Source organism: Podarcis bocagei, assembly GCF_964188305.1.
Source record: "Podarcis bocagei genome assembly, chromosome: 5".
In the NCBI taxonomy this organism is placed as follows: domain Eukaryota; kingdom Metazoa; phylum Chordata; class Lepidosauria; order Squamata; family Lacertidae; genus Podarcis; species Podarcis bocagei.
Window position 1 is genome coordinate 92,985,595 of NC_138129.1, and position 72,089 is coordinate 93,057,683.

A 72,089-nucleotide genomic window follows, 5' to 3' on the forward strand; every position below is an offset into this window, starting at 1 on the left:
ACTTGTCTTTTTTTAAAAAAACTTTTTAAATCTGAGGGCGGTCAACGGAAATCCTGACACGTGTTACCTTCAAGGACCGAATAGCGGGGGGGGGGCGTGGAGGAGAGAAAGGTAAGCGAAAAAACAAAAGGCTTCTCGGCAGCCGATTGGGCGTGACGTCAAGGGCAAGACGCAAACGCACGCACGCGCGAGCGAGGGAAGGAGCGGAACGACTCAGCGAGCCGGGCCGCTGATTGGGCGTGACGTCATCCGAGACGCCGGGCTGGTTTTTGTGCGCGCGTGCGCGAGGCGTTACCCGCCAAATTCAAACCACCGAAGAGGAGGCGTCGGCTCGTCCGGGCTTGAAGAAGGGAGGCTTCAGCGCCGAGGAGGCCGCGCTTCCCGAGAGAGGAACTTCCGCTGCTCGGTTGCGGCAAACAGACAGGCGAGGATAAAACGGCGACTTCATAGGCCTCCGGGTAGGAATGTTTTTCGGCAGGAGCCAGAAAGAGCCCCCCTCCCCCTAAAACATGGATTATTATTGTTGTTATTGTTATTGTTATAGCTCCCCACAGCGAACATAGTTTATTGCTGCTGCTGCTGCTGCTGTTGTTATATTGGGTTTTTATTATTGGGGGGGGGCAAAGAGAGAAAGGCGAAATAGCCGCCTTTTAAGATAAATCAATCTGACAGCCAAGAAGGACACTCATTTGTGTGGGCCAAAGCTTTAGTCAGCAACGAAATAGTCAGATGCAACACACAAAACCTTTGGATTAATTTATTGAAATAATCTGAACTCAGTATATAGCATTAATGCTTTTAGTAGGCATATGATGCATCTGGGGTTTATTATTATTATTATTATTATTATTATTATTATTATTATTATTATTATTATTAATATTTTATTTTGCTTCTTATTATTCCAGTGAAGCTCTTTTTTCTTTTTTAAGTGTTTAATTGTGTTACAGTGCTGCTATGAAGCAGAACCATAGGCTAACATTTAAACACAATTCCACTGCACTGCTTAAATGACACTACCTTGTTTTTTGCTTTTTGTTGAACAAGGTTTATTATTATTATTCCGGTGGAACTTTTCTTTTTTAGGTGTTTAATGGTGTTACAGTGCTGCTATGAAACAGAACCATAGGCTAACATTTAAACACAATTCCACTGCACTGCTTAAATGACACTACCTTGTTTTTTGCTTTTTGTTGAACAAGGTTTATTATTATTATTCCGGTGGAACTTTTCTTTTTTTGGTGTTTAATGGTGTTACAGTGCTGCTATGAAGCAGAACCATAGGATAACATTTAAACACAATTCCACTGCACTGCTTAAATGATGCTACCTTGTTTTTTGCTTTTTGTTGAACAAGGTTTATTATTATTATTATTCCAGTGAAACTTTTCTTTTTCTTTATTAAGTGTTTAATGGTGTTAAAGTGCTGCTATGAAGCAGAACCATACGCTAACATTTAAACACAATTCCATGACACTGCTAAATGAGGTTGCCTTGTTTTTGTTCTTGTTGCCCAGCCTTATCTAAAGAAGTGGTGCTTCAGGTTAAGAACAGTTTCAGGTTAAGTACGGACCTCCAGAACGAATTAAGTACTTAACCTGAGGTACCACTGTATTAGTTAAATTCACAGGCAGCTCTCGATCCCAACATCGCAGCATAAAAATTCAAGAAAAGAAAAGAAACACACAACATGGGCGAAATAAGCAGGCGGGAGGGGAACCTTTAACCGCCCGCCCCCCCATAGCTCCCACTTCCAAGAACCCCTGAAATTAAAAATAAGCAATCACCTGTTCGGTATATCAACCGCTTTGCACGCATACATTTCACAAAGGTTGATGAGAGAATTTGGGCAGGGACTGCAGAAACTGGTCGTTGATTCTTCCCACCTGGCAGCGGTTTAAAAGTTGTACTTGACTTTCTTTTTATGGCAGACCGCCTTACAAAATGGATAACTGCACCTTTCCAAGGTACAGTGAGAATGACATCATCACGCACATCCGCAGCTGCTTGCTCACAGCAAACGAGGCCAAAACCTTCTCCAAGGGTGACTTATTTCCAAACGTCAAGGTAAGTGCTGTAAGAGAGTGGATTTATGGCACAGAATCAAAGTGCAGCACTGCGGTGGGTAAAATACGCATTTGATTTTTCCCTCCCAGAATGAGTGAATTTAGCCAAAGTAGCTGTTTGCATGTAAATATATGTCGCTTTAACTCACCGCTATGCTAGTGTTGTGTATGACTGTATGGCAAAACAGACCCAGCTCAGGGGGTAGAATTGTAGAGTTGGAAGGGACCGCAAGAGTCATCTTTGTCCAACCCCCTGCAATGCAGGAATCTCAACTAAAGCAGCCATGGCAGGTGGTCATCCACCCTCTGCTCCAAGGAAGAAGTTGAGCAACTTCTTAAAGAGTCCATTCCTCTGTTGAATAGCTCTTATTTTCTGAAAGACCTCCCTGATGTTTAGTTGGAATCTCCTTTCTTCTACTTGAATCTCTTTGTGTTCTAGCCTCTGGATCAGGAAAAAAATAAGCTTGCTCCATCTTCTATATGGCTAGTGTAATATCAATGATATGCAGCAAGTATTGGACTGGCACCCACAAACCCGCTTCCCACGCTTCAGGGAGGAGTTTCGAAGCATTTTGTTCTGTGTTTGTTTAACCATAGCTTGTTGCATCATCTGGACTAACAAACCGGTTAATGTTAATACTTGCTACTTGAAAACCAACCAGCGTCAGACTGTGGATTACCAAGCTGACTTTCAACTAGCCATAGTTAAGATCTGTGGCTGTTTTTAAAATTTCTTATGTTCTATTTTTGTAGTGGTCATGGGGGTGAAGTGTGAACCTGAGGCTTCCTGTAGCTCATTCCCCATGGTTTAGTGTGGCATTCAAATGTTGCTATTGTGCAGAAACATACTATTATTAATTATTAAACATATTGTTAATAATAATGCATTATTAAATATATGCATTTGTTTAAAAAATTGCCTCTGGCAGTGGAAAGTAAAATAAATAAAATCTAAACTTTGTCTGGTTTGCCATGGCAAATAAAATTTCGCCTCTTCTTAGCCTGAAGTGCTGCAGATGATCTTCATGAGAGCCTTGCAAGTTGTGTATGGAATCCGCCTGGAACACTTTTATATGGTAAGTATATAAACAGGACATGGGGAAAAGTGCAATGAATCCAGAGTATAATGGAACCGTGGTTATTTTTAGTGAAGAGTTTGGGGCACCTTAAAAAACAACAAATTTATTTGCTATATTTGCCAGTCGTGGTAAACTATAAATCATTGTTCAGCACTCACAAGCAAATTATGCCCATTTAGCCTCTCCTTTTTCACGTTGGAGGAAAAGCAAGCCACAATCTGTGACATAGTGTTGCATCCAAACCAGGGATCATTGTTTATTGGGATCCACACTAGGGCTTTCTGTGGTGTGTGAGTGCAGCCGTTGTTTGGCTTAGGCTGCAAGAAATAACATTAGGCCTTAAGCAGTCTTCAACATTCTTAGCCTATTACAGCAAACATGGCTTCCCCACTCAGAACAGTCAGTCATTTTCATAACGCCGGAGATAATGCTAATTTGAAGCTCTTGTGTATTTATGCAGAGTTATAGCAGACACGGGTTGCACTGTGGTCTAAACCACTGAGCCTAGGGCTTGCCGATTGGAAGGTTGGCAGTTCAAATCCCTGTGACGGGGTGAGCTCCCAGCTCCTGCCAACCTATCAGTTTGAAAGCACGTCAAAGTGCAAGTAGATAAATAGGTACTGCTCCGGTGGGAAGGTAAACGACGTTTCCGTGCGCTGCTCTGGTTTTGCCAGAAGCGGCTTAGTTTTGTGCGCCTTGGTGCCATGAACATCAGGACATCTCAGTAGACCAAAACCACAGGCTACATTTGATGGGTTAAAATTGGTCCACAACTTTATTGATTGCAAATGTCAGTGAGATAGGCATGGCACTGGATCAGTCACCATCCAGCAGGCGGACTGGAGGGATACCAGGGGTCAAGGCTGAATCTAGGATTGACCCATGGCATACATCAAGTGGATGCAACCCCACAGTCTTGCTGCGTTGTGTAGTGCTGTGGCCCTCAGCCCCTGCCTGGGCTTCTGGACAGAAGCCCCTTCCTTGGGATTCCTTTAATGGGATACCCCACCGCCCTGGAGGGGGAAGCAGAGGCTCCCAGTTCCCCCAGTGCCAATGACTAGGAACCAACCCAAATGCCATATCTGTTGGCATTGTGTTGTGACGATGGCTGCAAGGAAGGTGAAACCCACAGACGGGCCCAATTTGTCTGATGGGAGAAATTCCTGTCTGGACCCAAATACTTTGACAGTAATGACCGCAGCAAAGTCCATAAAGGTGCAAGGCAATTGAAAAACAGAACATTATAAACCATGAATATAGGTCTTGAGTGAGGGCCATTCTGGCTTTTAAATGCTGGGAGTCCTGAAGACTCCTGAGAGTCAGCCTCAGGCCCACATGCTCTATCCACACATGATTGGACAAATCACAGGCAGGAATTTTGAATTCCAGCAGCCATCAGGAGAAGGGAATTTGTCTCCTGTTGGTCACCGGAAGCAAGACCCACAGCGGTATGGCAGATGGTGGCAGTAAAGGTACTGGCCCGCAAAAGCTGCATCACCCCAGGAGGGGGTGAGCGGATAATGTTACAAAAAGAATTTTTTTCCGGCAGGATTGTCTGAAGAATTAAGTAAAGAAATTGCATCTCTTTACTGATTCTGTTATATTCTTAGATGCCAGTGTCCTTTGAAACTCCATATCCCCAGATTTTTGATGGCTTCCTGCCAATAGCGAATCTCTTTACTAACATGTGAGTATGCTGAAATCACATTCTGTAAACTAATTTTTATCCTTTGAAATGGATCTGCGAATGTATTTTGTATGGTTTGATTCAATTTTTTTCATTGTGTTCATCTTTTATTCTAGTAAGACATTAAATTTGTTGCAGGTGTTGGGAGTTCAGGTATAGATATTGTGGCTGTGCCTGGGTTATGGAGCTGCCTAGCTCAGGAGATCTATCTAGCCCCTCCTGATGCTTTAAAAAAAACTTATTTGTTCCAGCAGGCTGTGGCTGTTGAGTTTTTAATAGCTTAATGATCCTTCGTCCTCAGTGTGTTTTTAATCTGTTGTGCCCATCTCTTGCTTTTATTGCACTGTTTTCATGACTCATTTTTGTAATTTTAAATTTTCTTGAAGCTACACTGGGCATTGTAATAGTGAGGGAAGAGCAGGGCATACATTTTCTCAAATACATAAATCTTGTGTAATGGCTGATCTTGTTCTGCTAAATTTGCAAGCTGAGTTCAAAGTTCTACTCAGCCGGGCTTTGCACCACAGCTTTTTCAAAGTGCTGTGTCACATGCAATGTGTTTCATAGAGTTAAGCACATGTTTCTGCTAGATATCTTTATTTAAAAAACAACAAATTTTAATTCTTCGGATTCAGAGCGCTAAGATAAAATCTGCAATCCTAAACATGTTTACTAGGGAGTAACCCCATTAAAAGATCTGTCAGGTTCTAATCGTTTGCCCTAATAATAAGTTTATAAGTATATGTAGAGTCTATTTTAAAAATGCTTAATGTTTTGTACAATTGACAGGGAACGCTTTTTTCCGCTCTGCCGTGTCAACGACTTCCAGATTGCTGACCTTCTAAATCCAAGTAAGCTTTTAATGTCTCTTGTGTGTTCTAATTTGTTGTGTCTTGGACAATTCTCAGTTTCATCTTGAGGGAATTGCCACTGAGGGCTCACTGGTTGCAGTTTGGTTGGGATTCTGTTTCGCAGTCGCAGTGTTCCCCACAGCAAGGGTTCGTCTGGGGGAATTTCCGCACTAGCACTACCCAGGATGTGTTGTGCGGTCATGGATTTTTATTGCACGGCTGCCTGTCCTACAGTTTGTTAGGACTGCTGAGGCCCAGGTTCAAATTAGTGCAGTATAGTGCGTGCCCCGGAAATGATCTCTTTCAGCTTTGGCCTTCTGGAAGAAGGTACAGGGTTATAAAGACTAGGACTAGCCGCCTGAGAAACAGTTTCTATTCAAATGCGATTTTGGTTTTAAACGCAGTGTAAGGTAGTCTCTAGGGACGCGGGTGGCACTGTGGGTTAAACCACAGAGCCTAGGACTTGCCGATCAGAAGGTTGGCGGTTCGAATCCCCACGATGGGGTGAGCTCCCGTTGCTCGGTCCCTGCTCCTGCCAACCTAGCAGCTCGAAAGCATGTCAAAGTGCAAGTAGATAAATAGGTACCGCTCTGGCGGGAAGGTAAACGGCATTTCTGTGCGCTGCTCTGGTTTGCCAGAAGCAGCTTAGTCATGCTGGCCACATGACCCGGAAGCTGTACGCCGGCTCCCTCGGCCAGTAAAGTGAGATGGGCACCACAACCCCAGAGTCTGTCACGACTGGACCTAATGGTCAGGAGTCCCTTTACCTTTAAAGGTAATCTCTATGGGAGTATATTGTATTTAATTATGGGGTATCAGAGTTTTTAGGGGGCTAACCAGGCTGTGATAGCAAGCTTGTTGGTTTCTGAATGTCTGATGTAGATTTTCAATTTCATCGTTCTGTATGGGACAATGACAATAAAGATTATTGTATCGCTGGTTAAGCTGTAAAGATCACGGGGGGAACCTTGGGCCAGTCAGGTCTTCCGGTTACAATTGTTGCCGTCACAGGGTAGAATTGCAGCCAAGCGGAAGGCGCATCTTGCTACAGGAGGAGGAAACAAGTCCTGAACTTTATTCCATTAACATTTTATCATCAAAAACGGATAAGAGACATGCCTTAGCGTCCAAGGCGACCTACCTGCCAACAATAATACCAATCTCCATAGCAGCCCGCTTCTAGAAATTGTGTACATGCATGGCATATATACATCCCCCCATGTATGCCAGTATGTTCCTCTCGTCTTACGACCCCGCCAGCGTGAAAACTGAAGTTTTAATTAATTCATTTTCCTGGTGGATCTTTACGACAGCCCTGTAAATATTGTTTTGTTAGTTACTGTGTTATGTGTTTTTGTGTTCCTATTGCAAACCACCCTTGTGATCCTCAGATGAAAAGCAGTACAGATATTTAATACATAAATGAGCCCATAAGAGTCACTAGCTTGCACATTTTTTTTAGTAATTTAGCTGTAATTAAGGTTCGTTCTTGGTTTACAATTCATGATTTGTCTGGAGGGGGCAAACTATGAATCCAGGTTTGGATGACACACTGAGCCAAACCGTGGCTTAGCTCTAGTAGCATGGCAGCAGGAGATGGCGGGGGCAGAATGCATAGGTGCCGTTCTTATTTCTGGGAACTTGTGCATTTGTGTAAAGCCCTGGTTTTGGCTTGGTGTTAAGTGCAAAAAGGGTCATATTGTTTATTGCAGAGATTGATCAGGATCTGCTAGTGTTGATCTCTGGGTGATTTTCAGTAAGGTTAGCAAGATTGCATGATAATAGTTAAAACTCAGCCACCCCACCTCTCACAATTTTAGGCTGTTGAATTGGGATACTGGGAGCGGCGGGAGTTGTGATGAATTTTTGTGTGAAAGTTCAGTTTTCCGGTTCTTATTGCAGTTTCCAACAACAGCATTAGGATAAAGTCTGAAAAAACAATAGCAGAACTACATGTACAGTTCCTGAAAATATTCCATTAGCCATGCTGTGGCCAGCTCAAAGGGAATCTCTTTTCTGAAACTTTACGATTAACTCCCTTGATTGTACCCCGCACACGATATTCATGGCTTCCAGAGTTTCTACGTATCATTTGTATGTGGGAGATTCCTTCTATTGTGGGTTTAAACTTCAGGCGGCTTTTTGAATTTGAAAAATTGTATGCCCCATATGTCTTACAAAAGCATTTCCTTTTATGTTGCTCTTCCAGAAGCCAAGAGGACAGCTCGTTTTTTGAGTGGCCTCATTAACTTCCTTTTCTTCCGTGACTCGCGTCGTGAGGTCTACCTGGAAATCCAGAGCACGTTTGTAAGATTAATTACAGGGTTTGGGGTTTCTAGACTTTGCATGTCACAACACAAAGATCACTCTATAACATCATTTCATAGAACCATAGACTAGTACTGACAAAATGAAGCTGTGGGCAATAGGATATATGCAGTATTTCAGTTTCTTTTGAATAAAGGTCAGTTTGGCAGAAAGTGGGACAGCAGGAGGCAAGATAAAAATATCCCAGTTGATCCTACTTCCTTTAGTTTGCCTAACTCCCTACCAGCTCTTTGTTCTACAGGACACCTCAAATCTTCCTTTCAACAGCAACTATGAGAAATAGTGGGTGGTGGAGGCATGGGTTTCAGCAAAAGGCAGGTCAAGGAGGGGAAGAAGATTCCGACAGAGATAGGAGGGGTAATAGGTGACAGCAGAAAGGGACTTCAGAGGCAACGTTTAGGGACTTGGTGGTCATGGTGTAGGAAGCCAAGGGAGATACAGGATTGCCAGGTGGGTTCTTGTTCTTTTGGAATGCCACCTATTTATTTATTTATTGCCAGAACTAAGAGAAAAATCCACACCTAATGAAATTATTCCCTTTTAAACAACCTTTTAGTTAAGATACAGGACTCTGGATATAAAGACTAACAAGTGTGGCAAAACCCAAAAGGCAGTGAGGGAAGGATATGGGGATCTGAATTTCACAGACTGATGATTACCCAGTTGGTTCTCTCTCAGAACAGGAGGAGGAGATCCAATGTGAGTTCTCACATCAGTCCCTGGAGACAGGGCTTAGTAGAATTGGTAGCAGGCCTCGGCGATGTAACGGCGCATCGCCCAGGACCGGTATAAGGGGCAGACTGATGGCAGCTTCACCTGGCGGCATTTTGCAGGTGAAACTGACGCTGCTCCTGAGTCCCTCTGCTACCAGCGCTGCTTTCAACATCGGGCTGCTGGTAGCAGAGGGACTCGGCGGTGGTTTCACCTGCAATGTACCACTGGGGGTACAATGTACATGCAAGCTGAAGAGGTACAGGGCTCGCTCAGCTGGGGGGCAGGAACCCTCCCTCTCCCCAGTTGTGCCTTGCAAACAAGCTGTGTTGTTCCAGCGGTGAGGCACCGGGGTGAAAAGTGCCTTGGCTTCCATGGTGAGAGCTGAGGCAGTTTCACCTCGCAAGCTGGGGCCAATGCAGCTCGTTGTTTCAACAGTGCAATGTATTGCCAGACCACAATGTTTGGCTGGTGATGCATCGTGATGTTGAAAACCAGACATCCCCCAGCCCTATTTGGCAGCAGAAGTTTCTTCCCAGTTCTTGTACCTAGAGGTACCGCACTGCAGGGCCTTTCTCTTCATGCTTCTGCTAAATATGCCTACCACAATGTGGTCTGATGGGGCTGAAATGCCACTTTGCTGAAGCGAAGCAGTTCTGGGTGCAGTTAGTGCCCGGGTACATGAATGTCTGGGAACTCCTTGCAAGCCACCTTGGGTGCCATGGTGGAAGAAAGGCAGTATATAAATGTAAGAAAGTGAATAAATATTTTCCCCAGCTGCCTTGCCTTCAGACAGTCGGTCCTCTTACCATCAGGGTGAAGGAATAACGTGTGGTAAAGTTTGGAATTCCAATCTACTCTGGGGGTTGGAACACCTTACTTTTGTAGCAGCAGCGGCAGCGATTCTCCCTGTATGGAAAGTGCTCCTATTTCCACTGTGGGAGTTAGGAAGAGCCACTCATGGTTTTGATTCCCCCAGCATGATAGGCCTCTAGGTTAATGAACCTTGCAGACAGTCATCACTCTATATGACATTCAACTGTCTTCAGAAAGTCGTGGAATCTTGAGTCTATAAAGTACAGTACTATAGGCTAAAAACAGTCCCTGCTTCAGTGGGACCTAAGCACAGGCCCAGGTAATATGCAAGTTCACTGGCCTGTAAGATCAAACTGTTTTGTAGACCCAAGTGTACATTTTGAGTTGCATGCAATGTAAACCGGTTTTTTGTGTGTGTTTTTTGCAGAAATCAGCTGTGGAAAAAGAGCAGCGACTTCAAACAGCAATTCAGGAGGCAACATTGAAGTTGGAGAAACTTGAGTAAGTCAACTAAGGGTTGGATACCTCACTTTAAAGCAGGGGTCAGCCAACTTTTTCAGCAGGGGGCCGGTCCACTGTCCCTCAAACCTTGTGTGGGGCCGGACTATATTTTGAAAAAAAGAATGAATGAATTCCTATGCCCCGCAAATAACCCAGAGATGCATTTTAAATAAAAGCACACATTCTACTCATGTAAAAACACGCTGATTCCTGGATGGTCCGTGGGCTGGATTTAGAAGGCGATTGGGCCGGATCTGGCCCTTGGGCCTTAGTTTGCCTACCCATGCTTTAAAGCAACCTTTGGAATTTAAGGGACAGTTCCTAGGGCTCCAGAGTATGGAAATACATGAATTACGCCTTAAGACATGCATGCCTTTCCATACAATCTGTAGTCTTACTTGGAACTGGCAAGAATAAACAGTGCTTACCTGTCCTCTGTGCAATCTCTTCCTGCATTCTACTAGGGCTGGGCGCTACCAGTTTCCAACTTTGTGATGTATCCCCAGCCAAACATTGCAATATTGTGATGTTGAAAAGCAGAGGGAGGAATGAGCCGTATTGGCCAAGGCACCGGAGGGAAACCACCTCATTTCCCTAGGTGGGAACGGCAGCTAAAGGAGGAACAAATTGCATCCGTCCTGGTGCCTCACAGGGCCAGGGCCAATGCAGCTCGTTCCTCCCACTACATTTTAACATCCAGCTGCATATAAAGCCATGCTAGTTCGATGTGCCAACTAACCTTAGATGGAATTGTTCAGTGCTGAACATTAATTCCAGCGTGCCAATGCATTCTTGAACCTACAAACTTTAAGGAAATTGTAACTCTCTTTTTCTCTGGTAGGGAGTAACAGACAGCAAGTTCAGGGGGTGCTGTCAGATTGAATCATTTTACCTTTCTCCCAAAGAAGTCAGCCCCTGCCTACAGGAGAGTAAAGTAAAGCCTAATCTCCAGCTCACTTTTGGACTGTTCTGTTTTCTCCTTGTGCATAAATACTTCTGTCTTCTAAGTGGGAGGGAATTTATATGCAATATCAAAGGAATCTGCAGGCAGAGGTCTGCTGACCATGCTAATAGGTTACCGTGCTAGCAAGCACTGGGACCTATGCTTTTAAACTTGTTTATAAATGACCTAGAGTTACGAGTGAACAGTGACATGACCAAGTTTGCTGATGATACTAAATTGTAGGTAAAGGTAAAGGGACCGCTGACCATTAGGTCCAGTCGTGGCCGACTCTGGGGTTGCGGCGCTCATCTCGCTTTACTGGCCGAGGGAGCCGGCGTACAGCTTCCGGGTCATGTGGCCAGCATGACTAAGCCGCTTCTGGCGAACCAGAGCAGCGCACGGAAACGCCATTTAGCTTCCCGCCGAAGCGGTACTTATTTATCTACTTGCACTTTGAAGTGCTTTCGAACTGCTAGGTTGGCAGGAGCAGGGACCAAACAACAGGAGCTCACCCCGTCTCAGGGATTCGAACCACCGACCTGATTGGCAAGTCCTAGTTTCTATGGTTTAACCCACAGCGCCACCCGCTTCCCAAAATTGGGACTAAATTGTACAGGGTCATTTAAAAAAAAAGATGATGATTTCGAAGAGCTTCAAAACCTCTCTAAACTGAGTGAATGGGTGGTGGTGGTAATAATACTACTACTAATAATAATTTTTTTATTTATACCCTGCCCATCTGGCTGGTTTTCCCCAGCTACTCTGGGCGGCTCGCAGCATATATATAAAGCACAATAAAATAACAAACATTAAAAACTTCCCTAGAGAGGGCTGCCTTCAGATATCTGCTAAAAGTTGTGTAGTTCTTTATCTCCTTGACATCTGATGGGAGGAAGTTCCACAGGGAGGGCGCCACTACTGAGAAGACTGGACAGCTCATATGCAGTAGGACTACATTTGGTTTAGACAAGTCTTTTAAGCAAATCTATCTGAGAGACGTTAGTTGAGAGAATGCTTCACATTTATACACTTAAAAATAAATAAGTCCTAAATTTAGCAACATCCTGTATGTTGTGAGAATTGGGGGTGAATCCAGTGAAGTCATTGCACTTGTGAACTTCAGCTCACCCACAAGGACGTCCCCTCTCTTCTCTCCTACATTGCTCTCCCTGCCACCAGATATAGGGAATGGGCAAGGGAAAGCTCAGCTGCGTGCAGAGCCTTTGGTGGGATACTGCTCTTGAGACTGACCCAGAAACTCCAGCGGGTGCAGAATGCCGTGGCGAGACTCCTTACGGGGTCCTCGCTGCAAGATCACATTCACCCGGTGCTATACCAGCTGCACTGGCTCCCGGTGGGGTACATGATCAGGTTTAAGGTGCTGGTTTTAACCTTTAAAGCCCTATATGGCCTAGGATCCTCGTACCTAAGGGACCGCCTCTCCTGGTATGCCCCACGGAGGAACTTATGGTCTTCAAACAAAAACATCCTGAAGGTCCCAGGCCACAGAGAGGTTAGGCTGACCTCAACTAGAGCCAGGGCTTTTTCGGCTGTGGCTCCAATCTGGTGGAACGCTCTGCCACAAGAGACTAGGGCCCTGCGGGACTTGACACCTTTCCGCAGGGCCTGCAAGACAGAGCTATTCCACCAGGCCTTTGGCCAAGGCACAGTCTGACCCCCTCCTTTGGCAATCTTCACAGAACTTTAGCCTAATGGTTGCCATCAATTTGATTTGTATTAATTTTATAATGAATTGATTTTAGAATGTTGTACTATTTTATTGTTGTTAGCCGCCCTGAGCCCAGCTTCGGCTGGGGAGGGCGGGATATAAATAAAATTTATTATTATTATTATTATTATTATTATTATTATTATTATACCACCCCTAAGATTGTAAGGCAATTGCATTAAAATGAGCTTTAGAACTAAGTGAAAACAAGTAGGTCTTTGTGAACATGCATGGCAAGTACAAATACCCTTTCTCTGTATGTGCAGTACTGTTCCTGCAGATCAAGAGGCAGAGTTCAAGGAGCTCTCCCAGGATATTCAAGAACTGGAGCAAAAACTGAACCATGAATATCGGCAGAAGACGGTGTGTGTTCTTTCTCACAGAAGTCAGCTGGGGATACAAAGTTGCTTTGCCATTAAAATTTGCTATTAAATAATTTTTGTTTTGTTTTTGTCTTTGCTAGAGAGTGTTGAACACTTTGTCCTTTAAATTTCTCTTGTTGCCATTTGCAGAACATTAAAGCCAATGGCACGAGTGGTTGCCTCTCTTTTCGGGGGTGCATTTGGAATTTTAAGATGATGGGCACCAGCCACAAAATGGCTGTTGCTAGAGGTGTGGCTGAGCAAAATGGTTTCCACCTCCAAAATAACCGAAAAAAGAGATGGGAACATAAAATGGTTCAAATATGGAAAAATCTATTCACTTTTTTTATTAACAAAATATGTTTGGAAAATCTTGCTTCTTTTCCATGTTCTTGCTCATTATGCTGTGTTGCTGTAGATAAGAGCAAGAAAATAAAAGGTAACTGATTCCAGGAATAATTCTGAATTACTAGAGCTAGCCATAGAAACATGCTGGCATCTCTCTCATTTGAGTGGGGGCTTAGGAAAGCAGGAGCAATATGAGAGAGAAAGAGACCATCTTACTTGCATTGGGCATCTACCTACTGCCATTATTTCATCTATGGTCCTGTGGGTATGTTATTCCCCTAGCTTTCTACAAAACGCCTCTATAATCTGGACGACATGTGAGGTAAAAGTCTAGGTTCTTCTAGAGTTCAGAATGAGCCCCTTCAAATTTCATTTCTTGACTAGCAAAAGTGATTGTTCTTTCATACTAGGCTATTTTGCAAGAAGAGATCTCCCAGAAGAAAACAGAAGTTGCAGAAAAAGCACAGAAGCTGGTAAGTGGAGCTCAGTGGGGAGCCGGAATGGTAGTCTTGAAGAAATATCAGCATATATTGATCTCCAATAGCTATATTTGATATGGGAATCCTTAGTTTTAAAATAGTCTTAAGAAATGCCTGTCACTGAAATTTTCATTTGAGAGGTTTTTGTTATTGGTTACCATCAGCAACTTACGACAACAGATTTGCTGAAAAACGGAGTAAATTCTGTTCTTAGCATTTACAAATTTTCATTCCCCTCCCCCCCCCCCCCCAGATTCGTGATGCTTGTGACAGAGCAGTAACAAAACAACAACAAACCTATGGTTACGTGAAACGTACTCGATAAACACACAAGACGTAATTGGCTGTACTTTTGAATAAATAAAGTATACTATTCATTGTCTCAAATTGTAAATTTCAACGGAAGTCTCATAACGTTCAACGAAAAAAGCAGAAGACCCAGTGGATCAGTTCATTCTCTAATCAGTTCATGCATAAGGTCCATACATGTCTATTATTCCACTTGTCTGTTCCTGGAGTCCAATAATCCATCAAACCCACGTCATTTACCTTTTCTTCATCTAGAAATTTTTGTGGATGAATCAAGAATTAAAGTGCGTCCTTCTAAGAAAATCACAGATAGAAATTCTTTGTTAGAGAATGAACTGATCCACTGGGTCGTCTACTTTTTCCGTTGAACTTTGAGACTTCCGTTGAAATTTACAATTTGATACAATGAATAGTATACTTTATTTATTCAAAAGTACAGCCAGTTACGTCTTGTGTGTTTATTGTGATAGAGCAGTAGCAAGGCTCACCCCCCAGACAAAGCATTAGCAGCAAAGAGAGGAATTTCTGTGTTTGGCATTAAGCCACACGTTTCTTCTCTGGACAATATGCTCTCAACATTCCACAAGTCCTGAAATATCTCATGGTTTTGGTTTCTACTTTCATTCTTCTGAGTGACCCAAGGTCCACATGAGGTAGTTTTGCGCCTGATTTACAGCAACAGCCCTTTTAATCTAGGAGGTTATATTTTAAATTAGCATGTGATCATGGACACTGCAATGCCAATACCTTTTATTAGTTTGTAAAGTAAAACTTTGATAACCTCTGTATTCAGCTGTTTACAATTCTTTATAGTGTTGAATAAGGCATCTCCTCTACTTTAAGGCAGAATTACCGGCATGCAGCTCCTTGTAGAACAGGTTCCAAAGTTTGGAAATTCAGAAATGGCTGCATGTTGTACTCCTTGTGCTGTGCATGGAAATGAAAGCCTTGACTACTTTAATCAAGTGAAATGGCTTTGTTTTGTTTTGAAAGCAAAAAAAGTCTAATCGTCACTAACTTCAGTCCAGTAAAAGATGTGCTTCAAAACAGTTGTTCAATATCTAATTTAAACCTGTGGTAACATTAAGAATATTTATATTCTTTTGCTAATTAGAATGAGCAAAAACTAATCCTATGTAATCTAAAAGAAGAACAAAAACAACTCAAGTCCAAAATCGCAGAGGATCCAGAGGAGCTGGCTAATCGTAAAGAACAACTTCAGCAGACTGTTCAAAAACTCAAGAAAGACAAGGTGAGTCCTCTTGCTACCCCGTCTTTCCCCTCTTTGTATTTTATATATCAGCCGCAATTAAGCCCGCTGGACAAGTGAGCAAAAACCACTTTCCTCTTGCTTGTTGTATGCTTCACATGCAGAAAATCTCCCTTTTCTGCCTTATGATTGCTTATCTGTATGGTTGCATCAGAGGAGGAATTGAATGCTTTTTCTGCACCCTTTGGAAAAAGTATAATAGAATATCTACCTAGAATATCTAGAATCCTGATGTGTTTTTATAGCTTATTGCTGTTTTAATTTTTTGAATCTTTTAATGGCATTTGCTAATAATTTCATTTTATTCTTTTCCCTTTTATATATAAATTTTATTAAATAAATAATAAATGCATACAAATCCTTCGGAAAATTGTGCTAAGTTCTTGAAAGTGGCCAGGTATGGTAGGTTTTCTGGAAAGTGTTTCTATACAAAGTGCACGGGATGCTAAAATTCTGCTCAATTTTTCAAAAATTTATAAAGCAAGAAGTGATTAAGAAGTATGAAAGTTACAGAGACCTGGTAGAAATCTTACCACCGTGCCAGCAGGAGATCCAGTTGTACCAGAAAAAAATGGAAACCCAAGTAGCCAATGTGGCTAAACTGTCAAATATAGTTGCAGAGGTATGTATTCCAAATTTCTCTCCCTTACATTTTAGCTATGGAACTGTTGCTAAATCTATTTTTTTGGTATTAGCACAACTCTGAGGTTAATTCCTGGTAGGTTCCTGGTACCAAGATGGAGGACTGGATGGGGAAATGAGAAAAATAAGACCCATCATGTGGCAGTCCCTGTGTGTGTGCAGAGGAAGGGCAAAGTCAAAAAGGGGCTGTGGACTTAGGGCAATCTTTGCAGCACACAGCCATATATTTCTGACATAAGGAAATAAGGAGAACCTGCTGGGCCGGCAACCTTCTCACAGTGGCCAACCCTGTGCTTATGAAATGCCCTCAAGGAGAACCAGAGTGCAGCAGTGCTCTCCTCTCTTGTGCTTCCCTAGTATTCAGATGTAGAATGCAGGTGGCTTGCCGATCAGGAGGTCAGCAGTTTGAATCCCCGTGACGGGGTGAGCTCCCGCTGCTCTGTCCCAGCTCCTGCCAACCTAGCAATTCGAAAGCACGCGAGTGCAAGTAGATAAATAGGTACCACTGTGGCGGGAAGGTAAACGGTATTTCTGTACGCTCTGGTTTCCATCACAGTGTCCCATTGTGCCAGAAGTGGTTTAGTCCTGCTGGCCACATGACCCGGAAAGCTGTCTGCAGACAAATGCCGGCTCCCTTGGCCTAAAAGCAATATGAATGCTGCAACCCCATAGCCGCCTTTGACTGGGCTTAAGTGTCCAGGGGTCCTTTCCATTTGCCTTATTCGGATGCCTTTGAGACTGGAGGTAGAATTTGGTCATTGTAGCTAGTAGCCATTGATAGTCTTGTCCTCTTTGATTTTGTCTTTTAAAGCCACCCAAGTTAGTGGCCATCACTACATATTGTGAGAGCAAATGTAGTTTTTATGAAGCGTTGTGAAAAAGTACTTCCTTTTCTGTCCTGGGCCTGTTGTTGTACAACGTCTTTATAAACGACTTGGACAAAGGAATTATGCACATGGGGCCCTCATCAAATTTGCAGATGACACCAAACTGGGAGGGGTAGCTAATGCCGCAGAAGACCTTAACAGACTGGAGAACTAGGCCCAAACTAGCAAAATGAATTTCAATAGGGATAAAGCTTCTATAGTTAGGCAGGAAGAACCAGATGCACAAATGTAAGACAGGGGAGTAGTACATGTGAAAAGGATCTAGGGGTCTTAGACCACAAGCTTAACATGAGTCAACAATGTGATGTAGCAGCGAAAAAGACTTGCATTGTAACAGGCTGCATCAACAGAAGTATAGCGTCCAGATCGAGAGGAGCAAATTCCACTCTGTTCTTCCTTGATCAGACCACACCTAGAGTACTGTGTCCAGTTCTGGGCATCACAATTTAAGAAGGATATTGACAAGCTGGAGCATGTGGAAAGGAAAGACGAAGATGATCAAGGCTCTGCAAATCCAGGCTTTTGAATGACGGTTGAGGGAATTGGATATGTTCAGCCTTGCATAATAGGAGATATGATAGCCATCTTCAAATATCTCAAGGGCTGTCACATGGAAGATGGAAAAGGCTTGTTTTCCCCTGCTCCAGAGGGTAGGACCAGAACTAATGGGTTCAAGTTACAAGGAAGAAGAGTCCAACTAAACCTCAGGGAGAACTTCATGACAATAAGAGCTATTCAACAGTGGAACGGTCTGAGGAGGTTGTGGACTCCTCCCTTGCAGGTTTTAAAGCAGAGGTCGGACAGCCATCTTTCTTGGATGGTTTGGTTGAGATTCCTGGGTTGGTCTAAATGACCTTTGAGTCCCCTTCCAACTCTACTGTTCTATGATCAGAACGTCTACATTAGCTAATCTTATCACTATAGAGGCATTTTCCCTCTGCCTGAGAATAAGAAATGTTAATGTAATTGGGAACTAACATTTCTACTGTGGCTCTCCACCAAAGTCAGTTTAGTTTGGGTTAATATCTAAACTGGGGGAGAATTATTCCCCTCTTACCCCCAGCAAGACAAGAAACATTTCTGCGCAATGAACTGACCTATTTGTTGATTTGACCATAAATAGCTTGGCTTATATCTTAGCCAATCGGATGGGAGTGGGGGCAGGTACGCTCTTTTCTAAAAAAACAAACAAATTCCAAACATAACTCAGTAGCTCAACAATACTGTGAAGTGACTCTATATAACCGCTGTTTGTATTTTTTGCATATCAGATCCGAACCCTAGAGGACCAGATAGAGAGCAACAAAAGTGAATTAAAGAATGCCAAGATGGAGGAAATAACCTTGAGGAGACTAGTGACTGTGAAGCGGGAGAAACTCACCACTGCTGAAATCAAACTTAAAAAGACATGTGAGGATATTGAACAGCGCAAGCAAGCAATAACTCAGTAAGAATGAGTTAATATTTCTGTTCTTATTTTGCTTGGTATCTTAAAACATCATCATACAGTTTCAAAATTTGCATTCTGACCAAAGCATACATGTTTATGACACCCTTTGGGAAGGGGTTGTGCTGCTTTGTGAAAACAGTTTTGCTTCTGGCAGGTGGTTTGTCGCAATGCAAGTTGACTTTGAGCACAGTCCTCATTTAAGGCTTTCATTCTCTTGAAAAAAGCCACAAAGGCTCGCTCGAAAGTCCGTTTGCCTTTCATGAATCTTTCATAATTTTCTGCCTCTTCTGGTTATCAAGAATCTCGAGACCTGTAGGGAATTTTTGTGCTTGTTTCCGAAAGAGATGCAACACATCTCTTGTTCATTGGTTTGTTTCTTCTTTCTGCTGCAGCAGATTCATATGGCAACACTTGCCGCATCACAGTTCCAACCCCCTCCAAGGAATTAGGACTTTGACGCAGTTTAGCTCCTGAGTTACTTAGAATGCAAGGCCCATTCTTATTTCTCCATCTCAGCCCTCAGGGCAGAAAGGGGATTGGAGGCTCACTGTGAGCAGCAGGTCTTTGAGTAAATAAGCAAAAGTCTGTGGGACGTGGGTTAAACCACAGAGCCTAGGACTTGCCGATCAGAAGGTCGGCGGTTCGAATCCCCGCGACGGGGTGAGTTCCCTTTGCTCAGTCCCTGCTCCTGCCAACCTAGCAGTTCGAAAGCATGTCAAAGTGCAAGTAGATAAATAGGTACCGCTCTGGCGGGAAGGTAAACGGCGTTTCCGTGTGCTGCTCTGGTTCGCCAGAATCTGCTTAGTCATGCTAGCCACATGACCCGGAAGCTGTACACTGGCTCCCTTGGCCTATAGAGCGAGATGAGCGCCGCAACCCCAGAGTTGGTCACGACAGGACCTATGTACAGTGGCACCTCTGGTTAAATACTTAATTCGTTCTGGAGGTCCGTTCTTAACCTGAAACTGTTCTTAACCTGAAGCACCACTTTAACTAATGGGGCCTCCTGCTGCTGCCGCGCTGCTGGAGCACGATTTCTGTTCTCATCCTGAAGCATTATTTCTCGGTTAGCGGAGTCTGTAACCTGAAGCGTATGTAACCTGAGGTACCACTGTAATTGGTAAATTTGGGCAGTAGTGACAGGGAGAGCTCATGGAGGGACGGAATAGGAGAAGCAAGAATAATCCTTAGAACTGCTCTCCTTTCGAAAAAGGAGCTTTTTTAAAAAGATAGCTATGATAAAAAAAAAAGGTAGCTCTATTGCCATGCCAATAGAACTGAATTCAAGCAAAACTTCTCCCAAAGTTATTTTCAAAACTTCAGAAACAATTGACATCGTTAGTAAACTCAGCTATATGTTTCATATTCTAAAATCCTCATTCCACGGTATTTTTTTGTGAATAGAGTAATATTAATCTAGACCAGGGTTCCCCAAACTTGAGAAGCTGCTCCAGCTGTTTTTGGACTACAACTCCCATCATTACTACCTAATAGAACTAGGAATAATGGGAATTGTAGTCCCAAAACAGCTGGAGAACCAAGTCTGGGAAACTGGTCTAAACATTCACGAGTAGAGAAACCCAGTTCTGCTTTTGTCTTATTTCAAGATAAAGCATGAAAAAAACCCCAGATGTAGTGAATCGCCAGTATGTGAACTGACATTTGCTGCTACTACAATTTTTATCTATGTGGTTTTATTTGCGATTAGTGCTACAATAACTAGTTAATTATTTTCTAGGTACTGCAACAAATTTCAGGAGAAGAGAGGAGCTGTCTGTGAGAAGTTAACAGCAACTCATGCAGAAATCAAGCAGCTCAAAAGTGCTATTCGGCAGCTAAATTACAATGCGGAGAAAGAGAAGTTGAAAGCTCAGGTGAGTGCAAAGATTAGACATGACACCGACACATGCATAAGTGGAATAGGTCAAACTTCAGAGAAGCCAAGTGGGTAATAATAATAATAATAATAATAATAATAATAATAATTTTATTATTTATACCCCGCCCATCTGGCTGGGCCTCCCCAGCCACTCGGGACGGCTTCCAAAAAAATATTAAAATACTATAATACATCAAACATTAAAAGCTTCCCTAAACAGGGCTGCCTTCAGATGTCTTCTAAAAGTTTGGTAGTTGTTGTTCTCTTTGACATCTGGTGGGAGGGCATTCCACAGGGCGGGTGCCACTACCGAGAAGGCCCTCTGCCTGGTTCCCTGTACCTTGGCTTCTCGCAGTGAGGGAACCGCCAGAAGGCCCTTGGAGCTGGACCTCAGTGTCCGGGTAGAACGATGGGGGTGGAGACGCTCCTTCAGATATACTAGGCCGAGGCCGTTCAGGGCTTTAAAGGTCAGCACCAACACTTTGAATTGTGCTTGGAAACGTACTGGGAGCCAATGTAGGTCATGCTGATGGGGCTTCTGCTGGTGAGATGAGGTACACACTAGTACTTAACATGCGTGGACCCAGAGAGGAACCTGTGGAACATTTTTATAGAGGTTTCTTTCTGCTTGAAATCAACACATCCTCCTACACACACAACACACATGCCAATGGCCCTGAACATATTTAGGTTCCCAATATAAAACATGTTCTCATTGCCTGTAAAGTTACAGGGAACCAGGCAGAACCACCCGCCCTGTGGAATGCCTTCCGACCAGATGTCAAAGGAAAATAAAAACTACCAGACGTTTAGAAGACATCTGAAGGCAGCCCTGTTTAGGGAAGCTTTTAATGTTTGACGCATTGTTGTATTTTAATATTTTGTTGGAAGCCGCCCAGATGGGCGGGGTATAAATAATAAATTATTATTATTATTATTACTAATCCAAGATGGTAAAATGGTGGGTATGCTGGTAAAGCCTTTGCCAAGAAAAATGACCGAGTTATGCGCTTAAAATTTTTGGAAATATCATTGAAGCACTAGGACCCAGCTCAAAAAGTGCGGTGCAGTTTGTATAGAATTCCATAATAAAGGTGAAGGTAAAGGACCCCTGACAGTTAAGTCCAGTTGCGAACAACTCTGGGGTTGCAGTGCTCATCTCATTTACTGGCCAAGGGAGCCAACATTTGCCCTCAGTTTTTCCGGGTCATGTGGCCAGCATGACTAAGCCGCTTTTGGCGAAACCAGAGCAGCGCACGGAAACGCCGTTTACCTTCCTGCTGGAGTGGTACCTAGTTATCTACTTGCGCTGGCGTGCTTTCAAACTGCTAGGTTGACAGGAGCTGGGACCAAGCAATGGGAGCTCACCCTGTCGTGTAGATTCGAACCGCCGACCTTCCAATCGGCAAGCCCTAGGCTTAGTGGTTTAGACCACAGCGCCACCCGCGTCCCAGAATTCCATAATGACCAGCAACAAAACACCGGTTGTCATTTATAGAGCTTCACTATGCATCATGTGATAAGTGATACTATGCATATAAAGTCCTCGAATGGATGTGGCAGAGATGAGATGAGGCTGCAGATGATACCATTATATGTAATGCTTTGAAGACAGCGGTCCAGTTTTGTGCAGCTCTGATGAGCTTAGCACATGTCAGAAGTATTCTGAGCTATATAGATTATAGCAGAGGGACATTGACACCTATAGGTTTGTCCAGCATGTTTTTTCCTCGCTCGTAACAAGTAACTCTACCTATCTCTCCCCCACCCTGACCCCAAAAGGAGATTTGCCTTAGCCTGCGGGTTGGCTTGGATAAATACCATGAACTTCTGGCAAGTATAGTGGAAAAGACGACATCTGGAAGAGAAGAGAAGATCGCCGAGTTAACTAAACTGCTTTGAGTTCATATTTCTGCAACTGATTTGTACATATTTTGTTCTGTCTCGTTCATCTTTAAGGTTGTATTTCAGCTGCACGTGATCAATGGTAAAATAAGCATTCTTTTGGCCTTGATTGGCGCAGGAGGGGAGCAAAACTAGATCTAGCTGTACCAACTAATAAATCCTGCTGGAGTGCTTTGTTCGGGCCATCTGTACTTTATTTCTGTTTGCTATTTCATTTTGTTCCTATGCTACAACCATTCTAGCATTTGCAGATCTTTAGTGGTAGGCTTGGTCTTCTCTAAGGAATGGCTGTGCTGCGCAAAGAAGCCATGTCCTTGATGTCAGAAAATGCAAGCTCCAGTTCATGTCAGTTTCTGCTAGTAAGCTTTGGAAGCTACCCACAACTTGAAAATAGAAGCATGTGATTTTGTCGCTACAACTGTGAACCATTATTTTTTTTTAAAAAAAATGTATGCAATAAAGCTTAATACACATGGAGATAATCAGTTTTCTTTATTACAGTACAGTAATCTGAAACCATTTCCCCCAATATTTTCTTGACACACGTACATGTTCACTATATCTGGTATAAGCCACGTCTTCCAAAGCAACTGCTCTACTCCAAACTTAAAAATGGAAAGTGTAATGCTGGTGGTCAACAAAAGAGATTTAAAGACTCTCAAGGCAAATCTTAAAAAATGTATAAACACTGACAATTGGGAAACACTGGCACGCGAACGCTCCAGTTGAAGAACAGCCTTTACCAAAGGTGTTGTGGACTTTGAAAACGCTCAAACTCCGAATGAAAGGGAGAAACGTGCTAAGAGGAAGGCATGCTTGGCAAACCCTCACCATGAACTCCTGCCTGGAAACCTATGTCCCCACTGTGGAAGGACGTGTGGATCCAGAATTTGGCTCCTTGGTCACTTATGGACTCACTGTTAAGACTGCGTTCATGGAAGACAATCTTACTCAGCTACGAGTGATCGCCAAAGAAGAAAAAAGCTGAGGTGGAGGAGGGCTTGCCTGCATGAGGCAATGGGTGTGCCTTCCCACTGTTCGCTGCTTTGGGGAGAGAGATGGATTAGGCAGCACACTTTCACAGCATTCACATGTAACACAGGGATGGGGTTGGGGGAATATAGGAGAGGGGGTTGGGGTGGTTATCCTATAAGGCTTGTGTTCCCCCTTACCTGTGTAGAGTGCTCTGTCCTATCATTCCCAGGGGTTTGGGTGTGTTGGAGTCGACAAACGAGGTACCTGTTAGGATTCTAGGTTTCTCTCTGTGTTGTGACTGAGATCAGGCTATTCTGTGCAAGCTGCCCCTTCCCCAGACTGCTTCCTCCCCAGCCTTTTCCTTTGTTTAGTCGTGTCCAACTCTTTGTGACCCCATGGACCAGAGCACGCCAGGCACTCCTATCTTCCACTGCCTCCCGCAGTTTGGTCAAACTCATGCTGGTAGCTTCAAGAACACTGTCCAACCATCTCGTCCTCTGTCCCTTGTGCCCTCCATCTTTCCCAACATCGGGGTCTTTTCCAGGGAGTCTTCTCTTCTCATGAGGTGGCCAAAGTATTGGAGCCTCAGCTTCACGATGTGTCCTTCCAGTGAGCACTCAGGGCTGATTTCCTTCAGAATGGAGAGGTTTGATCTTCTTGCAGTCCATGGGGACTCTCAAGAGTCTCCTCCAGCACCATAGTTCAAAAGCATCAATTCTTCGGCAATCAGCCTTCTTTATGGTCCAGCTCTCACTTCCATACATCACTACTTGGAAAACCATAGCTTTAACTATGAGGCCTTTTTCTATTGATGTAGAAAAATAGGGGTGTTCGGCTTTTGTTGACCAACTCTCCATGGGACACCGAGTCCCCTAAGTCCATGATTGGTCAGAGAGGATTGGATGGAGGCAGGATGCAGTGAAAGCAAGGCAGGTCTTTGTTTTTCTGTTGCAACAGAGTTCCCTCCCCTCCTTGCAAGGAGGCAAAAGGGACCCAGAACCAAGAAGAAACATCTCTTTGAAGGGTTTGCCTTATGGCATGGAGAAGGAGGACTTCCCCTCTATGAACAGTCAGAAATTACATCCCACCTAAGGTGGAGTGACTGTGGCTCAGGTAGGCTGAGGTGTGATATTCCTGAGGACTTAGCAAATTTCATATAGTTCTAGACACAGTTTACACAAAACATTAGCGTTTGATAAGACAATCAGGATCCCCCTCAGACATCCCTCAATGCAGAGCATCTGGGCAAACAATAATTAATACCAAGGAGGTTCATAGATATAGGAGAGGAATCCTTTCAGGAACTCTCCCTGACTGCTATCTGCCTGTGTGTTCTGAGGCAAGGGGGATTAAGGAGACGGAGGAAAGAAAAACCAAGATGGCTTTTGGGTTGCTCTCCTGCACTATTTTAGACATGTGGGTTATATACATGTGTTTACCTTGTGAAATCATCAACATTTATTCTATATTTGAGACCTTAGAATTCCATTAACACCATAAAAGGGAGCCCAAGTCCCTCATCTGCAAGAGAAAGGCTGATGTAAGATTACTGTGATGCGTGTTTGTGGAGTGCATGTACCGTATTTTTCGCCCCATAGGACGCACCGGCCCATAAGGCGCAACTAGGTTTTTTTGGGGGGGGGATAAAGGGGGGGGTTCCCCAGGCGTGGGGCTGGGGAAGCCCGAGCTTCCCCTGACCCCAGCCCCCAGAACAGGTAGCTCTCCGCAAGCCGTGGGAGCCCAGCGCCGGGCTCCCACCGCTTGCGGGTAGCTTCCTGAAGCCTGGAGAGCGCACTGACCCCTCTCGCTCTCCAGGCTTCAGCGAAAGCCTGCATTCGCCCCATAGGACGCACACACATTTCCCCTTCATTTTTGGAGGGGAAAAAGTGCGTCCTATAGGGCGAAAAATACAGTAATTCACAGAAAATGCTTTGTGTAAAGGTAAAGGGACCCCTGACCATTAGGTCCAGTCACGGACGACTCTGGGGTTGCGGTGCTCATCTCGCTTTACTGGCCGAGGGAGCTTCCAGGTCATGTGGCCAGCATGACTAAGCCGCTTCTGGCAAACCAGAGCAGTGCACGAAATCCTGTTTACCTTCCTGCCGGAGTGGCACCTATTTATCTACTTGAACTTTGACGTGCTTTTGAACTGCTAGGTTGGCAAGAGCAGGGACCAAGCAATGGGAGCTCACCCTGTCACGGGGATTCGAACCACCAACCTTCTGATTGGCAAGCCCTCGGCTCTGTGGTTTAGACCACAGCGCCACTATGTAGATGCTATATATTATTTCTTCTAAATCTATTCAGTGGTGAAAATAGAATTTGGATCTTGGAATTAATTTATTTGCTGTGAAGTAGGTCACTTGTGCTACTAAGAATGTTGCATTATTACATTTTGTTGGGATGCCCAAGTTTTTATGTTTGTGATATCCCACCTCCCTCTGCATTCTCTAGAATAGATAGAATAAGGAAGTGTCCCTGTACAAATAAGTTCCATGTGTGTCCACTGGGTGACACTGTTGCACCCTGAAATTTATATTCGGCAAGAGCTGAACAAATCTTTATTTCCACCCTCCAGGACAAAGGTGAATCCTCTTGCCAGCTCCTCAAAAGGAAGCTTTGAACACCGCTAGACCTGCACGTCACCGTGATTGCTCCAAAAAGCCTGCATGCTTCCGTTGCCCATTTATATGCTCTTGCGGGTGATCCAGAGGGGTTTAGTCAAAATGCCTGTGACCAATTTCTTAAATTAACATGCAGAAGCAGAGCAAAAAGTATGCTGGGTTATAGTTGATGCAAACTTTGAATTGCTACCTGGGTTTTTCTTAAACTAAAAAAAGAGTCCTGAGTTTGGGGTGCGGTGAGGATAAAGAGGGAAAGAGACAAACAGCCTTGGGGTGTTATGTGGTCTCGGCGGCCGCCCCCAGTCACCAGTCTAGCTGCCGCATTCTGGATTAGTTGTAGTTTCTGGGTCACCTTCAAAGGTAGCCCCACATAGAGCGCATTGCAGTAGTCCAAGTGAGAGATAACTAGAGCATGCACCACTTTGACGAGACGGTCTGCGGGCTCTTTATATTCCCATATAAATAATTTTTCTGAATATCAAGATTCCCCCCCCCCCATGGGTCCTATTGTCAAATTTTTCAACTGCATATTATATCTATATTTTATATCTATCCATATTATCCATAGTATTTGTTACTTTACAAGTGAGATTAGAATCCTGCTAATGTTTTCATCTGCTTACAGTGGTCTCCTAAATAAATTATAAACTTTTCCCTTTCTTCCTTGAAGTTTTTGTCCTCTTGCTTCCTGCGTTTTCCGGTTAGTTTTGCCATTTCAGCGTATTCTAACAGCTTGGTTTGCCATTTTCTAGTAGCATCCGTGTGGCTGTCATCGCATAAAAAGTCTTTTCTGCTCCTTTGGGATATCAGCACCTAGAATTCCTAATAAAAAAACTTCAGGGTTTTGTTTGTTTTTTGCAAAAGTTATTTTAAACATTTTTTTCAGTTCATGATATATCATTTCCCAGAAAGCTTTTATTACCTTACACGACCACCACATATGGTAAAAGGTACCTTCTTTCTCTTTACGTTTCCAACAGATATTTGTACTTGTGCTAGGACAGGCGTGTTCAAAGTCCGGCCGGGGGGCCAATTGCGGCCCATGACCTGGTTTAAAACGGCCCCACAGACAATTTGGAAAAGTAAATCTGTTGCTGCCCCTGAGCGCCTTCTGCTCTGCTCTCCCCTGGAGCCAACGAAGGTTAGAGGCGGGCAGGGTGGGCTGTGATTGGTGCGTCTCCGGCAGCGGCACTGCGTGATTGGTCAGTGCTGCTCTTGCCGCACCCTTCTCCAGGAGCTCAGCACGCAGGTGTGGCGCGGACGAAGCAAGCAAGAGGGGAATTCTGCAGCAGCAGCTCTGCAGCTGCTACCCGCGAGGATCAGGTGCCAAAGCCTCTGGAATCTCGTTCCCCTTCCTGCACGCAGCCATTCACCTTAGATCACTGCCTACTCGCTCTCCCGCCCGCTGTTCGGCTCTCTGTTCTGCCTGTGAACCTAGTTTCCGCTATTCCAAAAGGTATTTCCTAAGGATTGTGAGACCCTGCACAATCCTTAAAAAATGCCAACAACTTTGGGGGAACAATCCTAAAAAAAGGGCCAACAGCTTTGAGGGAACAATCAAATAACGTCAGGCAAAATGGTCGGCCCTCACGCATGAGCACTTCATCAAATCTGGCCCTCTTTGAAAAAAGCTTGGAAGAAGAAGAAGAGTTTAGATTTGATATCCCGCTTTATCACTACCCTAAGAAGTCTCAAGGGACATGGGTTGTGCTGTGGGTTAAACCACAGAGCCTAGGGCTTGCCAATCAGAAGGTTGGTGGTTCGAATCACAGCGATGGGGTGAGCTCCCGTTGCTCAGTCCCTGCTCCTGCCAACCTAGCAGTTCGAAAGCATGCCAAGTACAAGTAGATAAATAGGTACTGCTTCGGCGGGAAGGTAAACGGCATTTCCATGCGCTGCTCTGGTCCTTCAGAAGCGGCTTAGTCATGCTGGCCACATGACCTGGAAGCTGTATGCCGGCTCCCTCGGCCAATAAAGCAAGATGAGAGCCGCAACCCCAGAGTCGTCCGCGACTGGACCTAATGGTCAGGGGTCCCTTTACCCTTTAAGGAGTCTCAAAGCGGCTAACAATCTCCTTTTCCCTTCCTCCCCCACAACAAACACTCTGTCAGGTGATGAGTGGGGCTGAGAGACTTCAGAGAAGTGTGACTAGCCCAACAGCTGCATGTGGAGGAGCGGAGACGCAAACCCGGTTCACCAGATTACGAGTCCACTACTCTTAACCACTACACCACACTGGCTCTCTGGACACTGCTGTTCTAGGAAGATGGGATTTCTTGGGAGGGGAGCATGTCTCATGTAGGAAGCCTCTCAGAACTTCCAGCAAAGGGGCTAGCAAGATTTAAAATTCTGCTGAATCCCCCACCTGAAAAGGCAACTTTTAAAAACGAAGTGTATTGCATCCTGCGTGTCTCAAATGAGACGAGCCTTTAAGTCAATTAATTTTCTTTTAAACTAGGAGTGCCTGTGCCACGTAGGTCCTTCCAAGTGAAACTTAATTTGTTCTAGCCAAAGGCCATCCAGAGTCTTAAGGTTCCCACAACAGTTCAATTTATTTTTATTATAATTTCTAAGCAATTATGGGTATAATTGATATTGCACCATTGATATGCACAGTGCTCTATGGGAGTAACAAGGTACAGGCAGCGGGAGTTTGCAGAATAAATTCCTAAAGGAGGAGGAAACGGGACCGGGTGGACAGGAAGGAAGTAGAAGCAATTGGGCTGTCAACGGATTCTGATGAAAACCACACTCAGTTAATTTTTTTATTTTGAAATTGTACAAGCAGCTAAGGTTAAAAACAAAAAACAGCCACTGACTAAAAGTCGGTGCAAACACCTATTGTGCAATTCATATCACAGGCTTGGAGATGTATCACTTTCTTTCAGCTGAGTCTTCTGTGATGTTGGATGGTTTTTGCTTTTTCAGCAAGTTAATAAATTGGTACCCTTTTAACTAGGGACACAGGTGGCGCTGTGGGTTAAACCACAGAGCCTGGGACTTGCCGATCAGAAGGTCAGCGGTTCAAATCCTCGTGATGCGGTGAGCTCCCGTTGCTCAGTCCCTGCTCCTGCCAACCTAGCAGTTTGAAAGCATGCCAATGCAAGTAGATAAATAAGGACCATTCCGGTGGGAAGGTAAACGGCGTTTCAATGCGCTGCTCTGGTTCGCCAGAAGTGGCTTAGTCATGCTGGCCACATGACCCGGAAGCTGTACCCCGCTCCCTCAGCCAGTAAAGCGAGATGAGCGCCGCAACCCCAGAGTCGGCTGCGACTGGACCTAATGGTCAGGGGTCCCTTTACCTTTACACCATTCAGTAATCCATTATTGCATCCATCAAAACTTATTTACACTGTTGAATTTATCTTAATGCTGCCAGTGTTTTCAGCTGTACACAATTATTTCCCATATATTCAATAAACGTTTTCCAATCTTCTTTAAACGTATGTTCGTCTTGTTCTCTTATTCTATACGTTAAACTGACTGTTGGGTTTTCTTGTCCGCTTTGACACCTGTTGCAATGGAAAAGTACTTGCAGTTGAAATTCTCCAAACGCTAGGAGCCGGACCTCCGAAGGTGCTTGAGAAAGCTACAGTCTCTGTTTCCATGGAGGAAGTAGAAGACCATAGTTAAAAATAGATTGAAAGTGGTTTTAATTTTAGTGTTTTGTTTAGCACACATGCTGCTTTTAGTTCAAGAGCCTAGTATTAAAGTAATAATATTAACATTAGAAGATACGAAAGGTCTGGCTATCTAGATATCCGGCACAAATTATGGCATTTCCAAAACCGCCAGTCTTATGGGCACCGTATTTTTCGCTCCATAAGATGCACCTTTTCCCTCCTAAAAAGGGGAAATGTGTGTGCGTCTTATGGAGCGAATGCAGGGGGGAGGCAGGCAGGAAAAGCCCCCAAGAGCCGCACACAAGCTCCGCACCGCTCTTGCTGGCTTTTCCCCAGGAGGGAGAAGAGACTGACGCAGCCAGTCAGTCCCTTCTCCCCCCTCGTAGAAAAGCCCGCAGGAGCCACACACTCCTGTGGACTTTTGCGGGAGGTGGGGGAATTGCCTCTACAGCTGGGAGATGTTGCGCAAGGCTAAAGAGGAAGCCAAGGCAGCGAGCGGGATGGATCGCACTCGCTGCCTTGGCTTCTTTAGCTACACTTCTTTAGCCACGCTGGAGAGGTTTAGCTCCTGGCTGGAGAGGTTGCGCGGCTATGGCAGAAGCCAAGAGAGCAAGCGGGATGGATCCCGCTCGCTGTCTTGGCTTCTTTGCTCTTTGGGGCTGGGGAACCCGGGCTTCCCCCGCAGCCCCGAGAAGCACTGGGAGAAGCAGATTTTAGATTCCCCCCTCTACCTTATTAGACATACAAGGGCAGAGACGCGCATGCATTGGAACCCGCGTGAATTTGCCATACAGCACTGCTGAGGGCATTGTCTCAAAGCGGGCTCTAGAGAAAGCCCATCTATAGGCTTCTTCTATCTTGCGAATTTTATAGTGAAGAACGAGTTCAACTTATTTTACCGCTTCTATCAAAATTTATACCCCTTCAATATTATCTGGAATCTTCCCCCGAATTTCTTCGAAAATACCTCCTGGAAGACTCCTCAAGCTCAATATCATATGAGGTGGCTAAATTTTGCACTTTAGTAATTAGGAAGCGTAAATCTCTTCTGTTGAATGGCACACTGCGAAGTTCCCTTGTGTAACCCTTCCCCCCCTTTTTTTCTTCTTCTGAGGTTGCTGTTGATTTTTTGTTGTTTGATCTTGTGGTGTTTAGTATCACTGGCTTTGGCCGCAATAAAACTTGAAAACTTGAACTTGATTCCCCCCTCTAAAAACGAGGTGCGTCTTGTGGTCCGGTGTGTCCTATACAGCGAAAAATACGGTAACTGCCGACATGCTTAGCAAGCTCTCATGCTTTTTATGGAGATTCTGGTAACAACAATTACATCGTAGGTGTTATAACAAAAATACTGCTCCCTTTCCCTTAAGGGGTATCTAAGAGCCCGAACAGATTCCTTAAGTAGGTTCCCTGTCAGAAGGAGAAAATAACAGAGGTCAGCCAGAGAATATTGAGAAGGAAAGCAGCTAGTAAGCCTGATCTTTATTGAACTGTTGCAACAGGATCCCCATTCCCACACGCAGGAGGAAGGAGGGACCCTGAACATTGGTGTGCAAGCTCTTATATAGACTTTTGAAATTGCCCACCCTGCAGCTCAAGACCACCACCCCCAAACATCATACATACATCACAGAAAGAGGTGGTCCCCAGCAGAAATTTGAGTGTGTTGCTTCTCTCCTGTCTCCCAGGATACCTGATACAGTGGTGCCTCGCAAGACGAAAAGAATCCGTTCCGCGAGTCTCTTCGTCTTGCGGTTTTTTCGTCTTGCGAAGCAAGCCCATTAGCGGCTTAACGCTATTAGCGGCTTAGCGGGCTTAGCGGATCAGCTGATAAGCGGCTTAGCGGCTTGGGGAAAAGGGGGGGGGAAGGAAAAAAAACCCCGCAGGAACTCGCAAGACATTTTCGTCTTGCGAAGCAAGCCCATAGGAAATTCGTTTTGCGAAGCACCTCCAAAACGGAAAACCCTTTCGTCTAGCGGGTTTTCCGTCTTGCGAGGCATTCGTCTTGCGGGGCACCACTGTAATGCCTTATCTGATCACCTTTCCTGCCTGGCCATTCCTTGGAGATGGTAAATACTTAGTTCCTGAATCTCTTACGCATATTGATAGTGTGCTCAGCTTAACAGATACTTGCCAGACTGTATTTACAGGGAGGTGTAAGCCCCTCCAGTCCAAAGACAATTGGAAAGCTTTTCCCATTTCCTTCCTCCTTCCAGAGAAATATTTGAGGACAATTTGGGAGAGTCAACATGGTTTCAGGATTGTTCTCCTGTACTATTTCAGACACGTGGTTTATATACTTATGTATGCGGTTGCCTTGTACATTTATGAACATTTATTTTTTATATATAAGACCTTAGAATTCCTATAAAATAGGGTACATGGCTAAACTTTTACTACTTTGTGGAAGCCACGTTGCTGCATTGTAAGATAACCAGCCGGTCTTGTTTGGGACCAACACCCAAGCTGGGCCATTTGATATAATACAAACCCTAACTTACTGTCCTAAACTGGAACTATGTACATCATTTCTGAAATTATGAACTGCCATAAAATAAAGTAAAATATTGAGGATGATTTTTTCTTTTCTTTAGGCAGTGTGAAAATATTTATTTTAATATGTATTTTTACTTATTTATACTTTTCAGATTTATACATTTCAATGATTTTACAATCATTTTAGCATTTCAAAGTCTGACTTCCTTCCCCCTCTTTCTGCGGTTCCTTAAATTTATTTTCAATATCTTCTGCATATCCTAATTAATTTAATTTGCTCATTTATTCATGTTCTATAAATATATACTCTTATCAAACTGCAGGTTCTTACAATAATCCTGCCAATGTTCTTATCTGTTTACAAATTATCTGCAAATATTCAATAAACCATTCCATTCTTTTATAAAAAGTTTGTTGTCTTGATTTCTTATTCTTCTGGTAAGTTTCGCCATTTCTGCATGTTCCATAAGCTTTTGTAGCCATTCTTCCTTTGCTGGGACTTCTGCTTCTTTCCATTTTGGCATACATGAATAAGTTTCCAAACAATTTGGGTAGTTCTGTCCCTATAATTCCCAAGAGAAAAGCTTCTGATTGTTGTTTTTTTACAAACATTATTTTAAACATTTTCATTTCATTATATATCATTTCCCAGTAAGCTTTAACCTTACTGCAAGACCACCACATATGATTAAAAAGAACCTTCTTTCTCTTTACATTTCAAACACTTATTTGATTTAGATTTATATGTTTTTGTGTATCTGAAGAAGTGTACATGCACATGAAAGCTTATACCCAGAACAAACTTAGTTGGTCTCTAAGGTGCTACTGGACAATTTTTTAATTTTTATTTTTATTTCAACATTTTTGCCCGTACACTCAGTGATATATCATTTTCATATAATTTTCTCTGACATATCTTCTTTTTAAAATATGTTTATTGTGTTTTGCATTTTTATCACAATGACATCATAACAAATAATAAAAAATTGAATCCCCCTCCCGTGACTTCCCTCAGCTTCCCCTTCTGGATTTTTTAATGTATGAACTTGCCCTGCTTGCAGTACTATACTACAAAATTATGTGCTTTGAATCAGATGTTGTGGTATTCTTATCACTTTAACCTCATCTTTATAGCTTCTATGTTGGTTTTGTTAGTTGTAAATCTTTACTGAAACCCTACTAGTGAGTCCATTTCTTTACTTTGATTCTGTAAATGCAACCTACCGTATTTTTTGCTCTGTAAGACACACTTTTTTCCTCCTCAAAAGTAAGGGGAAATGTCTCTGCGTCTTATGGAGTGAATGTGTGGTCGATCGCTGGCTCCATTTCTGGCCCAGGCCTCCATTGTTGAATGTTCTGCAGATGGAGGCTGTTTGTTTCCCCAGCAACATGTGACTGGCTGATTAGATGATCTGTCTGGAAACTGTAGAAACAGCTCCCTTTCCTTTCCTAAAGAAGCTGCAGAACTGTGAATTGAACCCCATAAAAACAGGATTTCCCCCCTTTGCAACATAAGCTCAACAACTTTGAACTGATCCTCAAAAAAACGGGGCTTTTCGTCTTTGCAAAAGAAGCTGCACAACTTTAAGCTGATCCTCAAAAAAACCGGGGCTTTCCCCCTTTCCGCCTCTAAAAACTAGACGGGTCTTATGGTCAGGTGTGTCTTATGGAGCGAAAATACGGTAGATGGTTCCCGGTCTTTTTAAAAGTCTCTTTTGTCTTTATCTCTAAGTCTTTCAGTTAACTTTGCCATTTCAGCACATCCCATCAATTTCTCTTGCCGTTGTTCTTTAGCTGGTATTTCGTCGCTTCTCTCTGACGCATCTTCCATTTTAATCTGCTAAATCTTTGAAGATCCTCGAAACGCTTTGGATCACCATTTCTTAGCCAGTTGAAATGAAAAGTTGATGCAGCAAAACCATCGCTCGTTGAGTCAGATGGTCCAAACAGTCGTATGGAGATGGAGGAGTTGTAACTTGCAAACCCCGAAGGGCAGTTGCTACTTAGCAGAGCCGATGGGGATGCAATGGACCATTGGTCTCATTTAGGGCAAAGCAGCTCCTGCCTGCTGCTTCCTCCCCTGGTTACCATTATATTAATTTGTGCTTCCTTGCATTTCCCTTGACATCTACCAGTTAGACTTCCTAACCTGTTTGTAGAAATCACAACACCTTCTGTCCAAAGGGTACGCACACATTTGCAAACTTCAGTTCAGTAGGTATTAAGTAAATTATTTCTTTAAGATCATATGGCATATCTATAATTAATTAAACCTCTCCACAATATTGGCACAAGATGCTGTAGCCTTTCTGAAAAGGTGTGTGTAATTTGCCAATGTGGTATTCGGGAATGCGTGCCCCAGAATCAATTCCTTTAGTTTCCAGAGAATAGAAATGAGAAGCAATCTCATTTTAATTATATCTCTTTATTGCTAACAAAGGAATGATTTATGCAATTAAATTAACTGGCTAGAAAATTTTCCTCAGCTGGGCTGTCCTAATTCTTTGCTTTTTGAATTGCAGGCTCTCGTGCTTTTCTATGGAGATTAATTTTTCTGATAATGCAAACAATGTTCCTTGTGTGCAGTTTGAACACTTTTAATTCAGCTCCCCTTTTCTTCACGCAAATGACATGAGTAATATTTGTGAACTGCTGGGTTCCGAGTCGGGTTTTTTTAAATGTAGGAAGTAGAAGGGTGAAAGGGGAGAAGCATTTTCTCTTCAATCTCATTATTGCGAGCACAGAGAATGGCATTCAAGTAATTTTATCTACTGCAAAGGAACATGAATAAATTGCAGATATACAAAAGATGCAGACTTCTAAGCAAAACACATTAAAGAGTGGAAGGAAAGGGCAGCCTTCTGGAGCCAGAGTCAAAACACACCCAACTTTACTCTGCCCTCTTATCATGGTCAAGGGATGTGTGGACCTTGCCCCAGGAATCTCACTGATCGTAACAAATCATTTTTCTTTTTGCATTGCTCAAAATTCCTTGGAATTCCTTTCAAACAAAAACCTCTAAATTCATCTAAAAATTCTGCTTTAACAGAAATTCAGCTGCAAATTCAGTGCCTGCCTGCCAACCGCCTAACATTCCCACCTGTTCTAATACCATGCTTGTCTTCGCAGAAGCTTACAAAAAACTTGGCCTGTCGCTCAACATCCAAAAAACCAAAGCGCTGCACCAACAAGCACAAAATAACTCCTCTGCAGCGCCACAAATCCAACTCAATGGTGCAACGTTGGAAAGTGTTGATCACTTCTCCTACCTGGGCAGTTATCTTTCCACAAGGGCTGACATCCAGCATCGCCTGAGTTCTGCGAGTGCAGCTTTCTCCCGAGTGAAGTGCAGAGTGTTTGAGAACCAGGACATTTGCAGGGAAACCAAAATGCTTGTTTACATTGTAATACCAACCTTACTGTATGCTTGTGAAACATGGACCATTTATAAACACTATCTCCAACTCCTTGAAAGATTCCATCAACGGTGTCTCTGAAAAATTATACACATCACTTGGGAAGACAGGCGAACTAATGCCATTGTACTGGAAGAAGCAAAGATCCTCAGTGTCGAAGCAATGATTCTTCAACACCGACTTTGTTGGACTGGTCATGTTGTGTTGATGCCTGATTATCCTCTTCCAAAACAACTACTCTATTCCCAACTTAAAAATGGAAAGCGTAATGCTGGTGGTCAACAAAAGTGGTTCAAAGACTCTCTCAAGGCAAATCTAAAAAAAATGTAGTATAAACACTGACAACTGGAAAACACTGGCCTGCGAGCGCTCCAGTTGGAGAACAGCCTTTCCCAAAGGTGTCATGGGCTTTGAAGACTCTCGAACTCAGGACGAAAGGGAGAAACGTGCTAAGAGGAAGGCACACTTGGCAAACCCTCACCGTGATCAACTCCTGCCCGGAAACCTATGTCTCCACTATGGAAGGACACGCGGATCCAGAATTGGCCTCCACAGTCATTTATGGAATCACTGTTAAGTTCGTGTTCATGGAAGACAATTTTATTTGGCTACGAGGGATTGCCAAAGCAGAAGGGTCTTTTTAGCCATCTTTGTCTGGTTCTTTAAAAAACACGCCTACAGGCAGATCTTTCCAAAATAGCCTGTTTCACTCTTCTTCCCATAAACGTTTGTGTGGCGAATACCATGATGTTTGAAATCTTAAGCATTCTGTAAATGCTTTTAAATAGGTGTTTAAAAAATAATGATTGGGAAGGATCTAAACCATTCTCTATCTAAAATGAATTCTTGTAATGCTAGTCCAGAACCTCAGAGGAACAAAGATGGGCCAGATGATCACCTGGGAGCCTTCCAACTCTTCAATCTTACGATTTTATGAACCCGTTAAGCACCTCCATTTTCCCCCACCTGCCCACATTCCTTTAGCAAATCTCTCACAGAACATAGGCTGACCCTAAGCTCGGCAAGCCGTTACCGTACATTTCTAACACATCATTGATACTAAATGTGTTGAAAAGCAGTAGTTGAATTTTAGGAAATGATTTATAATGAGTTGAAAAAAATGTTTAAAATAACTTTTCCTAAAAAACCCAAAGCTTTTCTTTTAGGGATCTCAGCTGTCGAAATCCCAAGGGAGCAGAAAAGACTATGTATGAGACCATGGCTGTGTGGATGTTATTGGCCCAGAGATGGAAAGAAGATAAAGTCCCTACCAGAATGGGAGATCAAGTTGATGGATTATGCTGAATTGGCCAAAATGACCGGAAGAATCAGAAATCAGGAAGACCAAAATTTCAATAAGGAATGGGGGAAATTTACAACTTATCTTAAAAACCATTGTAAACAGTTAAAACTGTTAGCAGGACTGGAATACCACTTGTAGTTTAATGGTGAATTTTGGATATAATGGAGATGTAAAATATTTGGTTTATTATAAAAGATGGATTCTATGATTCTATGATTCTATGTAGAAGGAAATGATTAACAATAGGACCCACAAAGGGGAAGTCCAGAAGATTCCTTGGAATCTTGTTTCTAGGTTATATATTTGGATACATTATTGTAAAATTTTGATTTGAAAACCAAATAAACAAATTTTAAAAAGAAAAGCAGTAGTTGCCAATATGTGCTATGATATAATGCTGACACTGTAAATCTAGTGCTGAAACATATTCACACTTCTGACAGTCCTTACCCCAAAACTTTCTTGTGAACTGGCGAAACCACCTTTAAAAACAGTAATTGCAACTCTTTGTTTGGACAGGGCAATTGTTCAAACTGCACTGAGCTCTTATTCCCTTTCTCTTTACTTTTACACATATCCAAACACATTTACAGCCTTGTGCAAATTAATTGAAACAAAGCATGTTTTCTATCTTACTCGTAATCCTGTACTCAAAACAAACACGAAAAGTCAGTTGATCATTATGGTGTCGGAAGTCTGCAGCCAATAGAAGGAATAATGCGCTCGCCACAATATATTGAGGTTCTACGAAAGGGATATTGCAGCAGGATCTAGCCCCCTGTCACACACTGAAAGTGGTGAAGCAATTCATGACAGAGCAGCAAATACAGGTACTTGATTGGCCAGGGAATTCCCCGGACGTAAATCCCATTGAGAATTTGTGGGCTATATGCAAAAGTCGCCTCCGTGCTGTAGACTGCATGACCATGGAGAACCTCATTCAGGCGCTGATTCAAGTGTGGTACAGGGATCCGAAAATCAACAGTGACTTTTCGAAACTAGTAGACTCCATGCCAAACCATGTTCAAATGCTGCTTAAAAATAGCAGAGGTCATTACTAATGTACGTATATGTGAGTTTTGTATACGTATATGTGAGTTTTGTACAGTAAACTACATTGTATATTTCAATTAATTTGCACAAGGGTGTAAGTCGTTCAGATTTTTAGCCACCCTCGTTGTGAAAGCTTGGCGGGGATATACAAGCAAGGCTGCAAGCTTCACCATGTCTAACCAGAAGCAAGTCTCATTGAATTCAGATGGTCTTGCTTCTAGGTAATTGGGGTTAGGATTGCAGCTTAAAAGATTTAATAATTCTGTGACATCATGGAGCAGTGGAACATTAATTCCAATGGATGATATATTTTGAGTAGATGTGTTGAAATCAATAGACTTCATCATAATAACTAACTCTGCCTATTTCTTTTGGCGGTCCACTTTGAAAATGACTTAGTCGGATTCCACTGCAAGATTTCTGCTTTCAGAAAACCCCCAAGTTTCACAGCACCCCACAAAATGAGCCCTTGGCGCCCAAACCTGAAGGGTCACGGTTTCGCCGAAAACCCAAAGTTGTAGGATTCAGTCAAAAGCGATGCCAAACTCTCGCAAAAGACCCCCTGAAATGTTTGGCAGTGAAAATCCCATGTTTCACAGCACCCTAGAAAATTAGACTTTGGGTCTAATTTGGGTCACGTTTTTGTCAAAAAAAAAAACCCCGACGTTGTCTGTTTCACTCCTGAAGGCAGCCTTGTTTAGGGAAGTTTTTAATGTTTGATGTTTTATCGTGTTTTTAATATTCTGTTGGGAGCCGCCCAGAGTGGCTGGGGAAACCCAGCTAGGTGGGTGAAGTATAAATAATCTTCTTCTTCTTCTTCTTCTTCTTCTTCTTCTTCTTCTTCTTCTTCTTCTTCTTCATATTCCCCCACCATGGTCCCTCCAAACTGGCCGGACTCTTGGTCCTTCCAGGGCTTAATTTGAGCCAAGCATTAACCTTGGCACCAGCTTTCGTACTCAGATCCATTAGCATCTCCTGTAAAGCCCTGGTGCCCTCAGCAAAGACCAGATGCTTTCCCTTCACCATCAAGTTACCAGAAGTGGTCTCCACTCCGCATATTTGGGACAGGAGAGTCAGGAGCTGGCGGTGCAACTCTGAGACTGCCCTGAGCTTTGGGGTTCTTGTTTGGAAATGGAGTCTTCATTATGCCATATATCAGAAGGGGCAAGAGGAATGAAAGCCTGTTGATCATTAATCCATATAGGTCTGGATCAGCCTACAAAGCAAACAGTCTAATTGGTCAACGTCTAAAAGATATTGAGCATCAGAACAACTTGGCCACTATAAGGAAATTCTGCCCTTGGTATGTTCATTTTCCACCTCTCCATTTTGATTCTTTGGCCCCATATCTGCACAAACTTATTATCACAAAACACAGACGTGCTTTTACACTTGCAAGACTGGATGTTTTGCCATCAGCGGTATTTGAGGGTCGATTCCAAAAGATCCCGCCTGAGAAATGTCTTTGCCCCTATGGAGATGGTTGCACCAAAACAGCGGCTCACGTCCTCCTGTCTTGTACTCTCTACAAAGACCTGAGGAACGAGATCATCACCCCACTCGTATTAACCATCCCACTCAACCCCTGCCACAATGTCCTTTCTTCTATCAGATCAAAATGAGCAGATAACAGAATAAGGGCCACTAACTGACGGCTGAATCAGGACTTTAAATTGTGTTGTTATATCAAATTTCCTTTTCTGCGTATACTGTAATGTTTTACTGTTGCTATGGCCATTGGCTAATGTGAATAAAGTTTTATATATCTATCATATAGGTCTGGCATAGGAATTATTGATTAGTGTGTTTGCATTAATGGGTCCAGTTACAGATAGGTAGCCGTGTTGGTCTGCCATAGTCAAAATAAAAAAATTCCTTCCTGTAGCACCTTAAAGACCAACTAAGTTAGTTCTTGGTATGAGCTTTCGTGTGCATGCACACTTCTTCAGATTAATGGGGTGAGTCTTCCAAGCACTTGTTTTGAGGAACAGTTCAGCTTTCCTGGCCAGGATCTGACACCATCTGAGATCCATCAGAAGCAATTCCTCTACATCGTATTGATTCCAAACACTTGAAATCATGCTATAATGAGGAAGCAGCTTGGGGTATTCAGGTACTTTTGGGCTTCTTTTGGCCTCTGTAGACCTCCCTTTATGCAAACCAAACTTTGCTAGATTGTGTTACTCATTGAAAGGTAGTTTCAATTAAAAATTCAATTACACTGTCTTGGGGAGACGGGGCTGACAGTTTTCTTTGAATTTGGCACATTATAGAAAGTTCCAAAGAACCATAAATCTGCTAATTGATTTCTGTACCTGTAATGTTTGATTAGGTGTATTTTATTGTCTCCTTGGTTTTAATTAACCCCAGGCTTGTCAAAGTGCTTCCACTGACAAAGGATATATGATGAACTGTGATAAACTATTAACGGAGGCTGGCTCTTGTCAGTAATTGCTATCATGCCTAAGAGTTATTAGAAATTAGCATATACACAAAGGGGAAGAGAGAGAGAGAGAGAGAGAGAGAGAGAGACACTGTACTTTTGGAAGCAACCTTTAGTGGCTGCTATAAATCTCTGGTTTGCCCCGTTGTGTGAAAGATACGCCAATGCGAATGACCAGCAGGTCCCACCAAGGATCAATTACTTGCCAGATGTCTTATAAGTATAAAGAATGACAACGTGGGAAGAGTTATGAAGTCTAAGTGTTGAATGTTAAATGGCTACTAATACACCTAATCAGTTTACAACCAGCCGCTGGTTGCTGTGTCAAGAGGGGAAGAGGCAACGATGGGGCTCAGGCGGGGAACAAGGCAGAATAACAAGCAACCTCACCTGTGAGGAAAATGCATAGTAAAGGGAAGAAGAGAAGAAAGAAGAGCTCACACTGAATGAGTATTGGTCTTGATAGTTTTTGGAATCTCATTCTCTGGTCCTGAGTGGGGTAACTGTGCCCCTGAAGGACCAGGTGCGCAGCCTGGGAGTCATTTTGGACTCATAGCTGTCCATGGAGGCGCAGGTCAAATCTGTGTCCAGGGCAGCTGTTTATCAGCTCCATCTGGTATGCAGGCTGAGACCCTACCTGCCCGCAGACTGTCTCGCCAGAGTGGTGCATGCTCTGGTTATCTCCCACTTGGACAACTGTAATGCGCTCTACGTGGGGCTGCCTTTGAAGGTGACGCAGAAACTACAATTAATCCAGAATGCGACAGCTAGACTGGTGACTGGGAGTGGCCGCCGAGACCACATAACACCTGAAAGATCCACACTGGCTCCCAGTATGTTTCTGAGTGCAATTCAAATTGCTGGTGCTTGACTGATGGCAGCAATTAACCAAGTTACTTTGTCTAGTAAATGTGAACTTGCAAAGGAGATCGACTTTGAGGGCTAATTCATTATTTTTACCCGACCATCTTTTTAGCTGAAGAACAAGCGGAAAGAAATGAAATGAAAAAGACCAGAAAAATCAAGCTATGAAGTAAAGTGATCTGTTTCTAAGCAGGTTGCAGTCATGTCCGTCTATAATAAGGATATTTTTAAACATCAAAACACCAACAGGACAATACCTTTATTAATGTAAGTGAAAATGTTACCAAACAGTCAAACAGACTGTTATGTTTTACAAAAATAGCAAAAAGAAAAGAAACGGGGGAGAGGGCATAGCAGAAAACCCCATGTATGGTATGATTTCAGACATGTGGAAAATGGCATTTCAGATTTAAAGCAGAAACGTCTACTTTGTGACTCATGAGAGGGTGGAGTTTTGGAATTGGGGTTGTGAAAGGGGACCCAAATTACATGTTTGTACTGGGCTCCAAAATGAAATTCGGACCACGGTCACAACTTGATCAATGGCACTTTACTGCAACCTACATACTTCCCAGAGATCCTAATTTAGCAAGTTTTCTTCCCACCTGAAGCAATTGGGGGGGGGGGCAAAATCACAAAAAGCTGTTTTTTCAGCTATTTTTATGGAAATATGGCACTGCCAACATGGGGTGCCATATGTCCAGATTTCCCCAGACATTCTCCTGATTTCAGCCCAGCCTGCTGTACGGCAACCCTAATATATGTGCAGCTATAGTCATGCATATTCACTAAACATAATATTCAAAGAGAGGTCATTTTGTTAAGATTTAAGGACCTGCAGAAATGACAGCATCAAGTATCAGCTGATGCACAGCAGTTTGCATTTCTTGGTACAGAAAGATAAACATTATAAGTTAAGGGCATTTGCAGATGACTTAGTATTGACCCTACAAGAGCCTGACACTAGTACGAAAAGGGTGTTGGAGATAATCCAGCAATTTGGCCAGGTAGCTGGATTTAAACTGAACAAACAAAAAACTAAAGTCTTAGAAAAAAATTTAACAGCCACGGAAAAGGAGAAATTTCAAGAAGAGACAGGATTGACACTGGTTAAGAAGGTGAAATACCTAGGGGTTTATTTGACATCAAAAAATTTGAATTTGTATAAGGACAACTATGAAAAATGCTGGTCAGAAATTAAAAAAGATCTAGAAATATGGTCAAATCTGAAATTGTCAATGTTAGGCCGAATTGCAGTGATTAAGATGAATGTATTGCCTAGAATGTTATTTTTGTTTCAAGCCTTGCAGATTCTTGACAAGATGGATTGTTTCAAGAGGTGGCAGAAAGATATTTCGAAATTTGTCTGGCAGGGCAAAAAGCCCAGAATTAAATTTAAAATACTGACAGATGCTAAAGAAAGAGGGGGATTTGCCCTGCCGGACTTAAAATTGTACTATGAAGCAGCAGCGTTTTGCTGGCTGAAAGAGTGGATGCTCCTCGAGAACACAGACATTTTGGATTTGGAAGGTTTTAATAATGCATTTGGTTGGCATGCATATCTATGGTATGATAAAATCAAAGTGCATAGGGCCTTTAAAAACCATATTGTCAGAAAAGCATTGTTTAATGTCTGGATAAGATATAAAGATCTGTTGGAAAACAAAACCCCTAGATGGGTGTCACCCGTGGAGGCTAAGGCATTGAAGAAACTCAATATGGAGGTCGGATGGCCGAAGTATTGGGAAATCTTGGAACAGGAGGGAGATAAACTGAAATTACAAAGTTATGAGAAAATGAAATCTAAAGTACAAGATTGGCTTCAATATTACCAAATAATGGAGATCTTTAAACAGGACAGGAAAATTGGCTTTCAGGTGGAAAAATCAAAATTAGAGACTGAACTGTTAGAACCCAATACTAAAAACTTGTCAAGAATGTATAATTTGCTGCTGAAATGGAATACACAAGATGAAACAGTCAAATCGGCTATGATTAAGTGGGCACAGGATATTGGTCATAACATTATGTTTGCTGACTGGGAATGGTTGTGGAACACCGGTATTAAATTCACGGCATGTAATGCCTTAAAGGAAAACATTATGAAAATGATTTACAGGTGGTACATGACCCCAGTCAAGCTAGCAAAAATCTATCACTTGCCTGATAATAAGTGTTGGAAATGTAAAGAAACTGAAGGTACTTTCTATCACCTTTGGTGGACATGCCCGAAGATTAAGGCTTTCTGGGAAATGATATACAATGAAATGAAAAAGATACTTAAATGTACTTTCCCTAAAAAACCAGAGGCCTTTCTCTTGGGCATTGTCGGCCAATTGGTGTCAAAGAAGGACAGAACTTTCTTTATGTATGCTACAACAGCAGCAAGAATACTCATCGCAAAGTATTGGAAGACACAAGATTTACCCACCCTGGAAGAATGGCAGATGAAAGTGATGGACTATATGACATTAGCTGAGATGACTGGCAGAATCCGCGATCAGGGAAAGGAGACGGCGGAAGAAGAATGGAAGAAATTCAAAATCTATCTTAAGGACTATTATAAACTTGATGAATGTTAGAATGTCGAGGTTTGAGTAAGAAAGGGTTACAGCGAAACAAGATTAGATTGGAGAGATTGAGAGGACAGAGGAATGACAGATATATTTAGAGCTGCTAAAAACTTTTGGTCATTGGGATGCAGAAAGGGGAGGTATGGGGAAGTCTGAGAAACACGGTTTATGAAAAAAGGTTATGAAATTATACGTGTTTGTATGTCTTTTTATATGTTTGTATTGTCTTAAAATTTTTTGCAAAACTAATAAAAATTTTTTTAAAAACAACAACACAGAAAGTATTGATGAGGTGTGCAGAGAGATCTTTCCGGTTCTAATTAATTCAAGAGGGTCCTGGAAGCTTCTCTGTGTGAAAGAAGCAAGCAGAAGGTTCATGGTGTTTGGGTTATTCCCTCAGAGAAGCTGAGTACAGCTGGCTTAAACTGGCTCTGTTATCTCTTTAGTCAAGGTCATGCTGACTACAGGGACGCGGGTGGCGCTGTGGGTAAAACCTCAGCGCCTAGGACTTGCCGGTCGCATGGTCGGCGGTTCGAATCACCGCGGCGGGGTGAGCTCCCGTCTTTCGGTCCCAGCTCCTGCCCACCTAGCAGTTCAAAAGCACTCTTAAGTGCAAGTAGATAAATAGGTACCGTTTTATAGCGGGAAGGTAAACAGCGTTTCCGTGTGCTGCTCTGATGCCTGTTCGCTGGAGCAGCTTCGTCACGCTGGCTACGTGACCTGGAAGTGTCTGCGGACAGCGCTGGCCCCCGGCCTCTTAAGCGAGATGGGCGCACAACCCTGGAGTCCGTCAAGACTGGCCCGTATGGTCAAACCTCGGTTGTCGAACGTCATCTGTTCTGGAAGCCTGTTCAGCTTCCAAAATGTTTGACAACCAAGGCGTGGCTTCCGATTGGTGGCAGGAGCTGCCTGCACTCAAGCGGAAGCCGTGGCGAACGTTCGGCTTCCGAAAAATGTTTGAAAACCGGAGCATTTACTTCCAGGTTTTTGTCGTTCGGGAGCCGAGGTTTTACTGTACAGTGGTACCTCGGGTTAAGTACTTACTTTGTTCTGGAGGTCTGTTCTTAACCTGAAACTGTTCTTAACCTGAAGCATCACTTTGGCTAATGGGGCCTCCTGCTGCTGCCGTGCCACCGGAGCACAATTTCCGTTTTCATCCTGAAGCAAAGTTCTTAAACTGAAGCACTATTTCTGGGTTAGCGGAGTCTGTAACCTGAAGCGTCTGTAACCCGAGGTACCACTGTATAATAATAAGGCCAGAAGGAGCCTGGATTTCACTTTCTCTTTCTATCCCTCCCTTCTGGTGTGGTGTTCTGCACATAGTATGCTTAGTGTTCAGGTTTAGACTTATTATAAGTTATTGTAAGTTTAAGTGCTGCAACTGGATTTCTTATGGACAGGGCCAATCCTGAACGTTTTGGATTTGCGACCATGCTGCTCATTTGCCTTCAGGACCAGTAAGGCTCTGCAGGATGAAATACAATTGTTGTTGTTGTTTAGTCGTTTAGTCGTGTCCGACTCTTCGTGACCCCCTGGACCAGAGCACGCCAGGCACTCCTGTCTTCCACTGCCTCCCGCAGTTTGGTCAAACTCATGCTTGCAGCTTCGAGAATACTGTCCAACCATCTCGTCCTCTGTCGTCCCCTTCTCCTTATGCCCTCCATCTTTCCCAACATCAGGGTCTTTTCCAGGGAGTCTTCTCTTCTCATGAGGTGGCCAAAGTATTGGAGCCTCAGCTTCACGATCTGTCCTTCCAGTGAGCACTCAGGGCTGATTTCCTTAAGAATGGATAGGTTGGATCTTCTTGCAGTCCATGGGACTCTCAAGAGTCTCCTCCAGCACCGTAATTCAAAAGAATCAATTCTTCGGCGATCAGCCTTCTTTATGGTCCAGCTCTCACTTCCATACATCACTACTGGGAAAACCATAGCTTTTACTATACGGACCTTTGTTGGCAAGGTGATGTCTCTACTTTCTAAGATGCTGTCTAGGTTTATCGCGTAAATACAATTGCCTCCGGTCTATTTTGCCTCTGGTCTAAATACAATTGAAATACAATTGCCTCTGGCCTATTTTTGGTGGGAACCCCGCAGTGTGTTTAAGTTTTTACTTTGCTAACTATACGCTGGAGTTCTGCTCTGGATCATACTGAGTAGAATTCCGTGACAGCCCTTTGACCGTTCTGCCTGGGGAGACTATTTGGTTGAGCTTGCAAAGGATGTTGGTGAGAGCAGAATGCTAATGCGGTGGGATTTGGATAGAGCCCAGGGTATTCCTGGCCAGACTTGCTTGCCTTTGCCTTTGCCTTTGCCTCCCCCCCCCCGGGGATGTCTACTAATAGCTCAGCTGCCTACCTCTCCTTTTTGTTTATTTAATGAACAAGCCAATGAGTTATGGGCAGCACAAACTGCATCTAAAGCAGGACACTCCGAGTTTATTATATTCACATAACTCAAAACACAGCCACATTGATTTCATTTCCACATTCTGTAAATCTTGCAAGTGGATTTAGTGCTGTTGGACGGAAGCTGATCTGACAATATGGAGAATGAAGTTCTGGGGAGGCAAACAAGCAACACAAGGAACTGTATGTCGGGGCAACCTCTCTGCATAATTATTTCCTTAGGTTTCCCTGCGGGGAGCCATGGAGAGAGAGAAAACAAAGGGGTAAAAAGCATCCTTAAAGGAAGTCCTGCTTCGTCCTTTGGTTTAGTTAGGAGTGTGAACCAACAACAATTCCTTATTTGTACTTCCCCAAAACTCCCGACAAACTATCTCCCCCAAAGTGCCTAAGGAAGCTTAAACTGTCGTGGAATAGAAGGGCAAGTCTCTGTAGCAACTTAAAAGAACTGGAAGCAGAGAGCAGGACTAAATAAATTAGAGCCGAGCTGAAATTCCTGTCAGGAGGTTTTTCTGATTTTTATTTTTCTCATCCCGCCTGGAAGAATTTTAATAATAATAATAATAATAATAATAATAATAATAATAATAATAAATTTTATTTATATCCCGCCCTCCCCAGCCGAAGCTGGGCTCAGGGTGGCTAACAACAATCAAATAATCCAACATTCTAAAAACATTTCAATTATAAAAATTAATTAAAATCAAATTGATGGCAACCGTTCAGCAAAATTCTGTGCAGGTTGCCAGAGGAGGGAGTCAGGCTGTGCCCTGACCAAAGGCCTGGCGGAACAGCTCTGTCTTGCAGGCCCTGCGGAAAGATGTCAAGTCCCGCAGGGCCCTAGTCTCTTGTGACAGAGCATTCCACCAGATTGGAGCCACAGCCGAAAAAGCCCTGGCTCTAGTATTCTCTGAATACTCTCAATTGTTTTGTTTTGTTTTGTTTTGTTTTGTTTTGTTTTGGTTTGGTTTGGTTTTGTTTTAGAGGCAGCTACCATCTCTCCATGACAATACCCCAGAACCACAAGCCCAGGGCACCATGGGACAGGCAAAACAGCGGGCAAGAATGGCAACACATTTGCAGCAGCAGAGCATGATAAGAAACAGACTTCAGGAAAAGAGAAAGCTGTGCTATTGCCCCTGCTAACAGTGTGCCCTGCTCCTGAAGAAAAATGGGAGAATTTCTTCTCCCCGTGGAGAAATTTGTTTAAATGACTCTCCCCATCCATGCCAGTGAACGTCTCTGTCCCACAAAGAGCGTGGAGAATTTTGAGAGCCCATTTGTGCACAGCTTAGAATAAATTACGGATAGGTGAGAGTAGCTGTTCTTGCTCTGAAAATCAATGGCACCCCCAAGTGTTATTGACAAACTCAGGGAAACCCTCAAGGGGGACTGATAAGTGCTCATGAAACTAAACTTAAAAGGGTTGCATTCAACAGAGCACTAAAGCGAATGTTCCATCAGCACCGGGATTTTTCCTTGCACAACAGAACATTCTCCCCATCTCTTAGCCTTGTATCTTTTCCGGAGCACAGGGGAGGAGACAGGGGAGAAATCACCTTGTGCCAGTGTCAATCCTTGCACAACATGTTACTCGAATAACATCTAAACAAACACAAAGCCACACACACACACACACACACACACACACACACACACACACACACTGCAGGGGGAAGGGAAGAAAACTACAAGATCTACCACTGCAGTGATACCTCCATTGAGAATTCAGACCCACCAGGTACTTTGCAAAATTCAAGCCAGCTTATTGGTGGTGACTCAAAAACCTGGAGCTAAAAGTGCCATAAAGTGCCCAATTTATGATTTCTACAGTGGACATGAGTCTATGGAGGCGCACGGGATCTACTGGTAGCAGTTGGGAGAAGAGCTGTTGAAAAACTAAGCAAGTACAAATACCTGCTGGAAATGTAAGGAGAAAGAAGGTACCTTTTATCATATGTGGGGGCCATGTAAGTCAATAAAGGCTTTCTGGGAAATGATATATAATGAACTGAAAAAAATAATGAACTGAAAAAAACGTTTGAAATAAGTTTTGTAAAAAAACCCAGAAGCCTTTTTATTAGGAATTTTCGGTACCGACATCCCAAAGGATCAGAAAAGACTATGTTTGCGACAACAGCAGCATGGATACTACTAGTTCAGAGATGGAAAGAAGAAAAAGTCGCTATTAGAGAGGAATGGCAAACCAAGCTGATGGGTTATGTCAAAATAGCAAAACTGACCAGAAAGCTCAGGAACCAAGAAGACGAAAGCTTTAAGAAAGAATGGGAAAAGTTTGTAATTTATTTAGGGGACCACTGTAAGCAGATGAAAACATTAGCAGGATGAAAACATTACACTTGTAATGTAACAAATACTATGGACAATATGGATAGATATAAAATATAGATTATGAAATAATATGCAGTTGAAAATGCTGACAATGGGATCCATGGAGGGGATGAGGCAGAAGTCTTGAGATTCAGAGAAATCTCTTTGTATGAATATGGATTTATTATTGTTATAAATTTAGATTTGTAAAATCAAATAAAAACGATTTCAGTGAAAAGAAAAGAAAAACGAAGCAATTTCAAGAGGGTCCAATTTACTGGATATATTTTTCGCTCTATAAGACGCACCAGACCACAAGATGCACCTAGTTTTTGGAGGAGGAAAACAAGAAAAAAATATTCTGAATGTCAGAAGCCAGAACAGCAAGAGGGATCGCTGCGCAGTGAAAGCAGTGATCCCTCTTGCTGTTCTGGCTTCTGGGATAGCTGTGCAGCCTGCATTCGCCCCATAAGACGCACACACATTTCCCCTTACTTTTTAGGAGGGAAAAAGTGAGTCTTCTAGAGCAATACATACGGTGTTTTTCAGGAGGGGAAAGTAACCACAGCCCCATCTCGTGGCAAAGGGGTGTGTGAAGAGGCTTAAGGGTGCCACGTTCGGTACACCAGCTATACCTGCTTATCTCAGGGTGCAAGTCCCATTGAACTCATTCCATGAAAGGCACGGTCTGAATTGCTGGGTGTCTTCCTGGGCCACAGAAAGCACCCAAGCCCTGGCACAAGGAGAACTAGGAGAGATGTCTTAAGCAGCATGAGAGGTGCTGAATATGTATGGCCTGGGCCTCTGTGTTTTGCCAAGATCTAATGCTATTTATTCTCCTTGATTACACATTCCGGCTCTGGCACAAAGGGCTGGAAGGAGCTGCTCTCTTGTGCTAAATAATTTGAACAAATTTCCATTTCAATGCAGCCCGTGATACGTTCTTTCCTCCCGTCCCCCTCTTTAAGGAGCTGCACGGAAAGAACTGTGGATCCTTACTCTGGGGAGCGGAGCCCTGGTGGTGCTCCCGAAAGACTTACTGCTGCTCTTTTCTGAATTTATGCCTTTGGAGCGCTGAGGTTTTAGCTTCGCTTTGTCTGTAAATCACAGATGAACAAGGAGGAAAGGTACAAGACCCAAGCAGCATCCAGGAGCCAAGGAGTTGGATTGGTGCAGGCAGGTTCAGGATGAAGCCCCATATTTGTTATGGGTCATTGACAGATCCTTCCCCTCAGCCTCGGTTTCCTATGCGTAAAATAGGAATAGTAGAGCCTTGGTTGTTGCTAAAGCATCATTAAAATGTTGTGTCTTTTTTTTTAATGAAAACAAAACAGTCTTCTTGCGGTGCTTCTTTGTGTGGCTCTCTCAAGTCTGTATTGAGATGCTGTAGTTTTGAGAGGTCTGACTTACAAATGGTCCTACCTTGGAGGCAAGAGACTGGGTTCAGTGTAGCCTCAGTGGCCCAGAGCGCCTTCCATCAGCTTCGGCTGGTGGCCCAGCTATACCCCTAAAAAACCCAAAACAGTCTTCCTGTGGTGCTTCTTTGTGTGGCTCTCTCAAGTCTGCATTAGGATGTGTCAGGGAACTGACATTGGAGCGAGAGGCGAAGGGGAGGCTCTCAGATGATGCTGGCGAAGGTCCCAGCAGCAGGGGGAGAAACAGCTCAGTAGAGGGGGAAGCCAATCAGCGCAACACCAGGGATAAAGGGGGGGCAGACAGGGGAATTGGAGAGAGGGCTCCAGGACTCTTCACTGGACGTCAGTGAGGAGAGCCCAGGTCCTCCGCTACCCACGCCTTCCCTGCGCAGAAGACTCCCGCGCAGTGAGAGGAGGAGGAGACTGGGTGTCAAACAACTTTTATGTTGGAAGAGGTTCAAGAAACGCCCACTGACGGATTCTGCCCACTGAGGCAGCCACCATGAGAAGGAGCTGTGCAGTCAGAAAGGTTTAACAAGGCAAATTAACCAAGAAAGGCACCAGTTTACGCACGAGTAACTCATACCTATTACAGGATGCTTTAGTTTTGAGAGGTCCTACCTGCAAATGGTCCTACCTTGGAGGCAAGAGACTGGGCTCAGTATAGCCTCAGTGGCCCGGAGCGCCTTCCATCAGCATCGGCTGGTGGCCCAGCTACGCCCCTATCTGAACAGGGATAGACTAACTACTGTTGTCTATGCTCTAATAACCTCATGGTTAGATTACTGCAATGCGTTATACGTAGGGCTGCCTCTGAAGACAGTTCGGAAACTTCAGCTAGTGCAGAATACAGAGGCCAGGTTGCTCACTGGAGCAAGATGGTTTGAGCATATTACACTGATCCTGGTCCAACCGCACTGGCTACTCAAAGTGCTGGTTTTGGCCTATAAAGCCTTAAATGGCTCAGGACCGCAATACCTCAAGGACCGCCTCTTTCCATATGAACCTACCTGGACCCTGAGATCATCTTCTGAGGCCCTCCTTCGTGTGCCTCCTCTTCGAGAGGTCCAGAGGGTGGCAACACAAGAACGGGGCCTTCTCTGCAGTGGCTCCCCATCTGTGAAATGCTCTCCCCAGGGAAGTTTGCCTGGCTCCTTCATTATACACCTTTAGGTGCCAGGCAAAAACGTTCCTTTTTAACCAGGTTGATCTGATCGACATCCTATGCCTTTTTAAAATGTGGATCTTTTGTGGGGGGCTATTGGGTTTTTATTTTTATTATGTATTTTGTGATTTTATATCTTGATGATGATGATGATGATGATGATAATTTATTATTTATACCCTGCCCATCTGGCTGGGTTTCTCCAGCCACTCTGGGCAGCTTTCAACACAATATTAAAATACAGTGGTACCTCGGGTTACATACGCTTCAGGTTACAGACTCCTTTAACCCAGAAATATTACCTCGGGTTAAGAACTTTGCTTCAGGATGAGAACAGAAATCGTACAGTGGCGGTACAGCGGCAGCAGGAGGCCCCATTAGCTGAAGTGGTGCTTCAGGTTAAGAACAGTTTCAGGTTAAGAACGGACCTCCAGAACGAATTAAGTACTTAACCCGAGGTACCACTGTACAGTAATGCATCAAACATTAAAAGCTTCCCTAAACAGGGCTGCCTTTTATTCTGTCAACTGCCCTGAGACCCCCAGTATAGGGCAGCGTATAAATTCACTAAGTAATAATAATAATAATAATAATAATAATAATAATAATAATAATAATAAATCTCCTTCAACCAAGTGATCCCAGCCACGCTCCCACATCTCTCTTTATCCCCTTTGCTTCTGTGCTGACTTGTGTGCTGAGTTTATTGGAGCTCCTGCCAGCGTTCCCAGGATCCCTTGGCCCTCGCCACCAGCGGGCAGTGATTTGATGCCGGCCTTGATTTCCTCCTCCTGCGCCAGGTACTCCATGGCTCTGGCTTTGCTACTACATTCTTCTGCTCATGTTACTCAAAGGAGGCTCAAGGAAAGGATGTTCTGAGCAGGAAGAAGAATTCCAGGACGGAGTGCTTACCCAAGTTTCAGTTTCTGTGGAATGAGCATGCCGGAGAGTGGCTGGCTGTTTGTGCGCATAAGGATCGCAAAACAACAACAACCAATAATTAATGGACATTTCATGGCAAGAGCCTTGGGATAGATGGATCAGTCGTTTTTTTGGTTCATATCAATTCTGCATGCGTTCTTTCTTAATTCTGTTCTCCTCCAGTGCTCTTCCATTTCCACACCAGTCTGCAATTATCTTTTAAAACCTCACGAAAATGAATTATTTTTCATTCATAAAAGCGGCATTTTTGTGTGCATTTTGTCTTAAAATGCACATTTTGGTTTGCAACGGTGGAAGGATAACCGTGCTCCTTCTTTTAACTGTATTCCAGTCTGCTTTAGATCAAAGCTCAATTTCTTCTGTGTGGATGTCTCTCTCTGCCTTTCTCTCCTTGCCATAGGAAATGCTACCTTAAGAAATACCCTTTCGCAGAGCTTGGAAGACTGCTAATACTACATTTTCCCCTATCAACTTGAGATGCTTCTGCAGAATGATTGGCTTACGCTTTAGATCAGGCTGCGATCAATAGCAAGCCTTTGCCAGCTTCTTATTAATTGAGTCTTATGCTTAGAGTCCTGGCAATATTGATTTTAACAGTAAGTTCAGCTGAAATTTGGGAAGCATTTATTTGAAGTCTGAAAAATAAGAGGAGAGAACATTGCCTTATTGGGTCGACTTCATTTCCAGCAGATTACACGCTAGTAATTGCATGTGTCCAGTCACTTTCATTGCTTGTAGTCCTAATAAAAATGCTTTGAAGCCTTTTAGATTTCCCTTTGTGGGGTGAGTCTGCCTTCACCTTAGAACACAGCCAGAGGGACGCATATTCAGCATAAAGGCATGGTCACTTCTCTTTAGGTTAGGGTGCCATTTAAATTCTATTCCTTAAATAATAATAAAAAATACTGGCCCGAGAAATACCAACCACTCATAGGGTCCATTAATATCTCATGAGCTTATCCAAAAACCAGGACATTTTCTGCAGAACAAGGGTTGCTTCATTAAGGAACAAGAAAGAAGCAGCAAAAAGAGTGGAGCACTGGGAAGCAAGCACTACTTAGTTTTACTGATAAGTGGGGGCCCTGCAATAAAATGTTGCAGTGTGGAGAGCTTCTGTTCAGGGTTCCAGTCACTCTATTCCAGCATCCCTTTCACTCCTGGTTTTGTGCCAGGGTACGTTTCTTTAAGACACCCGAGCTCTGCAGTCACAAAGCCTTCCGAGCAATCAAATCATGTAACTCCCATCACTTTTGCATTAACCATCGGAGTCCTTCCTTGAGATAACCTGCTTTCCAGGCAGCGGTGGAGCAAGCCGATTGGGCACCTGGGGTGGCACGAGTGCCCTGCGCCCTGGGGCAGCCGCCCGTGGGGCGGGGCGAGCTGTGTTGACATGCAGAGGGCTGGGAGGCCAGTTGGCAAGCTCCAGCTGGGCCGTTTCCTTCCAGCCGCCCCACTGCGAAGACCATCGGCCTCTGCTCCGATGTATATCAGCGACCCGGGCTTCAAAGCCAAGGCACACTATCAGCAGAGCAAACTGTGCACACAGAATAGGTGTGAGGCTTGTGGAAGCATACTACAACTACAGATTTATTAATCATAAATCAGGACAAAGAAATATGTCGTCTCTCTCTCTCTCTCTCTCTCTCTCTCTCTCTCTCTCTCTCTCTCTCGTCTTCTCAGAGAGAACAGGAAAAGCAAAAGCTATACACAACGGAAGTTCCCAGCAAGCTGTGCTGGAATGTAAACAGACCTGTGACACGCAACAGTTCCACACGTCTGCTCCTTAAGGTGGAACTGAAATCTCAACAAGCTGGGGCAGGATGCTCCGCAGGGCCTCTGAGGAGTCTGCATGCCTCCTCCCATTCAGCCACCCTACAGCTGAGGGGGAGGCGGTGGGCGGACCGTTTGGGGCAGCACGGAGCCTGCGGGTGCCCAAGCCATTGCATCACTCCCAGGAGAGACAAGTGGCTCGAGTGCGCTGCAGGCCCCACAGTGAGTGCTGCCAGGCATTCTGCCACCCCCTTCAGTGGTGACACCCGGGGTGACCCGCCCCCATCACACCCCCTTCCTCCACCCCTGCTGCAAGGAAAAGAGTGGATGCTCTTCCCTTTTCTGCATTGCCTTCCTGGCCATGTTTGACTTTTGCCCATTGGTTGTGCCAGGCACTCAAGGCCACCTGGGGTTAAACACCTTGAATATGGAGGATGCTGCCAATATTCTTTTGTTCCCACTCTAGCCACCCAAGGATGATGCATCTACACTTAGTGACTTGACCTGCATGAATGAGACTCTTTCTAATTGGTTAGCTAGTTCTTCAGATTGAAGCCAGCATCAGTCAGGAAACCCAGAATATGGCCGATCCAAGCAGGGCTTGAAGTTAGCTCCAATCGACTGGTTGTCAGAAATTACAGGCAGGTTAGCTCAACGTCTGTTTTGCGTAAATTGGCGAGAAGCATTACTAAAGAAAATTACCGAGCCTATAGAAGAAAAAGCCCTGCTGAAGAAGAATCAGCATGGCTTCTGTCAATGTTCATCCAGTCTCATTAATCCTTTAAAGTTTGGGAGTATCAATGAGCATAGGGGTAGGGGACTATATGTGTACCAAGACTGGTTGAACTATATTTCCTGTTTTCCTCCTCCACACCCACCATAGCAAATTCTCTTTACTTATAGCAAACTGATGACAATTTATTGTGATTACTGGGAAATGCATCGTAACTTCTGATTAAAGGTAAAGGTACCCCTGACCGTTAGGTCCAGTCACGGACGACTCTGGGGTTGCACGCTCATCTCGCTCTATAGGCCGAGGAAGCTGGCGTTTGTCCACAGACAGCTTCCCGGTCATGAGGCCAGCATGACTAAGCCGCTTCTAGCATATTAGAGCAGTGCACGGAAACACTGTTTATCTTCCCGCTGGAGCAGTACCTATTTATCTACTTGCACTTTGACGTGCTTTTGAACTGCTAGGTGGGCAGGAGCAGGGACCGAGCAACGGGAGCTCACCCCATTGTGTGGGGATTCAAACCGCCGACCTTCTGATCAACAAGCCCTAGGCTCTGTGGTTTAGACCACAGCGCCACCCACGTTCCCACAACTTCTGATTAGGCTGCTGTTAAGCATGTGGATTAGCAATTGCGTCCTCTCACTCAGAAAGCTGACCTGCTGCAAAGCCAGTGCTGTTTGGTGTGATAAGGCCCTTGCTCAGTGGACTCCCACCGAGTGGCTCTGTGGTCTAAACCACTGAGCCTCTTGGGCTTGCCGATCGGAAGGTCAGTGGTTTGAATCCCTGCAACAGAGTGAGCTCCCGTTGCTCTGTCCTGGCTCCTGCCAACCTAGCAGTTTGAAAGCACACCAGTGAAAGTAGATAAATAGGTACCACTGTGGCAGGATGGTAAATGGCGTTTCCATGCACTCTGCCTTCTGTCACAGTGTCCCATTGCACCAGTAGCACTTCAGGCCTGCTGGCCACATGACCCAGGAACCTTTCTGTTGACAAACACCGGCTCCCTCAACCTGAAAGTGAGATAAGCGGCACAACCCTATAATCACCTTTGACTGGACTTAACTGTCCAGTGGTCCTTTACCTTTACCTTACCACATAGGTACCACATAGGGGGGAAGTGGAATGAATTTTATTCAGAATAGCAGTTTAGTTTGGATCAGCCCTAGAACGCCCCACCATATATGAATTCATCTGCAGCAAGCATATTGTTATGAATTTTGGGGGGTGGGGCAGAAAGCAGACCATGTGTGAGACCCTTCTAAGCCCTGGATTGAGCAAGTGTTAAATATAAGCCAGGCTATCTTCCTGTGTTGTGATGATTGCCTGGGTGATGGGCCATTAAGGGGAACAAAGGAAGGGGGCTCTGTGCGAGACAGCAAATGAGTGGAGCCCCTCCTTTGACTCCTGGATAGTTAGGACACAGCCTGAGTTTAGAGTTGCCACGAGGTGAGCTAGAAGAAAAGCAGCAAGCTGGAGAGAGAGCCATGCCTGATTTCTGCTGGTATCTAAGGCAAGAAGAAAGACCCTCTTTGGGGGTTAATGCTGTGGACCTCTCCATCGTAGGCTCAGGTTGTATATGTGTGTAAATAAACCACGTATCCTGGAGACACCGCACTCTCCTCTGTGCCTCCTTGCAAAAGAAATCTCACGCTGCTAGGAGATTGGGATATATTGATTTTTGAAAATGTGGCATTTGAGGAATGCAATGGACACCAAAAAACAAGGAGGAAAAAAGGAGGCTATTGCACTGACACTCCTGCACAGGGAACGGCAGCGGCGGTGGCAGGCAGCGGCAGCAGCAGGAGCAAGAGTTGAATTCCCATTTAAATAAAATGCCAAAAGGCCGTCAGTGGAAGTGACATTTATGGTGTTACTACAAATGCATTCAGTGGGAAAGCTGAGTAGCAGGAGCAGGAGCAGGGGGGAGAACAAGCTGTAGTGAAAACTGCCATCTGTATATTGTGCCCCGTTTTTAATATTCTGTATTCTCATAAAAAGTGTTGTTTCTGTCACCATTCAATCTCACAAACTCACACGGAACACTGTTAAAAGTCAGCAGTGTGTGAAATGGTATTTTAAAATAAATGAAACCGGCTCGCAGAGCTGCGGAGGAATATTGCAATGCTGGGGTGCTGACAGACAGGCACTGAAAAGTAACAACCGTTATCATCTTAAAGCAAAGCGGATTAAATAAAACCCACAGCTACTGGTGCATTACCAAGTCTGATATTGACACAGCTGCTGGGGTGGTTATTTTTCATTGTCTCATCAAGACAAAGCATCACGGGATATCAATCTTCCCTCTGTCAGGCCAAGCCTGGTATAAAGTTATTTCCCCCCCTTGTTGTTGTTTACATTTTCATTATATTCCTTTTATCTCAGCAGCCAGCAATTTGGGGAGGGCGGGAGGGCGTCCGGGGGCAGCTCCAAATTGTGCACTGGCTGCCAGGACCGCTCTGCTGGGGGTGCAACATTCGTGTGTGTGTGTGTGTGTGTGTGTGTGTGTGTGTGTGTGTGTTTCCCCTCGCCCACCGCTGGCAATTCTTCAGAGAATGTTGGTCGTTATTCTTGTGTTTTGGTGAGAGATTAAAATCTGTGCGAGGATGAGCTGAGAGGTGGGATGGAAGGTACAAATTGCTTCTTTTGCATCTATCCGCCAGAGATGAGGTTGGTCGCACGTTGGAAAATTCTTGCTCCCTCGAGGCTAAAAACAGCTGAGAAATATGATTAATGGACACCCCCCACCCTCCCGGACGACATATTCTGTAGCGGACTTGCCTTTTCCCGTAACCAGCTTCGGTTTCCAATGAGCTTGGCTGGCCTAGGAAATGTAATTCAGCTTGTAGTGAATTATTTCTTAGCTTGCATTTGTTTGCTGTCACACATTTTCCGTTCTTCTGCACATGTGAGGCATCTTGACGGGTTGATTACAGCTGAGGTGGGGGCCCTCTCCTCCCCATTTAACCATAGGTGAAATTCACAAGGCCTTGCTTAAATGGGCAGAGGCCAGCGGGTCTCAAACTTTCCACTTGGGATGGCGAAAGAACGAGGTGGATCCACCAGAGACAAAGTGGTGGTGCCAAAGCAGAGCCGGTCACAAAGCGGTGCAAGAGTTTGGCATAATTGTCTTCTGACATCTCATCCATACTTAGATAAAGGTACCCCTGACCGTTAGGTCCAGTCGCGGACAACCCTGGGGTTGCGCGCTCATCTCGCTCTATAGGCCTAGGGAGACTGCATTTGTCCACAGACAGCTTTCGGGTCATGTGGCCCACATGACTAAGCCGCTGCTGGCAAAACCAGAGCAGCGCATGGAAATGCCGTTTACCTTCCTGCCGGAGCGGTACCTATTTATCTACTTGCACTTTGACGTGCTTTCGAACTGCTAGGTTGGCAGGAGCTCACCCCGTCGCAGTGATTCAAACTGCCGACCTTCAGATCAGCAAGCCCTAGGCTCAGTGGTTTAGACCACAGTGCCTTTGTTGTTGTTGTTGTGGTTGTTGTTGTTTAGTCATTTAGTCGTTTAGTTGTGTCCGACTCTTCGTGACCCCATGGGCCAGAGCACGCCAGGCACTCCTGTCTTCCAATGCCTCCCGCAGTTTGGTCAGACTCATGTTTGTAGCTTCGAGAACGCTGTCCAACCATCTCGTCCTCTGTCGCCCCCTTCTGCTTGTGCCCTCCATCTTTCCCAACATCAGGGTCTTTTCCAGGGAGTCTTCTCTTCTCATGAGGTGGCCAAAGTATTGGAGCCTCAGCTTCAGGATCTGTCCTTCCAGTGAGCACTCAGGGCTGATTTCCTTCAGAATGGATAGGTTTGATCTTCTTGCAGTCCATGGGACTCTCAAGAGTCTCCTACAACACCATAATTCAAAAGCATCAATTCTTCGGCGATCAGCCTTTTTTATGGTCCAGCTCTCACTTCCATACATCACTATTGGGAAAACCATAGCTTTAACTATACAGACCTTTGTCAGCAAGGTGATAGCTCTGCTTCTTAAGATGCTGTCTCTTAGAAATTGCTAAATTCTTTGCCCATCCATTTCTCTTGTGGCAAGGAGTGCCGCTGCACTGCTTTCCTCAAACTAACTGCAGACATTTGCTCTGGATGTCTTGTGCCAGCCTCTCTGGTTTAGACAGAATCACAGAAGAACAGATGTTAGTCATCTGCAGAGCTCCATCTGACTGAGATGATTCAGAGAGAGAGGGGGTAGAACATGGTTGTCATCCACATACTGGTCGCATTGTGCTCCAATTCCCTGAAACGACATACTGGCTACGTCATAGACCCGATTCCCCAGCGGCTTAAAGGGACCCCTGACCATTAGGTCCAGTCACAAACAACCCTGGGGTTGTGGCACTCATCTCGCTTTACTGGCCGAGGGAGCCGGCGTACAGCTTCTGGGTCATGTGGCCAGCAGGACTAAGCCACTTCTGGCGAACCAGAGCAGCACACAGAAACACCATTTACCTTTCCGCCAGAGTGGTACCGATTTATCTACTTGCACTTTGAGGTGCTTTCGAACTGCTAGGTGGGCAGGAGCTAGGACCGAGCAAGGGGAGCTCACCCCGTTCCGGGGATCGGGGGCGGGGCAAACCAGGGCCAGATTTAGGTTTGCTGATGCCCTGAGCTACTGAAGGTAATGGGACCCTTTATATGTCCAGCTGTCCTCTGTCAACAACAAATCGTCACTGGTTTTTGTGTTAAATATATGCTATATGGTAATTTATGGACCTAATAGGTATGTAAAGCCATTTGCACATGCAGAATGTAGGCACCCTATATATAGAAATGAGCAAACCAGTGATATTTTAGGGAGCAGGCTAGGCCCATGACTTACATCACAGGAGCCTACACAACACAAAACACTGTTGCTGTACGTAGGTTTTATTTTATTTGTTCTTTATCTTATATTTTGGAAATGTATATCGGCTTTTTTCCCCTTAAATTTTTTGAGGGGCCCTAAACTATAGCTTGTTTAGCTTATACGTAAATCCGGCATGCTATAAATCCATATGCTATATGGCAGGGATGTCCAATAGGTAGATCGTGATCTACTGGTAGATTATGAGGGGTCTGTGGTAGATTGTGGGGAACCCCACCCCCCAAAAAGCTCAACAACTTTGGTAGATCTCTGCCATTTTTTTTACTAGTAGGAGTAGATCTCAGTCTGTTGAAAGTCAGACGTGCCTGCTATATGGTAATTTATGGACCTAATAGGTATCTAAAGCCATTTGCACATAACAAAATATGTATTTTATAGAATCATAGAGTTGGAAGAGACCACAAGGGCCATCGAGTCCAACCCCCTGCCAAGCAGGAAACACCATCAGAGCACTCCTGACATATGGTTGTCAAGCCTCTGCTTAAAGACCTCCAAAGAAGGAGACTCCACCACACTCCTTGGCAGCAAATTCCACTGTCGAACAAAGTCATTGTTATCAAAGTCATTGTTGAACTTATCTGTTATCAAAGTCATTGTTGAACTTATCTTATATTTTGGAAATGTACACCCGTTTTTCCCTCTTTAAATTTTTTTGGGGCCCCCAAGAGAGTGGGACCCTAAGCTATAGCTTGTTTAGCTTATATGTAAATCTGGCACTGGGACAAGCTGAAACCCTGCAATACCTCCCAGCACAACTGCCAAGAAGTCGGACAGCTGTTCTTCAGTGTCTCACTCTGATAACAGTCACACAGGTCAAGTGTATCTACTTGCACTGGCATTCGAACTGCTAGGTTTGCAGGAGCTGGGACAGAGCAACAGGAGGTCACCCCATCGCAGGGATTCAAACCACCGACCTTCCGAGTGGCAAGCCCAAGAGGCTCATTGGTTTAGACCACAGTGCCACCCGCATCCTATACTGCAGCTATAGGGGAGTCTATCCATCTGCTCACTTTGTGTAAGACGGCCAGAATTGTCTGCCTGATTCAAAGGAAAGGCTCAGCTACCTTTTGCTTTCCCACCAGCCAGGAAGCGCAGGAGCAGGGTCATGGAGGTGATGGCCCCATGTTTGTACCCAGCGTTCTGATATGTAGAAGCTACTGTAATCTCCTTTGAATGACTTAGCTTTCATATATATATGAACGTTGGAGGCTATACACCACACCCCCTCAACAGTATTTATAGGAACTCAAACACTGAGATCCTGCTCTGTTCCAGTAACAAGAAGCCGAAAGCACCAGCCTGAAGATGACGAGTGAGACCTCGTCGAAACGTCGCCTAGACACCCCAACTCTTACACGGGAAGACACCCGAAGACACCAAAACCTGCATATATATATATATATATATATATATATATATATATATATATTTCTGTTTTACAATTTAAAATACTCATTTTGCATCTTTAAGATACTAATGACTTCCCTTCTTTTCTTTTCATGGTTCATTTTACATGTTATAAATCCCCGCATGTTTTGCAAAAACTATACCATTCCGTATTCCATTATTGCATCCATCTAAACTTATTAACACTGTTGAATTTATCTTAACGCTGTCAACGTTTTCAGCTGTACACTGTTATTTCCCATATATTCAATAAACGTTTTCCAATCTTCTCTAAACGTATGCTCCTCTTGTTCTCTTATTCTATATGTTAAGTCTGCAAGCTGCGCATATTCTGTCAACTTAAGTTGCCACTCTTCTTTAGTTGGGACCTCGCTCGTTTTCCATTTTCATGCTAACGAAACACGGGCCACAGTAATGGCATAAATAAATAACCTTTTTTTGACACCTGGGAATTTCAGTCTGAACAGAAAGGACTCTGGTTTGTCTGAATCACTTAGCTTTCATAGCTGCCCCCTACTGATAGGCCTATGCCTTGATAAACAACTAACCCTTTCTTAAAGCCATCTAAGTTTGTGATCATCGCATCTTTGGTGCATTCTGCTAGCAGGACTTGGCTTGGAAGAAAAGCACCTGGGGTAATGTGAAGCATGGCAGGAGGGGACGTTTCAGCTTCTCTCACCGGTGCACCAGTTTCGATCCAAAAAGCACCTCGCAATACTCTTTGCTTTATATAACGATGGGGTAGACGAGTGTACAGCTTCTGTGGTGTTTGGCCACTTTACTGGAAAATCTAAAATATTTCATCCTCCATATGCACAAATTCACTGCAGATGGTGACAGCAGCCATGAAATTAAAAGACGCCTGCTTCTTGGGAGAAAAGCAATGACAAACCTAGACAACATCTTAAAAAGCAGAGACATCACCTTGCTAACAAAGGTCCGTATAGTTAAAGCCATGGTTTTCCCAGTAGTGATGTATGGAAGTGAAAGCTGGACCATAAAGAAGGCTGATCGCCGAAGAACGGATGCTTTTGAATTATGGTGCTGGAGGAGACTCTTGAGAGTCCCATGGACTGCAAGAAGATCAAACGTATCCATTCTTAAGGAAATCAGCCCTGAGTGCTCACTGGAAGGACAGATCCTGAAGCTGAGGCTCCAATACTTTGGCCACCTCATGAGAAGAGAAGACTCCCTGGAAAAGACCCTGATGTTGGAAAAGATGGAGGGCACAAGGAGAAGGGGACGACAGAGGATGAGATGGTTGGACAGTGTTCTTGAAGCTACCAGCATGAGTTTGACCAAACTGCGGGAGGCAGTGGAAGACAGGAGTGCCTGGCGTGCTCTGGTCCAGGGGGTCACGAAGAGTCGGACACGACTAAATGACTAAACAACAACATGCACAAATTAATAGTGGCTGCAGGCACAAGGCAGCGGTAAGGATTCCTTGCAGAAGTACCATTTGTTGCCTCAGCTCACAAACTTCTCCTTCATCTGTAAAACTCTTAGATTCCTCTGAAGACGAATACCCAGAAGAGGTGGATGTGCTTGCTGAAATCCCACTCCAAATTGTTAAGGAGGCAGCGGCTGTGCCTTGATTTCTCCAGCTGACAACTGCAGTCCCTGTGGGGGGTTGGCTCCCAGTCTGCTCTCTTCCTTTCCCTTCCATGCTTATATGCCTGGCAGTCTCCCCCTCTTCTTGTTCTGTGGGGTTGCCAGATGCAGAGCACAGGGTACCGCGGTTGCATACAATATACACAATGTTCGCATTCGATCAGGGCTGCTTTTGCCCCAATGCTTCTTTCCCCCTGAAAGTTTCACAATTTCCCCCCTCCCCAAAAAAGTTTATTAGTTTTCTCTTATAACACACAGACAAAAACACAAAAGAAAAACATGATATTTAACACAACATAAAAACTTAACAACAATAAAAACACACAAAATAAAAGAAGATTTTTCTCTTCATATTCCCTGGTGTATTTACATTGCTAAAAGACTTTCTCGACACCCTAAAATCTGAATTTCATCATATCACATATTTAACAGTTCCCAATTTCATATTTATAACATCCATATCTTCTTTCATTACATACTTCTTAACCTTAATTCCAGTTGTAATCCATAATAATCTTTATTATTAATCTTTTTCTATCCCTTAGCCTAATCTGTTACTTCTAGGGATTTCTTAATTATCTTATATTACAATATCTCACTAAATATTCTTTAAATTTCTTCCAGTCTTCTTGTGTTTCCTCCTCTTTCTGGTCGCGGATTCTTCCAGTCAGGTCAGCCAGCTCCGAAAAGTCCATCATCTTCATCTGCCATTCTTCTATTGTCGGTATTTCTTGCGATTTCCAATTTTTGACTAATAAAAGTCTCGCTGCTGTAGTGGCATACATTTTTAATCGCAATGGGCAACAGGGCAAGCAAACCCTGTGTATTATTTGGCAAGGTTATTACTGTATTTTTCGCTCTATAGGGCGCACTTTCCCCCCTCCAAAAATTAAGGGGAAATGTGTGTGGAGCGAATGCAGGATCCTTGGCTTCAGCGATAGCAACGCGAAGCCAGGCGTGTCTGCTTGGGGGGGGGGATTCCCCGTCCTCGTAGAAAAGCCCACAGGAGCCGCACATCCTTTAGCCGCTCTTGGGAGCTTTTCCCCGAGGAGGGACAAGGGACTGACTGGCCGCGTCAGTCCCTTCTCCCTCCGGGTCGAAAAGCCCGCAGGAGCCTCGCGCGGCTCCTGTGGGCTTTTGCGGGAGAATTCCCCCACCTCCCGCAAAAGCATGGAGAAGGTCTGGGAGCAGCGCACAGGCTGCCTGCAGCCTGTCCACTGCTCCCAGAGCTTGGGGGGGAAACATATTTCCCCCCTTGATTTCCCCCTCTGAAAACTAGGTGCGCCCAATGGTCAGGTGCGCCCTATAGAGCAAAAAATACGGTATTTGGCAAGGTTCCTTCTCCCCTGGCCAGCAGTCCAAACCCTGGAGGGAGGGGGGGGAGAGAGAGACATATCCAAGTTCACTTTATCTCTGAAGAGGGATTTGAATCTGGGTCTCCCGATTGCAGGCCAGTATTGTCACACTGGCTCCGTTCTGCCTGGTCTCAAAAAGAAGAAGCTTCGCAGTCGCAACTCACATTAACTAGGGGAAAGTCTACAGTGTTGATCGCAAAGCACTGGAAGACACAGGATTTGCCCACTCTGGAAGAATGGCAGACGCAACTGATAGACTATATGGAGCTGGCTGAAATGACTGGCAGAATTCGAGACCTGGGAGAAGAGACGGTGGAAGAGGACTGGAAAAAGTTTAAAGACTATTTACAAAAACATTATAAGCTGTATGAATGTTAAGAGAATGCACGATAGAAAATAACACGGCATCAGCAATTTAGCTGTAAGATATATGAGAATAAGTGATGTTTAAGAAAATGATGAAATTTGAAGTAATATTATGTTCAAGCTAAGCAGTTTAGTACATGATAAAAATATTTAAAGTTCGGGACATAATATTTGAGAACTATAAAATAAGAATTGAAATAAGGTAATAAATTGCTGTTTATAATTATATGATTGAGAACGCAGGAAAGGGTGATGTGAGGAAGTCCAAAGATTATGAAAATATGATTTATGGATAATTGTTTTTGTTGTATTCCTTTTTTCATTCTATGTCTATTTTCTAATTTTTCTTTGTTTTTTTTCCTTTGATGTATGGTGATGGTATTATATATGTTTGGTGGTTTATTTCTTGTTTAAATTTGCAATAAATATCTTTTTTTAAAAAAGAAATAAAGTCTACAGTGTTGATTCTATAAGGTAAAAAGGTAAAGGACCCCTGGATGGTTATGTCCAGTCAAAAGTGTCTATGGGGTTGCGGCACTAATCTTGCGGCACTAATCTCTCACTCTGTCATCCTCCCCCACCCCAGCAAAACACTGAGGGGCAGGCCCACCCCATCTTTCCTTGCAAGGATGTGCAAAACTGGGGGGGGGGGGAGAGAGGAGCTGCTGCTTTGTTTCCACATTCATTTTCCTTCCAGTATGTTTCCACTATAAAAGTAAAGGTAAAGGGACCCCTGACTTTTAGGTCCAGTCGTGACCGACTCTGGGGTTGCGGCACTCATCTCGCTTTACTGGCCGAGGGAGCCGGCGTACAGCTTCCGGGTCATGTGGCCAGCATGACTAAGCCGCTTCTGGCGAACCAGAGCAGCACACGGAAATGCCATTTACCTTCCCGCTGGAGTGGTCCCTATTTATCTACTTGCACTTTGACGTGCTTTCGAACTGCTCGGTTGGCAGGGGCAGGGACCGAGTAATGGGAGCTCATCCCGTCACGGGGATTCGAACCACCAACTTTGTGATCGGCAAGCCCTTTTAATCCACAGCATCACTTGCATCCCTTTATGTTTCCACTATGCTTTGCCTTATGTGCAAATAAAAGAAGTATTAAAAAGAAATAACGAGTCTCCAGGGCTCCTTCTCTCACCCAAAGTAGGAAAGGATCAAAGAACTAAACTAAGCAAAAGGTTCCTTTCTTTCTTTCTTTCTTTCTTTCTTTCTTTCTTTCTTTCTTTCTTTCTTTCTTTCTTTCTTTCTTTCTTTCTTCTGTTCACCCCCATGGAAACAGCTGGGAGGAGTCTGCTGCTGACTAAATTGTTAGCCACCTTCCGAGTGTCCCTCCCTTGCTCCCACGCTCTCCTCTCTCCAACATATCAGAGATGTTTATTAAGAGATGACAAGTCTATCAGGCCTCATAAGCAGCCTTCACAAGGAGGAGATCTTACACCCAGAGAGGATCATCAATCTTCTCCTTGCTCTGCTCTCCTGAACAACAGAGAGCCTACCAGCCTCCCCCCTCCGCCCTCGCCCCTCGCTGCACACACGGCAAGAGATGTTGTTTGCAAGAAGAAAATCAGGGTGCTTGGAGCAGAGCAGAGACATCCCCCCCCCGAGTTTTGATTCTCAACGCCTAAAATGTGCTTATTTGCATCTGCTAAGGCAAAGCTCTTTTGTTTCTGTGTTGTTCATCCAAGGCCCAGGGCCCCTTCTGTGTTACCCTTCCTCCTAGTCCACAACATCGGAGACAACTCCTAGGGGCTGAGGTCTCTTTGTCCCCCCTATAAAATATTTGAGGGGGTCAGCCCCCCGCCTCCATTGCCATTCAAATGATGTGTGTGGACTGTATCTTGTGATCGATTATGCGGGGTGGGGCTTACCTCCCCCCACCAATATTTTATTTAAGTTGGCACCCCTGGTGCAGAGGATAAGCTAAGATCTCTCTCTCTCTCTCTCTCTCTCTCTCTCTCTCTCTCTCTCTCTCTCTTTATGATTTTCAGTTTTATACATTCCAATAGTTTTACAATCATTTTAACATTTCAAAACTTGACTTCCTTTCCCCCTTTTCTGCGGTTCCTTCAATTTATTTTTAATATTTTCTGCATATTCAAACTATTCATTTATTTTACCATTCATTTACCATTCATTCATTTATTCATCTACATTAAATATATACTCTTATAAAATTGCAGGTTATTACAATAATCCTGCCAATGTTCTATTTGTTTGAAGTTTGTTTGTAAATATTCCACAATTATTTCCATTCTTCTACAAAAAGTTTGTTATCTTGATTTCTTATTTTTCCAGTAAGTTTCGCCATTTCTGCATAAGTTTTTGTATCCATTCTTCTTTGGCCTGGGACGTTTTCTTCTTTCTATTTTTGGGCAAGTAACATTCTTGCCGCTGTAGTCGCATACGTGAATACGTTTCTATACAGTTTGGGTAGTTCTCAGCCAAAGGATACAGTGCAAACTTAGCTGCTTAGAAACCAAAAAGTAGGTTTGGTCTTCAGCTGACTTTTAAGTTCAGCTGAAGCCTGCAGTGTAGTTATAGAAAACTGTAGATTTGGTCAGGCTTCAATTTAGTGAGACTGTTGTCTTCCCAAAGGGAACAACTGCTCTTCAGTCTTAACACCCTTTGAGCATCACTCACTGTTCAGTCACTTCTATTGTAAAATAAAGTACAACACTCCATGGAGTGTTGTAAACTTCATGTGGTGTAGTAAAACTTCATGGAGAAATGCGACCGGCCTATTCCTCTTGGCTGGTGACAGGTGGGAAAAAACCTCAGAAGTCAAAGAACATTTATTTAGGACTGGAAACAGCTTATGGACTTTTTGCGTGAAAGAGAAAATGAGCTTGTAATATCTGGATTTGAAGATTGAAAAAATACTGGTTGATAGAAGATAGAATGGTTGGATGTTAATGACTGAATACAGTGGTACCTCTGGTTATGTACTTAATTCGTTCTGGAGGTCCGTTCTTAACCAGAAACTGTTCTTAACCTGAGGTACCACTTTAACTAATGGGGCCTTCCACTGCCGCTGCGTGATTTCTGTTCTCATCTTGAATCAAAGTTCTTAACCCGAGGTACTATTTCTGGGTTAGCAGAGTCTGTAACCTGAAGTGGTATGTAACCTGAAGCATATGTAACCCGAGGTACCACTGTAGTATGTCTTCTTCTTTTGAGATCACTCATAGCCGAGTAAGATTGTGATGATCCAGGGAGTGAGATACTATGTGTTAAGTTGTGGGTGAACATATCAGACGACACAGCGATTCTTCAAACAGCTCTTGTTTATTCACAGGCCAGAACAGAACTGAACTGAAGGGTTCAGCCAGCCTGCTTATTCCACTAGAACACAACAGTAACCATTTTCTGTAACTATCCAATCACTGAAAGTCACTTTCAATCCCTTATTTGCATATGTGGACCTGAGTGAAAACTATCTACAGTATCCCCCTGCTGGCCCAGGGTGAGAACTTCAGTACATAACACTATGTATAGCTGCAGGACAGAGAACCAGAAGTTTTAGATTTCTTTATTCTTTTGTCTCTTCTCCTTCCTTCCTTCCTTCCTTCCTTCCTTCCTTCCTTCCTATTCTTTTTGCCTCTGTTCTTCTTTAGATTAAGTACAGTGGACGCTCGGGTTGCAAATGTGATCCATGCGGGAGACATGTTCGCAACCCACAGCGCCGTGTCTGTGCACATGCCGGTCGCGATTTGGCACTTCTGTGCGTGCGCAAAGCGCAATTTAGTGCTTTTGCGCATGCGCAAGTGCCGAAACCCGGAAGTAACCTGTTCTGGTACTTCCGGGTTCGGCGCAGTGCGCAACCCGAAATCACGTAACCTGAAGCGTCTGTAACCCGAGGTTTGACTGTATTAAGTATTTCAGTGTACAGTGGTACCTTGGGTTAAGTACTTAATTCGTTCCGGAGGTCCGTTCTTAACCTGAAACTGTTCTTAACCTGAAGCACCACTTTAGCTAATGGGGCCTCCTGCTGCTGCCGTGCCGCCGGAGCACAATTTCTGTTCTCATCCTGAAGCAAAGTTCTTAATCTGAAGCACTATTTCTGGGTTAGCAAAGTCTGTAACCTGAAGCGTATATAACCCGAAGCGTATGTAACCTGAGGCACCATTGTATTGAAAAGATACTTTGTGGGTATGAATTTTTGTATATCTTTGGACAAATATCAATAAAAATACTATGAGAGAGAGAGAGAGAGAGAGAGAGAGAGAGAGAGAGAGAGAGAGAGAGAGAGACTCCTCAGGTCGTTGCTAATTTTCCAGCTTGTGTTCCAGTTATCCAATTCAGGTAACAGAGGTGACTTCTTGAGCTTCAGGGGATATGATGTGAGCTCTGAAGGCAGCAGATCAACATGGGCAGTATTAGGGTCAGGTTGTGCTGTGGGTGAGAATTCCTGGTCCAAGATCATTCCAAAGAAGAATAAACTCCATGGAATCTCTGCTGGTGGAAATTTAAGATACAAAAAAAAGCATTGGGAGCATATTACCACTACCTTGAACAATCTTCTGAGGATAATGGGCTGGAGAAAGGGATCAGGGAAATGGTGTAATAATGGGTGGTTTCAACTGTCCTATTGAATGGTGAAGGGCACATTCCAATTTTGACAAGAGGCACTGTTTCACACAGTGACAGAAAAAAGGGTCATGAAATCAAAAAGGAGAGAAGGCAATGTCACACGCAGGATCTCATGCACCTTCGAGAGTTGTTAAATGACTCCGGAACAGTGACAATGCATGCTGCTGTCAAACTCAACATTTATCTGAGAGTTAAGAAGATCCAACACTGTCACCTACAACTTCGAAAGAGGAAACTTCTCAAAGATAAGGGGATTAGTTAAAAGGCAATCGAAAGGGAGGGTCAATAGGATAGAGGACTTCAAGGATGCTTGGAGGTTGCAGCCCCAGTAATAGAAGCTCAAGTAGAATGTATGAATTAGATTATGGAAGATACAAAGAGGAAAAAGAAAGTCTAAGAGGATCCTGGCAGAATCGAGGAAGCATTAAAAAGTGAGGAGGCTTCCTCTAAAACTCAGAAGGCCTGGCCACGTGAGAAAAATACAAAAGAGCAAAAAATTATGGAAGAACCGATGCAAATCAGCAATACAGGAACCATCAGGCAAGCTTAATTTTATTGTACACAGGTCGTACATTGACAATAAAGTTATTATTATTTATTTACTCAGCCCATTGCTGAAAATACAAATACAAAGAATGTAAACTTATTTAACAACAACAGAAGCAGGAAATCAACCAGGATGCTGCTGGCACAGAAGTGAAAGGATTGCTGGAGGAGGACAGGGAGATGGCAGAGAAACCGAATTAATTTTTTGCATTGGTCTTCAAAGCAGGAGGTAGCAAAGGAGGAGGTCACATTTGTGAAAGACACCACATTTCCCAGGATGCTGAAAACCTAAGCAAATTGCAAGATATAGTGGTACCTTGGCTCTCAGATTTAATCTGTTCCGGGTCCGTTCCAAAACCAAAGCGTTCCAAAACCAAGGCGCGCTTTCCCATAGAAAGTAATGCAAAACGGATTAATCTGTTCCAGACTTTTAAAAACAACCCCTAAAACAGCAATTTAACATGAATTTTACTGTTTAAACAGGCAGCCCTGTTTAGGGAAGTTTTTAAATGACTGATATTTTAATATATTTTTAATATCCTGTTGGAAGCCACCCAGAGTGGCTGGGGAAGCCTAGCCAGGTGGGCGCTGGGTATAAGTAATAAATTATTATTATTATTATTATTATTATTATTATTATTATTATTATTATTATTATTATTATTATTATTATCTAACGGGACCACTGAGCCACAAAATGAAAGCAATAATCAATGTACTGTACTATAAAATAAATAAGACAGCATTAAAATTGTTTTTTTTTATTACCTGCACTGATGATAGTCATTGTTTGGATGGGGGGCTTTTATCCATTTCCACAGTCACACAATCAATCAATCAATCAATCAATCAGTAGCTGAACTGGGTTCCACACAGTCACAAAAACCAAGTTAACCGAAAAAGCCTCAAAAACAAAAACGCAAAATAAATAGCAAAAACAAAAGTGCCAAACTTAATCTGTCCTGGAAGTCCGTTTGCCTTCCGAAACGTTTGAAAACTAAGGCACAGCTTCTGATTGGTGCAGGCGCCCTGAAAACAATAGCCAACAGCTGCAACGGATGTTCGGCTTCCGAAAAACGTTTGAAAACCAGAACACTTACTTCCAGGTTTTCGGCGTTTGGGAACCAAGACATTTGAGAACCAAGGTACCACTGTACTGCAAAAGGTACCACTGTATTGCAAAATGATATCCAAATAAAGTGAATGGGCAACAAAATGGCAAATGAGATTCAGTGTAAATTCTTTCAATCCTAATTTTGTGCGCACACGCACAGATGTGGCGACTGTGTCTAGCCTTTTCCCTTGTGATCAAAACCAGCCATAAGGAATTGGGCACTTTGAATCAAGCCTATCATGTGAAAGGATGGGGCTTCTAATTTTTCTCCCTATCCAAATACCATCAGCCCATAGTCCAAATTGGAAATTGCTAATGCTTTTAGCAACGAACAAACAAAAAGTCAACGAAAATGCATACTGGTATCTCTGAGGACACATCTATTAGTTTAGCCCAGACCAAGAAACAGATATTGGGCACGTAGACGGCAGAACCCTTAAAAATATCATCTCAGTGTGCTATGGAGGCGATGAAGGCGAATTCCATGCCGGATGGTATTAAAAAAGAGAATAAGAATAAAATGCCCACAATGATAATGCTCTTCCGTAAAGTTATGGTACAGCCAAATTTGGAATACCGACTGTTTTTGGTTGATCAGTGGAATTGGCACTGCTACAGGAGCCTCATAATACTCCTTCCACATTTATAAGAACTTGACCGTTCAGTGTGGCAGAACTTTGAAACTCCCTGCCTATTGATACCAGAGATGGAAAGAAGCTAAAGCCCATACAAGAGAAGAATGGCAGATGAAGTTGATGGATTATGCCGAACTGGCAAAAATGACCAGAAGAACCAGAAATCAAGAAGACCAGAATTTTAATAAGGAATGGGGGAAATTTATAACTTAGCTTAAAAACCATTGTAAACAGTTAAAATTGTTAGTAGAATTGGAACCTGTAGTTCAATGGTGAATTTTGGACACAATGGAGATGTAAAAGATTTGGATTATCATAAAAGATGCAGGAGGAAATGATTAATGATAGGACCCACAAAGGGGAGGAGGGAAGCCCAGGAGATTCTTTGGAATCTTGTTTCTGTGTTGCATGTTGGATATGTGACTGTAAAAATTTAATCTGAAAAAACAAATAAATACTGTTTTTAAAGAGAAACAACATGCACATCATGAATTACATCATGAATTACTAGAGCTGAATGCGGGGTGGACTTTTGTTTGGGAAACTCCGATATCTACCAAGATACCTAGAAATGTTGATCTGAATTGTAATCAATTTTAGTATTTTAACTTTTTTGTACATTTTATTGTTTTAACATTTTGCAAACCACTTTGAGGGTTGTTGTGCAGGGGAAGTCAATGTGGTATCCAACAGATGTTGTTGGACTCCGACTCCTTTCATCCCTGATCACTGGCCAGGCTGCCTGGAGCTAATAATAATAATAATAATAATAATAATAATAATAATAATAATAATAATACAGTGGTACCTCGGGTTACAGACGCTTCAGGTTACGGATGCTTCAGGTTACAGACTCCGCTAACCCATAAATATTACCTCGGCTTAAGAACTTTGCTTCAGGATGAGAACAGAAATCGCGCGGCGGTGGCAGCTGGAGGCCCCATTAGCTAAAATGGTACTTCAGGTTAAGAACAGTTTCAGGTTAAGAACAGATCTCCAGAACGAATTAAGTTCTTAACCCGAGGTACCACTGTATACTATTTTTAGCCCGCCCATCTGGCTGGATTTCCCCAGCCACTCTGGGCGGCTTCCAGCCAAAAATTAAAAGTACATTAAAACATCAATCATTAAAAACTTCCCTAAACAGGGCTGCCTTCAGGTGTCTTTTAAACATCATGTGGTTGTTTATTTCTTCGACATCTGATGGG

General features: G+C 43.7%; 1 protein-coding gene across 1 annotated transcript; it reads left to right on the top strand.

The window, feature by feature from the left end:
- Positions 1 to 296: 296 nt before the first annotated feature.
- On the top strand, positions 297 to 22,724 carry NUF2 (NUF2 component of NDC80 kinetochore complex). Its single transcript, XM_081194476.1, has 14 exons — positions 297 to 458; positions 1,932 to 2,067; positions 3,068 to 3,142; positions 4,756 to 4,832; positions 5,622 to 5,683; positions 7,893 to 7,990; positions 9,966 to 10,039; positions 12,978 to 13,074; positions 13,832 to 13,894; positions 15,324 to 15,461; positions 15,961 to 16,101; positions 18,280 to 18,455; positions 20,197 to 20,332; positions 22,120 to 22,724. The coding sequence occupies exons 2-14, from the start codon at positions 1,945 to 1,947 to the stop codon at positions 22,237 to 22,239; spliced, it is 1,380 nt and encodes a 459-aa protein (XP_081050602.1). The 5' UTR covers positions 297 to 458; positions 1,932 to 1,944; the 3' UTR covers positions 22,240 to 22,724.
- The last annotated feature ends 49,365 nt before the right edge of the window (positions 22,725 to 72,089 follow it).

Coding starts and splice junctions, on each gene's coding strand:
- NUF2 (XM_081194476.1), top strand. CDS start 1,945: ATGGATAACTGCACCTTTCCAAGGTACAGTGAGAATGACATCATCACG. Junction 2,068..3,067: donor ACTTATTTCCAAACGTCAAG/GTAAGTGCTGTA, acceptor GCCTCTTCTTAG/CCTGAAGTGCTGCAGATGAT. Junction 7,991..9,965: donor TGGAAATCCAGAGCACGTTT/GTAAGATTAATT, acceptor TGTTTTTTGCAG/AAATCAGCTGTGGAAAAAGA.